Below are 60,948 nucleotides of genomic sequence, written 5' to 3'. Positions count from 1 at the left end.
TAAATCTATACAATCATGTATTATTCTCAAATTGCATATCTAAATATAATGATACATATTATATGGTTTTTTTTTTAAATAAAAAATAACATTTTGAGTAAATGCAGTGAAGATATATATGTGACGTTTTAAAGTCTATACATTGAGTGCAAACACAGTATAAAAACAGTGCTTGAAATGATGAAATGGATTTGACAATAAATAGGGAATGCTGCTTCTTTAACTTATTTTGTGAATTTTTGTTTTCAAATTAAATATATTCCGTAGGAATATCGTATATTTGAATATATTTCTGCTACGAAAATTTTTTTACTCAAAGCTGAGCATAGTATATATTTAAGTATCTATAGCTCTGTTTCGCTGACAGCAAATTTGCCTAGAGTATTGTATTATTTACTGGGATGTTTAAAGGGAAATTAATGACAGAAATATTAATATGATCTTATGTACTCAAATTACGCTAAATTGACATTTTTTAAAGTATCAACATGAATTTCTGTATAAATTCTACATATGTTGGGTTTGAAATGAAAATATATCTATATATGTTGAACGAAATTTAGACCCCGAGTTGTTTTAAAACCAGTCCTGTGACATGAACAAACCCTGAAAGTTTCAATGACAGAATATGTGGATATTGTATGTTTGAAACAAGTCTTAGTCATTCATTTGACATGTTCTTTAACGTTTCCCACGTGGGTCAAGTAAGCAAACCACCATTATAGTCCTTATAAGGAGAAAAGTGTTGTTCCTGTGACTGCCTTGTGTATTTATTTTGACGACATTTACAGAATGATGAATGAAAAATTTAAAACGAAGAAATGAAAATTTTGCCTGTATCTCTCTTTAACAAATGAAAAATAATATTATAAATAATAATGCATTTACTCAATGCCATATAAAATACTTACTCATATAGAATACTATAGATTTACACTTATCACTTGGTCAAACATATAAAATTATTTGCAAAATCCGTTTTTGTACTACATTTTTTCATCTACTTTTTACCAGTATAGTTTTGTAACCAGCGGGTATTAAATAACATATAAATGTTTATTTTATTCTATGTCGTTGCAAAGAGATGTTGCCTTTACTCTTCATATTTATCGCAGCAAAAAGAATAAGTCTCTAGTACAGTAGAGGTAGCACTATTTAACATTTAAAGTTTTGCTAAACTCCTATGCTTACATTGCAATGTTTTTCAAAAGATATTTAAATCGCCTAAAATCTTACCATCATATACGGAACAGAAGCCTCTATTTGCAGAAAGTGTGATGTAATTTACTTTCTTGTATATATAAAATGTTCCATAATATAATCCTAAAAATTGACGTTGAAAACGCATTTATACATTCCCTTAAGGAAAAGATTGCATTAAAGGTAAATTATATATATATTCTAAAATCAGTAAGTGATTTAAAATCATCGCAATACTCAATATAGACGTTTTTCTGTAAATCGTTTTCAGAGGACATTTAGGATACAATTATTTAAAGGAGAAACAGATTGGCTGAGCAGGAAGACTTTATACAAAGGTCTGTAATTCTGATGTTGTACTTCATAAGCCCTGTAGTTTTTTTCCCATTGTTTTTTTTTTATTCTTTTTTTTTTTTGCTTAATGTTCAAATTAATTTTCAGAATTAATTGGGATATCACCATTAGATGTTTGCCTGTTGTCTATGACAATTGATCATTTTGTTAGGTTTATTCCTCAAATATGAGGTTTGCGCAAAAAATATGTGGGTGTTGTTAAAAATGGACCTTATTGATATGTCCTCGGAATTTGTGTAATATATAGCATAAACTGTCAGTGTTTCGTGGTGACATTCTCGTGAAAAAGTTTTGATTGACATTAACAGATCGTTTCTTTTTCAGGCAACAGTTCTAAGTATAGAGAGCTACAAAAACATGATTAAAGACACATCAAACATTCGCAGTCAAACATTTACTGCGACTTGCCCTGGTTTTGAGAAGACAGTTTTAGTGGAACTTGTCTTTCTAAGTAGTCAAATTAAATAATGTTTGGCACGTTAATACATAAGCAATGGAACGTGAACTATAATGTTAAGCTCTCCTTAAAAAATCTTAGACAAATCATGTTCGGTTATCTGCATCGTATCGCCTGATTTAGAAACAAACCGTGCTAGATAAATCAGAAATCAGAACTTGGTGAACTTGATAGCTTTAGTATTTATTTGTTTATGTCCATATTGCTACATTATATTATGAGCGATAACGTCTGCAAGTTACTTTTCTTTACTTTGTACATTTACAAACTCAATACAGTATATAAAGGTCATGGTTCCAACACTTTAAATATGCGATTCGGCCTCTTTTAATACTCAACAGTTATTTAACTTCAAATAATTTTATATGTTATGTTACCCTATAAGCAGGTTAAGGAAGGCAAAGCAAAGTTTTAGCCAAATGAATTATTAAACCTTCACTGTTAAATCGTGTTTGTTCGGTCAGTGAACTTGCTCAAAAACGATAATGAAAGGCATTCACTTTACATTATCTCGCCTGAAGAATAAATGTATTATTTTCGTCTAGCGGCGTGTTGCACTCAAGATTGAATAATAGATAATGACATTTCTCCACACTATTTACATTATCGGTGTATTTTCTTTTATTCTGTAATTAATTGTGGTCAGAAAATGTCAATATTTCATTCAATATTACAGATTCCACACAAATAAAGGTTAAAGGTCATCATGAAGAATTATATTGTCATGATATGCACACTTACAGTTAACTTTTTCATACAACTACATGAACAATTTACGTTTTACAGTCGAAAACAACCATAAGTAAGGCACAATCCCCTCTGCTATTATAAATTGTATTTATTTTATATAATGGATTTGAAGGTTACAAAAACTCAATAAAAACACGATGTAGATTATGACATTACCTTTGAACCTTATTTTGATATTACATATTCCAGTGTTTTACAACCTTAGAAAAACAAAACGCATTTACGCCAGCGTAAATTATTTGTTCGAATAAAACGAATAATAAACAAAGATTTAATGAGATATTACAGGAATTTGTAGACGCATAGCGTTTATCATAGGGAAACGCGTTGTGATGCAGAAGATTTTCTGTCTGTTTTTTTTACTGGGAAAATAATTCAAACAAAGTTTTAACATATGTCTATTTAGATTTGTTGTGAGAAGAAAGGAATTATTATATATTCAAAGGACTCGACTGCGGTTTTTACAAAACGGGAGCGGAAACTCATTTCAGATTTACATTTGATGAAGGTTGTACCAATAATTTGTGTGCCAAATATCAGGTCAGTTGCTCAGTCTGTTTTCAAGAATTATCTTAGTTGATGTATGTAATATTACCAAACACTAAATGAAAAGTGGTCTAACGTGCTGAAATAAAATCACGTCAATAATCGCAAAAAAAAAACGATTTTTAATTTACTTATGGACATATCTTCGGTAACAGACAATTAACCGTATACCAGGTTCCGTATTAAACGTAGTATATACGGGCTGTGAACCTTGGCTCCGACGATGCCGCGTAGTTTATTGTCTTTTTTTCCTACATGCCTACTCAAGATATTCGGTTTCAAAACTGTGCATGTTACATGAAAGTACTATTTTCTAAGCAGCCAAGAAACTATTAAAAAAAACTATTTTCCAAATATAGGTCATCTGAGTATCTCATTTGTTCCTTTTAATTTCAAAATGAGAAAGTTTGTTCATAAACATTGGATGATGATTGAAGTGACAAACGTTTTGGATAGTCTACACCAGTAATTTTCATTTGTTGCTCTTCTACCTTATCTTCATTGAAATATTAGATTTGACATGAAAGGTAGCTCAAATATGTTTTTATCACGTTTGTTTAAACAATTAGATAGAGGTGCAACGATACCTTTCGATGCATCGAAAACCGGTTTTATGCGCGCCGATTCGTTCCCCGATACCAACTGTAACATTTTCGATTCGATTCCCCACCCAAAAATAAACATGGAAAAAAGTGAGAGTTTTAGTCTTTCCCTTCGCGCTTTATCACGTTACATACGATTGGCCAGTTAAAACTCGGTCATCCAATCAGTGGGCGCGTAATGTTTTATTTTCGGCAAACAAGTCAAAATGGCTACCAACATCAATGTTGATAAAATAAAATTAAAAAATCCTCCTAAAAATCAAAATCAAAGGTTTTAGAACACTTTGGGTTTCGGGAAGGCCAGGACACGGATAAAACTACTTGCAAAATATGCTTTACGGACGTGTCATATCCAAAGTCCGACAGTACGTCTAATTTAATGCAACATATGAAACGAAAACACGATGTGGACTTGTTTGGTAAGCTTTATCCGTGTCATGGCCTTCCCGAAATAAGTTTGATTAGTACTACAGTAAGTAGGCATATTTGACATTGGGATTGATTATTATTTCTTTAGTCAAGTGTGAAAAAAGTGATAATTTCATGAATTTCATTTTTTCTGTATTGTTTACTAGACTAAGAAGTATTGTGAGACAACACTGACATTTGGATTGATTATTCATTTTACATATTATGGGAATTATAAACAGAATATCTGAATATCAGTTATGACAACCTTGTGAAACTTTGTTCATTATTATTTACTTTACAATTTACATACTTTGTTAAATTCCTAGTCAGCAGAAGGTATCTGTGATAGTCCTGTAACTGATATGAATGATTATTTGCCTGAATAAAATTATTTCTAAATAGACAAGAGTTTTTTATTCTCATAAACACAATTATTAAGTCAAATAAGTTTATATAATTGTTATATTACAACAGAAAAGCAAAGCACTAGGTTGAAGGCCACTCACTTTTTGAGCAGACAAGCAGAATTATATACCAAAGATAAATAAGTAATCAGAAATGTATCGAATCGAAAAAAATCGAATCGGAGTGTCTAAAATCGAAATCGAATCGAACATTTGGTGTATCGTTGCAGCCCTACAATTAGACCAAGGAGTGATTTTAACAAGTATTGCTTGACACGTTAATAACCACTGTCTCATAGCTATTAAAGATTACCAAACCGTCTTTCCAGAAATATGGTTTATGTTACTAATAACATGATGATTGATCAACATTGGCAAAAAACATTTTAGTAGGTCAAGCTGATAGGAAATAAACATAGTGTGACAAATGACATGATGTTCATAGTCCTTTTATAGACATCCATAGTAACAACGCGCGTCAAATAAACAGCAATCTTGTGTCTGTAAGATCTTTTTTTATTTGCAGACATCATTCAATATTTCTTTCTTTGTTAAGACTTAATTCATTACAATGTCTGAATGATAATTTAGGAATGAATTGTTTCCTTTTTTGGTTGACACTTAAGAATGAAAGATGCGTCACGTGGTAACAACAGTAAATATTACGTCGTCGAGAAGAAGGTTAAAACACTAAGCACATCATACTTTTCATTCCTACATCGATATCAGCCCATGATATCAGTGAAATATCATACAATTATTGAATATGATATGATAGTCACCGGTTAATGTCATATTGACCGAGGCGATACAAACAAAAGTAAAGCCTTATTAACAATGTTCTTATTATTGCGGTGTAACTTTTAACTGTTATTGAGGAGTAAATAATTTTTTGAATCGAGAAATATGCCAGAAAGAACAAAATGCAACAATTTCAAATTGTGTATGCTGTATTGTCATTGAATGAGTCTGATTCCATTTTAGATAAGGAAAATTCAGCCAGTGAATATGATGCTTCACCTAGTCATAACTGTGCATGCCTTACGCACGTTAAGTTAATTGTCCTCTCGGTATGGTCATTGAATATGAAATATGAAAGGAAAGGCGGCGTTCAATGTATGAGTCTGAGTCTATTTTTATAGTGTGAAAATCCATTTCAGCTAGTGAATATAATACTACACCGACCGAATATGATTTTATGATTTCTTCTGTTGACTACTATTTCATATAAAAAATATCAAATAATACTGTAAATGTTGCTAGAAAAACAAACTGTAACTCGATTGTATTGCTGTTACCAGTTTTCCTAGTAGTTTAGTGCTATTGTTTCACATTCAATTCCGAATATAGAATGCTGATTGTTGATTCAACAAATATGCTCATTAAACCAAATCTCTCATTGTCAATCCATGACTTGTTTCTTAACTATCAAATGAGATGACTATTTTAGAGTAAAATGAAATCTCTCAGAGGAAAACTTTATATAATTATCAAAAATCAATAATCTAGATTTTGTGCGAGTCTATCTTTTGTATACTCTGGTACGTACCTGAAATTATAAATGCAGTGCCACCTGAGATGAACTGTTATTTGTGTTGTTTGTGCTGTGTGGCGACTGTAAAAAGTATCCCCGTACATTTAATCAATGATGTTATATTTTCGATCCTTAAAGATCGTTCAGCACGACATTATGGTTGTGTATACATGTTATGTGGTACTTTTAGTTTCTTCTATTAGGCCTTTTTTCAACTTGGGTGGTTCCAGTATTCCTACTTGAATACTGTATAATCACCGTTAGGATATGATGCCTGCTTTTTAAATTTGTCTTTTGACGTCTTGTCTGTGATACGCAGGCTTCATAACCTCAGATCCCCTAGCAAAATTCCATTTTATTTAGTTCCGCCCGTTGTTTTCTCGATTAGGGCACACGCATTATTTTACTGGGGGAACTCACGCCGCTTTTCATTGAATGGCACTACTGTGTCACATTAAAAATTCCATAATAATCGCCGTATAGACACATCTGCGGATGTCTTTAAATTCAAAATTTCACCATTTTTCGTGTTCTGCTTAAGCCGGTGCTAGGGGGCTTGGACGGTAACTTGCACTTTCCAGTACCGTCCATGAACAGGCTCAATCAAACCGAGCCTGCAACATTATAAATGTTGTCGTGTTGAGCTTTCTTTAAGGATTCTGTATTTTTCTACTTCCATATGTAGAGCCAGAAAGTCAGCGTATGATATTGTAACACATTTGGCTGCAGTCTTGACAGAAAGTATTACATGCAAAATGACAGTCTTCTAGATAAATCTTTTCAACACATATTTAACATGTATAGTCTCTTCTTATGCTTATCAGGGAACACATCTTTCTGATATTATTATATCTACAGAAGCTTTTATATAACGGTTATTTTGAGACTTTACAAAAATAAAATAAAATAAACAACAGAAACAACTGTATGTGTCAACGAGAATTTCAGAATATGACTAACTGATTGCTAAACAGTAGTTGAGTTTTTACCGATGTAAGGATTAACTTGCTGAATCTCCCAGGTTTCACTTGTGAGGTTGTCAATTATCAGTTTTTAAGATAAGACGCTTTTGCAGATGTGGAAAAGTCTAATTATTGGTTCGAGCAACTTAAGGGTAAAATGTAATATGTCATGCTCATCTTTATCATCTGAACGTTCTTTTGTCTAACAGTTCACACAAAAACTTTGATAAATGACTTTAGGTGTAGTTAGTACGTAAAGAGGACTTTTACGATAATTATTAATGAAATATAATATCATTCATGTATATACTGTCTTTTATCTTTAAGGTAGGTTTTGCAATGGTCGGTTATTAATCTTACTAAAGAATTGAATCATAATGGATTTTCTCATTTTTTCTCGTCTAAGTATCAATTTAATATTTCGTCTAGCACCCGTAAAGCTTCTAAAATCTTTGAACATTGTGAAGTAATACGTAATGACATTAAACCAGTAATAACATTATGGCTGTCTTTTATTTACTTCTGAGATTTACTCCATGCAGACAATGTCAATGTATCCGCGCACATATCAAGTCAAATTACACACTTCTGTTGATATGACTGGTAATTATAAAGGTCATTGAATTTATAAACATTCATAGCATTTACAATACGTTTTTAGTATAATTGCTACAAGAAAAATGTGAAATAACAATAATAAAAATCAACAAGGCAAAGGCAACGTTCACAGGATGCTGCCCCCGGACAAACCCAAGTAGGACACCCAGAAGGCACCAAACAAATAAAATAGTGAAATACAGAATCCCTAAAGAAAGCCCAACACGACAAAATTGAAAATGTTGCAGGCTCGGTTTGATTGAGCCTGTTCATGGACGGTACTGGAAAGTGCAAGTTACCGTCCACGCCCCCTAGCACCGGCTTAAGCAGAATTCAACATTTAAACACTAAAATGGTGAAATTTTGAATTTAAAAACATCCGCAGATGTGTTCATACGGCGATTTTCAGAACCTGGAGTGGACACAAGGGCGAAAGGAGTGGGACATGTAATGTGAAATAATATAAACAAAAACTGGCCCATAAGGGAATTAAAGGGATAAGGGCTGTACGGGTGAAAAAGGTGGGGGGGGGGGGGGGGGGAGTAAAAATGGAAGAGGGGGGGGGAGAGAAAATACCTACCGTCAACGACAATCCAACAAGACAGACATCACAAAACATGTAAACATCCAAAAACAAGTAACAATACAGACAAGAAAAACACGTGAAGGAACACAAAGGGGTACCGTCTGTGAAGTTGAAGTTCACAATGCTCTGACTTGTGCCCTGTCCTGTTTTTTGTATGGGGTCCTCCTGGGCTCCTTGCCACTTGTTCTTGTTGCTGGGTCGTGTGGGGTTGCGTTCATTGAAGCCGCATGTCCTTGTTGATCTTGTTTATCAAATTTTGTATATTTTGATTTAATGAAATGATGACTATTCAATACGATTCACAAATATTTAGATTTAAAGTGTTTATATCATTGCTTAAATATATGAAATGCCTTTAATTGTATATGATATCAATTTTATACAAGTTGTTATTACTGTGTAAAAAGAAAACACGAAGTAGAGAGAAATAAAGAATCCCTTAAGAAAGTCCAACAAGACAAAATTGAAAATGTTGCAGGCTCGGTTTGATTGAGCCTGTTCATGAAACCTAACAAACACAATATGGCAAAATGTCTTTGCTTACATTTTCCACACATTCCCCTTACGGCATTGATAAAAACGCAATCTACTGTCCAAGCCCATTAGCTCCGTTGTAAAGCAGATGTTAAACATTAATGATTAGAAGAGGTTCCGTTTATGTGCTCATTCGATGATGATCATGGAACAATTTCTATGAAAGGTAAATATATGGCGTCTGTCCTAAACTAGGAAAATAAAAACAGAACAACCATTTAAATTGTGATTCGAGATTATAGCGTAGGTAAAATAGAGAAAACAGAATCCCTAAAATAGATAAATACAGAATCCCTAAAGAAAGCCCAACACGGCAAAATTGAAAATGTTGCAGGCTCGGTTTGATTGAGCCTGTTCATGGACGGTACTGGAAAGTGCAAGTTACCGTCCACGCCCCCTAGCACCGGCTTAAGCAGAAAATAGATAAATACAGAATCCCTAAAGAACGCCTTAAACGGCAAAATTCAAAATATTGCAGGCTCGGTTTGATTGAGCCTGTCAATGCACGGTAGTGGTAAATACAAGCCTAAGCATAATTCAACATTTAAACATGAAAATGCTTAAACTCTGAATTTCGAAGAAAACAAATTCGCATTGAATCGTGTGATTCTTATTAGGCATTGTGTTACAAAAGTGTTAATATGTACCATATTAATTTTGAAAAAACATTTTGTAATCTTCTTTGTAAAGAATGTGCTATATCTAAAGGGAATAAGCAACACTATTCATTCATTTTAGTCAAATTACACGAACGTGACTTTGACCAATTACACAGGCATTTTTAATCATGAACATAATATCTTTGAATAGGTGACCTATTCTACTCCCCCAAAACGATTTCTTTCAAAGAAAATATGTCTTCGCTTTTGAAACCTTAAGGATTATCATGCCAGAAAAGCAACCGTATATTAAACAAATTCAATCATACTGTTGTGTAAAATTTGACTAATCTGACTTTAATACTTCTGTTTCTAGTTCCAACATACTGTCTCTCCTGCTAACGATATGTCAAAATTAGTTCACGGGGAAGGAACAGTTACACCAAGGATGGAGTTCTTATGCTAACTTGTTTGGAGTTCTTATGATAACTGTCACGGAGTTCCTGGAAAATGTTATGGATTCCTGTTGGAAACTTTTCTATATACTTGGAAAACTCACGTGAAAAATGGTCATTTCTACCTTTAAATTGGTTGAGTTTGAGGCGCTAAATAAATCTATGATAATTTAGCTTGCCCTACATATTGTACTATGTTTTTAATCGTATTGTACTAGTCAATAAGTGTGTAAATCATTATGAAGCCTAGTACACTTATCATTTGCACAACAATTTGCTTATATAACTGTGGTTTAGAGTGTAGATATTTTTCTTACCTCCGGTTCTTGCGTTTTTTTTTGTGTTTGTTTTGTTTTTTTGTGTTTGTTTGTTTTTGTTGCTTGGTTTTCTTCATGTTATTGGAATGGCTGAAAACATACTTGATGAAGAGCATTGCCTTACATGATAAAAATACGCTTTGAATTGAATACTCAATCATGATGTCTTCATGTATACATTATTCCTTGCAGTTTTAGAGACCATTAAGTAATAAAGCTATCGGTCTGCCAAAACAAATTACATTTTCTGATTTGCAAAGAAGCCAAACTATTTTTGGATAAAATCAACAAATAACTAAACAAATACAAAAAATATTCGGATCAAAATAAGGATCATTTTAGTGATCAGGATCAATATATGGATCAACTGTAAAATGCCCTTATCTTGCAAAAATAACATTTAATTTATTCTAAAATTTCATAAACTTTTATCAAAGTCACAGTAGATATCTAATCCATGAGGTTAAGCAATGAATAATATTAGAGTTTTTATATTTGAACCTGATCTTGATCCTGATCTTTAAATCTTTGTGAACACGGGGCCAGGTTATATACTTGTTGTTTATAGTATAAAACGATACAAATTACTTAGCCGCTTCTTGAGGGAAGTCCAACTATATATTGTCTGCTTAAGAAAGGTGGTTGCTTAACACATGTAACTGAGAAAAAGTAAAAGTTTTTAACAATTTTTGCTTGGCAGTTTGAGCCATGGTACTGCTGAAATACAGTTGACCGCTGATTCAGATTTTTCTTAAGATAGCCTCTCACCTGTTTATCCTTTGTAGACTGTACCACAAAGCAGTTTCATGTTCAATCTATTCTTAAAAGATTTGGGGTTTTCTGACAGCCGAATTCTGAAAAAAATGACAGTTACCTAAAGATTTACGCGTCAAAATTGTTTACACACTAAGCTATATATCACATATTATGCGAAGAAATATTGCCTTATATAATATTTCTCTTCACAAAAACGATGTTGCAGTAAATTCGGAGTTAACATTTCAAAGGAAACCTATGACATAAAACTAAAGTTGACGAAAAGTATACAGAAAGAATTAGTGCATTCGTTCGGTTTTATAATGTTAATATGAATTCGCACGAACTTGATGAAAAAAATATATTTTAAACAAAAAAAAAACAACATTAACCAATTTTTGTGTTACGGCTGAGCGTATTATATATGTACGTTTCATGATGATTTAAACACTTATTTGATAATAAAATACGCTTAAAAGTGCCTTAATTAAGCACAAGACACACACTGGCAGTAACAAAAGTTATCATAAGAACTCAAGGACATTTGAAAAAATCGGGTATATATTAGCCTGGACTTAATGTCTGCAACTTTCCATTATAATTAGGTAATTACGTATATCAACGAAGAAGATTACAAATAAAAAGTCAATATGTACGAATGACCAAGGGGAGCGGTGGCCTAGTGGTTAAAGTGTCTGCCTCTCAACCCAGAGATCATGGGTTCGAGCCCTACTTTGGTCACGACCATGTTTCTTCATCTGACACCAGTACGAGTTGGTTCCAGGAAGCGGACTCGAAAGTGATTAATATAAGTTGCAAGAACTTGTTTCGCAATCGTGCTTAAATAAATATGTTTAAAACCAATGAACAAGTAATTTGGAAATTTTACTCAAAACTACCAGAATTTTAAAAAAGGCGATGAAAAATGGACTAAAAGGTATTTTTCTGAAACATTATACAATATGCAGGGTAATTATCAAAGTTTAATTTTGCAACACAAACTCCCCCATTTAAAATGACCATTGTTCACGTGAGTTCTCCAAGTATATAGAAATGTTTTCCACAGAAATCCGTAACGTTTTCCAAGAACTCCGTGACAGTTACACTCCAAACAACTTATCATACGAACTCCATCTTTCGTGTAACAGTTCCTCCCCCGTGTAGTTGGAGCGTAGTTGAATAAGAACTTGCAAATTTTCTAAATATAAGAAGAATCTACATCACTGGTCATCAATAGGTCCTGTTTAAATTAACACTGAAACATTAAATTGGACGTGAAGTGTCCTTAAAAATGTCTTGTGTCACTTTCGGTCTATATGCAAACAATTTAAAGTGTTGTGATGACAGTAATTGTGCGGTTAATTATTTATCATTTAATGATTAACGTGTCGTTGCCCTGTCCTTTTTATGTTTGGGGTCCGCCTGGGCTCCTTGCCGTTGGTTCTTGTTGCTGGGTCATATGGGGGTTGCGTTCTTTGAACGCCGCCTTTCCTTGTTGATCTTGTTTTTCATAATATATTCCATTTGATTCAATTTAACAAATTTGGATACAGACTGATTCACTCATTCGCAAACAATATTAGAAGCTTTTTGCTATTTCAAGAAATGATATTTACAGAACTGTCTCTCCAAAAGCCTGATGTAATTAAGTCAATGCAATAATATTAGAACAACAATTACGGTCAAATGTTTCGAGAAAAAACAACAAATTGTGTCCGGATATGATACGATTTACAGTAAAGGACACAAAACGTGCTTAATTAGGATATATTAAGATTTTAGAACTAAATTGGCTTCTTTGATGTTTAAATCTATATATGTATCATTCTCAAAATTCATATTTGAATATAACGATAAATGTTAAATGGTTTATTTTTAAAATGTAAAATAATAACATTTTGAATAAAAAAATGAAGATATGTGACGTTTTAAAGTATACACATTGAATGTAAACACAGTATTCAAACAGTGCTTTTTATTGTTAAGAAATGGTCAAATGGATTTGACCATCAATAGGGAATACTGCTTCTTAAAACTTATTTTGTGAATTTTTGTATTCAAATTAGTTATTTTCCGTAAGAATATCGTATATTTAGATATATTTTTGCAACGAAAATATTTTTACCCAAAGCTGAGCATAGTATATCTTTAAGTATCTACAGCTCTATTTCGCTAACAGCAAGTTTGACTAGAGTACTGTATTATTTACTGAGATGTTTATTAAATATTACAGAATTATAAATAATAATGCATTTACTCATATAAAATACTTACGTCATATAAAATACTTACGGATCGACTTACACTTTGACTTATCACTAGGTCAAAAATTACTGGCAAAATCCGTTTTTTTTTTTTTTTTGTATTACTTTTTTATCTACTTTTTAACAGTACAGTTTGTTTTGCAAAGACAAACATTATCTTGCTATTTGTAACCAGCAGATGTTAAATAACATATAAACGTTTATTTTGTTTTATGTCGTTGCAAAGAGATGTTGCCTTTATTCATCATATGTATCGCAGCGAAAAGAATAAGTCTCTCGTACTGTAGAGGTAGCACTGTTTAACATTTATAGTTTTGCTAAACCCCTTTGATTACATTGCGATGTTTTTCAAAAGATATTTATATCGTCTAAAACCTTACCATCATATACGGAAGAGAAGCCTCTATTTACAGAAAGAGTGATGTAATTAACTTTCTTGTATATATAAAATGTTCCATAATATAATCTTACGAATTGACGTTGAAATTGCCTTAAGGAAAAAATTGCATTAAAGGTAAATTATATGTATATTCTAAAAACAGTAAGTGACTTCAGATCATCGCTAAACGTTGTTCTGTAAATCATGTTAAGATGACATTTAGGTGGATACAATTATTTAAAGGAGAAGCAGACTGGCTGAAAAGACTTGATACAAAGGTATGTTATCCTGATGTTGTACTGTATAAGACCTGTAGTGGAAATACATCAAGACATGGCAGATTTGAAAGTCTTTAAAATGCAATTTGAATATCAAATGTCACAGGGTCATTTGCCAGTATATGCGTATAACTAGTAATTATTATATCCTATATTATGTAAATGCTATTCCAATAAATATATTCCTCCTTGTTCATACAATCCTCATCTCATATTTTCTCCCCATTATCATTATTTTTATAGTATACACTCACTATTATAGTAATTAAACAACAGTAACGGGCCTGAATTTCGCTCGTTATTTACAAAACACTATAAAACAAACCCCTCGTCAAAATGTAAAAGGTAACAGAAACAAGCGCAGCACTTATAGAGTAGATTTTTGAAAAAAATAAAACAAAGATATGTATGAAAGTAATGCTGTCTAAATAAAGGTAAAATTGATTGCAATATGATAAAAGAGATATGTTTATAACCTTTTTTCCAATTGGTATTATTATTATTATTATTTTTTGTTTGCTTGTCAATTTTCAGAATTAATTGGGATATCATCATTAGATGTTTACCTGTTGTCTATGTCAATTGATCATTTTGTTAGGTTTATTCCACAAATATGAGGTTTGCTTCAAAAATATGTAGGTGTTGTTAAAAATGGACCTTAATGATTTGTCCTCGGAATTTGGGTAATATATAGCATAAACTGTCCGTGTTCCCTGATGACATTCTCGTTATAACGTTTTGATTGCCATTAACAGGTCGTTTCTTTTTCAGGCAACAGTTCTAAGTACAGAGAGCTACAAAAACATGATTAAAGACACATCAAACATTTGCAGTCAAACATTTACTGCGACTTGCCCTTGTTTTGAGGAGACAGTTTTAGTGGAACTTGTCTTATTAAGTAGGCAAATTAAATAACGCTTGGCACGTTAATACATAAGCAATGTAACGTAAACTATAATGTTAAGGTCTCCTTAAAAATCTTAGACAAATTATGTCCGGTTATCTGCACCTGATTTAGAAACAAACCGTGCTAGATAACGTAGAAATCAGAACTTTATGAAGTTTCTATTTGATTCTGTCCATATTGCTATATTATAAGCGATTCCGTATGAAACGCCTGAAAATTACTTTTCTTTACTTTGTACATTTACAAACTCAATACAGTGCATTAAGGTCATGTTTCCAACTCTTTAAATATGCAATTCGGCAACTGATAATACTCAGCAGTAATATAACTACGATTAATGTGCAGGTTAAGGAAGGCAAAGCAAAGTTTAAGCATTACTTTATTTAACTGAATGTATTATCAAACCTTCACTGTAAAATGGTGTTTGTTCGGTCAGTGAACTTGCTCAACAACGATAATATAAGGCATTCACTTTACATTATATCGCCTGAAGAATAAATGTATTATTTTCGTCTAGCGGCGTGTTGCACTCAAGATTGGGTAATAGATAATGACAAATCTTCTCCACTAATTTCATTATCAGTGTATTTTTTAACCCTAAAATCAATTGTGGTCAGAAAGTTTTAATATTTCCTTAAATATCATAGATTCGACACATCTGAAGGTAAAATGTCATCATGAAGGAATTTTATTAAGTGGCATGATGTTCACAATTTACTATTTTATACAACAGCATGAACATTTTACTTTTCACAGTCGAAAACAACCAAGGGCAAAAAGTAAGGCAAAAATTCATCTGTTAGTATTAATTATATTAATTTCATATAATAATATTTGAAGGTTGGCAAATCGGTTATCAAATGACCTTTGAACCGTATTTTGATATTACATATTAAAATGTTTTATGGTCAAAGTAAAACACAGACGCATTTACGCTAGCGTAAATTATTTGTTCGAAATAAATTAATAATAAACAAAGATCAATGAGATAAATAGAGGATATTGAATGAGTGTAGTTTAATACTAAATTTATTGAACGAGTTGAATAAAATCATATTATGCGAGCATCTGGCGAGCATAATATTGTTTTATTCAACGAGTTCAATAAATTTAGTATTGAATCTACACGAATATAATATTCTATTTATCACATATATAAAATAAGACAGTAAACTGTAAAAATGAGTAATTTTTGAATGACGCGCCTATAGTGTAACGCTAACATTAGCGCGCTTTAACGCTATGTTTCTATATAGCGCAAATGACGTCACGTCAAAGTGTTATTACACTATTGTAATATCGTTTTTATTAAATGGCTTTATTACACTCCCGCGCCGCGTTTATGTGATAATAAAGGAATAGTGACGGACAGCGTTTATCACAAGGAAACGCTTTACGATGCAGAAGACATTCTGTCTGTTTTGTTACTGGGTAAATAATTCAAATAAAGCTTTAACATCTGTCTTTTTAGCTTTGTTGTTAGGAGAAAGAAATCATTTTCTGTTAAAGCGACTCCACTGCGGTTTTTGACATGAGGGAAGTAGAAAATCATTTTAGATTTATAAAGCATTTGATGAGGGTTAAACGAATAATTTGTGTGCCAAAAATCAGGTAAGTTGCTCACTCCGTTTTCTAGAATTATCTTAGCTGTTGTGTAATATTACCAAAAACTAAATGAAAAACGTTTAAACGTATTTAACTCAAATCACGTCAATAATCGCACAAAAATCGATTTTCAATTTACTTCCCGAAAAAACCCTCGATAACCCAGGCTCTTTTCCGTATACCAGTTTCAGTATTAAACGAGGTATTCACGGAATGCGTACCGTAGGTTCTGACGATAGTTTATTATCTTTTTTGTCCTACATGCCTACTCGAGATATTCGGTTCCAAAATTGTGCATGTTAAATGAAAGTACTATTTTCTAAACAGCCAAAAAAATTATTTAAAAAAACACATTTTTCAAATAAAGGTCATCTGAGTATCTCATTAAAAAATTTTTTTAATTTCCAAATGATTGTATGATGACTGAAGTGAAGAACACTTTGGATCGTCAACAGCAGTAATTGCCATTTGTTGCTCCTGTCTTCTTTGAAATATTAAATTTGACATAAAAGGTAGTTGAAAATGCTTTTATCAAGTTTGTTGAATAAACTGGACCAACTAATATTGCTTGAGACGTTAATAACAACTGTGTCATAGCTATTAAAGCTTACCGGACCGTCTTTCTAGAAACATGGTTTAGTTTACTTAGATCAACATTGGCGAAATTAAGAAGTAAGTCAAGCTCAAAGGAAACAAACATACTGTGACAAATGACGTGAAGTTCATAGTCCTTTAATAGACATGCTTAGTAACAGCCAGTGTAAAATAAACAACAATCGTCTGTCTGTTAGATCTTTATTTAATTTGCAGACATCAATCCATAATTCTTTCTTTGTTAAGACTTAATTCATAACAATGTCTAAATGATGATTTAAGAATGAATGGTTTCCTCTTTTTGGTTGACACTGAAGAATGAAAGTGCGTCAAATGATAGCAACAATAAATATTTTGTCGTCGAGAAGAAGTTTTAGACACTTAGCACACCATACTTTTCATTTCTACATCGATATAAGCTCATGATATCAGTGATATATTATACAATTATTGACTAGTTAGCCATTGCATATGATATGATAATCGCCGGTTAATGTCATATTGACTGAGGCGATACACACAAAAGTAAATCCTTATTTACAATGTTCTTATCATCGCGGTGTAACTTTTGCCTGTTATTACCTATTAATGTTGAGTAAATAGTTTTTGAATCGAAAAATATGCCATTAAGAACAAAATGCAACAATTTCCAATCATCTATGCTGTATTGTCATTGATTGAGTCTGATTTCATTTTAGATAAGGAAAATTCAGCTAGTGAATAGGATACTACACCTAGTCATAGCTGCGCATGCCTAAATAATATTCGATTTACGCACTCGAAGTTAATTGGTTATTGAATATGAGTCTAATTCTATTTTTATATTGTGAAAATCCATTTCAGCTAGTGAATATAATACTACACCGAGTGATTATGATTTTATTAGTTCTTCTGTTGACTACTATACAAAATATGATAAACAAGATCAACAAGGAAAGGCGGCGTTCAATGAACGCAACCCCCATATGACCCAGCAACAAGTTAACCTATTTAGATTTATAGATAAATTATTATCAAAACAAAATAATGCTCTGAAAACAAAATGTCACTCAATATTGTATTGCTGTTACTATTGTTCCTAGTATTTTAGTACTATTGTTTCACATTCAATTCCGAATATGGAATGCTGATTGTTGATTCAACAAATACATGTATGCTCATTAAACCAAATCTCCCATTGTCAATCCATGACTTGTTTCTTAACTATCAAATGAGATGACTATTTTAGAGTAAAATAAAATCTCTCTCAGAGAAAAACTTTATCTTGTTTATCATATTTTACATATCAAAAATCAATAATCTTAATTTGTGTGAGTATACTCAGGTACGTATCCATTTATGCTTGAATTTATAAATGCAGTGCCACCTGAGATGAACTTCCATATGTAGAGCCAGAAATTCGGCATATGATATTTTAGCCCTTTAGCTCATATAGACGTGTTTTGACGGCTTTCCCTTTTTTGAGGCCTCAAACAGTAAAAAATGCCATATTTAGGCCCCAAAAACTGTTCTTAGTTTGAGAAATAGTGATAAAATGGTGTTCACTTTTTCGGCGCCGCCCCTATCAAAAAGGTATATAAAGGGGTTGCCAGAATGGGGATGTGCCCCGTTCTGTTTCGGGGGTTTGCAGGGGCCGCAAGAAAATTTTGGACATGTGACAGGCTACAAATGGCCTCAGGTTGATTGTAAGGTAACGTGTAACCAACGCTGAGAAGCCTTTTTACTCTATCTCAATCCACTGAGAAGTTGCAGCACTTTGAAATCAGTTTTGATGGAAAAAAAACAATGCAAAATAGTGATTTTTGACAATTTTGAGACGCCCCCTGTTGCCATGGTAACAGGAATTTAAGATTAAGCATGCTGTTGCAGGGACCATGGTCCAGTCTTTGTGCCAAGTTTCATGCGTATTGAAAGATTTTCATAGTTTCATAGCCGTTTGAGGCTTTTTCAATGAAAACACATTCGGTGGCAGTCTTGACAAAAAGTATTTCATGCGAAATAACAATCTTCTTAATAAATCTTTTCAGCAGTTATTAAACTTGTATAGTCAAGTCTTATCAGTGTACACACCTTTATAATATTATTATATCTACCGAACCTTTTAATTTTAGATGTTTTGTAGCTAGCTTTGGCTTTCCTCGCGTTATTCTGAACGTATAATTTCTTCTAAAAGGAGCTTATACTTTGTCATTATAAGCAATTATTATTTTCATTTAATTTTATTGATGAAAAGTTAGAATATTTAATGGATATTTGTGAATTTACTATCAAGAAATAGGAAATAAAAATACTTCAGAAACAACAGTATGTGTCAACGAGAATTTCAGAATTTGGCAATCTGATTGCTAAACATTAGTTGAGTTTGTACCGATGTAACTTGCTGAATCTCCCAGGTTTAACATTTCAGGTTGTCAATTATCAGTTTTATGGATATGACGCTTTTGCAGATGTGCAGGCTGGCCAGGCTATATACTTGTGGAAAAGTCTAATTATTGGTTCGAGCAGTTTAAGGGTAAAATATCAGGTGTCATGCTAAGCTTTATCATCTGAAAGATCTTTTGTAGCTTTTGATCTTCTAGCAGTTCATACACTTAGAAACTTAGAAAAAACTTTGATAAATTACCACAGGTGTAGATATTACGTAAAGATGGTTTTTACAATTATCATTTAATTTAATGAAATATAATATCATTCAGGTCTACACTGATTTTACTTTAAGGTCGGTTGAGCAATGGTCGGTCATTAATTTTACTAAAGAATTTAATTATAATATATTTTCTCATTTTTTATCGTCTAAGTATCAATTTAATCTTTTGTCTAGCACTGTATAGCTTCTAAAGGCTTTGCCCATTGTGAAGTAATAAGTAATGACATTAAACCAGTAATAACATTATGGCGCTGTCTTTTATTAACTTCTGAGATTTACTCCATACAGACAATGTCAATGTATCCTGACATATATCAAATCAAATAAGAAACTTTTGTTGACTTGACTGGTAACTTATAAAGGTCATTGAGAGTTATAAACATTCATAGCATTTCCAATACGTTTATAGTATAATTGTAACAAGAAAATTGTGAAGTTGAAGTTTTTGTATATTTTGATTAAATGAAATGATGATTACTAAATACGATTCACAAAAATGTAGATTTAAAGATTTTATATAATTGCTTAAATGTATTATTACTGTGTAAAAAAAGAAAACATGAAACCTAAAAAACATAATATGGCAAAATGTTTTTGGTTTCATTTTCCACACATTCCCCTTACGGCATTGAAAAAAAACGCAATCTACTGTCCATGCTCACTGGCTCCGTTGTAAAGCAGATGTTAAACATTTATAATTAGAAGAGGTTCCGTTTATGTGCTCATTCGATGATGATCATGGAACACTTTCTGTGAAAGGTAAATATGGCGTTAACTAGAAAAATAAAAACGGAAAAAAATTTAAATTTTGAATTGAGATTATAGCGTATGTTAAATAGAGAAAACAGATTCCATAAGAATGCCTAAAACGGCAAAATTAAAAATGTTGCAGGCTCGGTTTGATTGAGTCCGTCCATGGACGTAATCTTTTAGTACAAGCTACCGTTTATGTCCAATAGCACCGGCTTAAGCATAGTTCATCATAGATAAATTCTGAATTTCGATGAAAATAATTCTCATTGAATCGTGTTATTCCTTTTAGGCATTTTGTTGCAAAAATTTTAATATGTACCATACGTGAAAAAATAAAACTTTTTGTAATATTCTATTGTAAAGAATGTGTTGTATATTTAAAGTGAATACAAATTGTATACAGACAATAGGTAAGCCGATTTTCCTTGCAATCAGCAACACTATTCATTCATTGCAGTTAAATTAACCGAACGTGTGACATTGACCAGTTACACATGCACTTTGAATCGTGAACATAATCGCTTTTGAAATCAAAACATTTTTTTCTTAAGGATTATCATGCCAGAAAAAGCAACCGTATATTAGGAAATTTCAATCATACTGTTGTGTAAAATTTGACAAATCTGGCACATAACACACTGTTAATGCACTGCGAAAAATATACTGATATACGGGAATATACGGTCCCGTATTTTTTGACAAATACGGGCGTGTACGGGATGTATTTGTCGAATATACGGACCAAGTATACGAGTCCGTATAGGGAACACCGGGTATACGGGAAGTCCGTATATGCATCAGGCATATACGGAATTCCGTATTTGTCCCATATACATGTACGTATATTTGTTTGTACTTTTGAAGTTTACGGAGAATAAAATCCCGTATACGGAATTTATCAAGGTTGTTATCCCTAGTATACAATAAATATACCAGGGATATACGGGACCGTATTTTCTACATATACAGAGGATATACGGACTCGTATTTTTTACGTATACAGAGGATATACGGAACCGTATATTCTACATATACAGAGGATATACGGAATTGTATTTTCCACATATACAGATGATATACGGAATCGTATATTCTGCATATACAGAAGATATACTGAATCGTATTTTCTACATATACAGGGAATAAACGGAATCGTATTTTCTACATTTACAGAAGATATACGGAATCGTATTTTCTACATATACAGGGAATATACGGAATCGTATTTTCAATATATACTTGGGATATACGGAATTGCATTTTTTTAGTTTTACACAGGGTATACAGAACTGTATTTTCGAGATAAAAGAAGGTACAGATAATATCAAAAGCATGCATTTACATATAAGTGACACCTACACATGACAGAAATGCAGGCTTGTACAATAGAACATGTTTGATTACACATTGTGAATGGGAACTGTAAAGTCATATGCTTAAGAACTTTATCTTCACAATTGGAGTATTTCAAATAATAAAGTAAAAACCAAATCGAGTCACTCTTAAATATTTATTATTTCATAAACATATATTCAATATGTATACATATATTAAACAAAATAAACATGTCTTCGCTTCAACACTCATATATTGTTGTAAGCCTTATTCTAGAGGGACACATTAATGTAGCGTTGCAACGGAATGGCGATATACCGGTATGTTGCGATACAGAGTCATGTAATACGTATCACAGTGCAGAACATCCTCACCGCGATATTTTCTTCAAAGATCGAATTATACATGTACATGTTTCGATATTTTCAAGCCGTAACCTTTATGAATTGCATGTTGTTTAAATCTAGAACAAACTATACCAACTTGAAGTTCCTTTCTATTTATCTTAACAATGATTTTTATGAGCCACTTATATTACACCCATAAAACATTTTAAAGATATTAATATCATTTTTTTCGTGTTAACATTCACATATTATTTTAGGAAAATGAGTCCATAGCACAAATTGATTATAACAGAAAGTTTTAATAATAACCATTAAAACTAAAAATCCGTATTCACAGAAATTCGACATTCAAACACTGTTCTTAAAAGCACTTAAATATATCAATCATCTATAATAGGAATGTTACGTAGACCAGTGTAACGGTGTCTATTTCTTGACGAAGGAAATGTTTTCTCCAGATATTACAATCTTCTTCGGCATGTGTGTATCTGAAAATAGAGAGTTTAAAATCCTGTTTAAACAGTGTCATGAAATAGTTATCACAACTTTCAAAAAGACTATACACAAGCATTTTATTTAAGCGTATACATATATACATTTTTTTTTCTTACGCAAATTTCAAAATTATTTTATATTATTAGGATAAAGATGTCATTTATAAGCAACAATTTACACAGGATTTAAATGAAATGATTAATCTATGACGGATGATAAGTTATATTTTTTGTTATAAAACCTTTTCGAATATATATATTTCACACATGTAATATAATGGTATCTTTGTTCTATGTAAAGAGTATTTTATTGATTAAAAATATATTAGTACAAAATAACATTGTATTGGGGTAATCTTTTTGATCGTTTTATAATGTATATAAGCATCGTTAGGAGGAATCAATTCGTTCTGAAAAGAAAGGTTTAAAATGTACAGATATGCGAAAGTACAACTTTATTTGCTACTCAGATGTAGATCCGTGTTCAAGTTAAGTAAAATGCGGAATACCCAGTTATACCTTTCATTAATATAAAAACGTAAATCTTAACAAATTTGGATTATTGTTTGTTTCAGTTTCAATTATTTCAAAAACTATTTCATCACAACTTCACAGCAACGAATGAATACATTCAATATACAATAGTGTAGATTAATATGTTTTATTGTTAAGACTGTTTAACTAGGTTAGTTGACAATAGAATCTCTTACAGTGTGCCATCACTAAAAATATAGAGGATATTTGTTTGTTTGTGTGTAAGATGAAATTTTATTTCATCGAGTGGGCTTTAAAAACAGTATTCTCACGAGTGGCGTAGCCACGAGTAAGAATACTGTTTTTAAAGTTCATGAGATGAAATAAAATCACATCTTACACAACAAACAAAGAAATTTTCTTTTTATTTAATGCTTAAAAACAGGTTAAAACGAAATTTCCTTAATATTTACGTTAATATTAAAATCTGTTTTCCCCATTGAGAGCCTCAAAAAAGTCGAATTTCTCATTAAATACAAGAAGTCATGGGCTGAAAAATAAGTTGAACAATCAATGTTAAAAGGTAGTGATAGTATTCATTTTATTAAAAAAAAATATGTCTGATCGCTTGTTTTAATAATAAAAACAAACAATTTTAGTAGGAGAAAAAGTCCAACCATCCATCAATATTTCTGTTACTGACTGCGAATTTATATTAGACCTGGCTTTGTTAAATGTAAACGGCCGCCATTTTTAAAGTTGTGTATTTCACTGGAGGAAAATAATTGTGTTTGATTCAGAGGGATATCATTTGTATTTGTTAGTCATATACCTTTTTAAAAGAAAGAAAACTTATTTGAGGATTGTAACAGACAATAAATAAGTGTTGACAGATGTGTAAACATTAATAAAAGTGGATAGGAAATTGGAAAACTTGGAAGCCTTACGAACGCTGGGTTGTTTACATATTCTTCGAGTGAAAGCTGCCATTGCTTTTCAAGTTTTCATAAAGCATACGGCAGTTATTGCTCGTAGGATACTTATATATTCCGATATGTCATCAAGAGCAGTTTTGCATGTTGAAGGAATGTATTTTTCAGACTGTAAAAATGAAACAAAAAATTAAAGAGACGATATTTGGTGATTGGTAATTTGAATGAATAGAAGTGACATACTGTTAGTTTTCTTCTTTTTATTATTTTTGATATGTAAGTTATTTATCAATTTCAGCTTTGCTTTTCTTTAAGCAGCCTGACTTGTCGGAATAGTCAGCAAAAATAAAATTAAGGTACCACATGGGGAAAATCTTAAAAAAGTAGTTTCGTCATTGAAAAGTGTGAAATTATAGTTTGATAATTTTTACTGTGAAATTATCAAATATAATGTTCACGGATAAATCAGTAATCCACTGAAAAGCATAAAATAAAAAGTGATAATTCTCACAAAAATAATCAAAATATCCTCCCCCCCCCCCCCTTGCCTGTAGCATTAATCTGATAGTATGAAATCAAATTCAGATAATAAAATATACGTATCATATGTGACAATCGAATAAAATAACATACTAGGAAATATTTTGATTAATACATGCGAATGCGACAGTATTACGTGCGCACGTGAAACATTTACGTATCAACGCAATATGTTTCACGTGCGCACAAATACTGTGCGTTTAGTATAATAATTAAGTGACGAGGTGGTCAAGTCCACTATCCAGGTGTAAAACAGCTATCATATTGTGTTTATTATATTCAAACAGGCTAGCTATATTAATCAAATTATCAACAAATTTACCAACTCTCAGCGTAATGCAGGTAAGGTTGTGGTAAATATCAATACAAGACAGCTAGATTCGGATTGCACATTTTCCCCAAAAATATTGCTTTATAATTATCAATCAAGTAAGAAAATTTTGTATTATTTATTGTAAAGATTATAAATACTGTGCTATTTTCTATTAACTTCTCATTTTGTTTTAAATGTAGCTATATTTAGCCCTATTTAATAATTTGGTGCAAACTTATACGGAATGCATGATACTGTGCACAGACTGTTTCAACTATAGTTTAAGTTTGCACGAAAAACTCTTGCACTGCAAAAGTACTATGACTACTTCATACTACACAGTTTGAAATTTCGCTGTTTCACTCCGTAGCGAGAATTAATCTCAATCTTTGTTTTTTATTTTTTTCTATTGTCTTGATATTAAATTTATGTATGCATGCGTAAATTATTACATGTTATATTCATAATTGAACGATCAGTATTAACGCATTTAACTTTCAATAAGCTAACATTCTATGCGGCCTGCATATTTTTATCCCCCATTTACGTCACATCCGGTAAGGGAAGAAACTCTTCCCTGACTGTTATCGCTTAAATGAAAGGGTCTATACAGGGTAAAAATCACTATCATCTGTACATGTATATCTAAATTAATAATTAAATACCATAACAAAACTGCCTTTATATCCCAATTCATTTTTCTTATGTAAAAATAATAAAAAATATATGGAAAGAAAACCGCAAAAAAGTGAGCTCGAACTTGTGATAAAATTTAATGTTACTAACTTTGCCATCAAGACATTTCAAATTCTGTTTCTAATCTTACATTATATTCGCTTCTGAAAACCCTGTTTTACATATTCAGACAAAGGTTGTTAACTTTAGTGTACATGTACAAAAGAAAATGTAACGTCACTCTCACATTATCAAAGCGGCGTACTTATCGCTTCCGCACGTAGTAAATAAAAAAAGTACTATCATTAACATATATGAGCCGCGTCACGACAAAACCAACATAATGGGTTTGCGACCAACATGGATACAGACCAGCCTGCGCATCCGCGCAGTCTGATCAGGATCCATGCTGTTCGCTTACAGACCCTATAACAAGTAAATAAACTGATAGCGAACAGCATGGATCCTGACCAGACTGCGCGGATGCGCAGGCTGGTCTGGATCAAAACCCATTATGTTGGTTTTGTATTGACGCGGCTCATATAAAAGTGATTAAACTGTAAAGAAATACATATCTTTTTGATACAGTAATATGTTTTAGAAAAGAAAACTAATTCAATAAAATAAAATGGCATGCACAGTGCATCTATATCAAACCATTGTGTGCGTTGGAATTGTTTCTTATATTTTATATACTTGATTTTTGCATATTAAAAGCATGGATGTTTTAGCATTTTTAAATGCGCAGCAAAATGCTTAAATGCCTTAATTGACGTCATTGATGAAGTGTGACATCATTCCACCTAAGAATTGATTCTAATAAGATATAAAAGAGAACCAATGTATTTATAATTAACCCCATTTATTCATGTCAAAATAAATACTTGTAATTAAGGAAATTTGACTTTGCCTTTGCCTGGAGAAAGAATAAAACACATGCTGTCAGTACGGATGGGAATATATGAGTCTGGGTAACTCTTCTTTACACACAGTACGGTACCTCCGTGTTATTGTCTTATCTTATTCACAAAGTACAACAATGAATATACGTGAACTTACATCTATATAACTTGCTACCATACTTTGCTTCATCTATAATTACTGTAAAGAGGGCACAGTTGCATTTCTGGAAGATTTAAACACGCTTTACACTGTCCTGAAAAAAATCATGATATTACTTATATATATAACAAATATAAAGAGCACATTGAAAATATTTCATAAGTGATCACATGTGCGAAAGTGGTAATACTGTAGAAACGTGTTCACTTTTTGTGCATGTGTAGTTATGTATTTTTGTGTGTTCGTGCGTGCGTGCGTGCTTGCGTGCGTTACAATATCGCTTTATGTGAAATATAAGTCAAAATATGGAGATGTACAACAAACGTTAATACAACTGTTTCTAGTTCCAACATACAGTCTCTCCTGCTAACAATATGTCAAAATTAGTTGGAGCGTAGTTGAATAAGAATTGGCCAATTTTCTAAATATAGAAAGAATCTACATCACTGATCATCAATAGGTCCTGTTTAACATTGAATTGGACGTGAAGAATCCTTAAAAATATCTTGTGGCACTTTCGGTATGTATTCAAACAATTTGAAGTGTTGTGTTGACAGTAATTGTTGGCTTTCATTTAATTGGTTATAACAAATTGGGATACAGACTGATTCATTCACTCGCAAACAATATAAGACGATTTTTGCTATTTCAAGAAATGGTATTTACAGAACCGTCTCTGCATCAATATACAAACGAAATAATTAAGGTCGAATGTTTAGAAAAAACAAAAACAAATTGCATCCGAAAATAATACGATTTAATGCAAAGACAACAAGACAAACCAAATTAGGATATATAATTACTTGCTTTGCTATTTCAAAGATATAGTTTATGCTCATTTTTATATTTAAAAACAACTATTAGTGATATATAGTTTATTTCAATATAAAATAAATACATTTTTGGGTAAATACAGAGAAGATATGTGACGTTTACACCGTAAAATTGAACATACGTAGTCTTGTTATAATTAAAAAATGACCAAATGAGCTTGACCATAAATATAGTCAATTCTGCTTCTCGAACTTAGTGTTGGCACTTTGTACAGCTGATTCTAGCGACATGCACTAGCTCGGAAGCAGCGTTAGAGCAATTAACCGTATACCTCCGAAAGAGGTAGCTCTTTCATTTACAAGGCGTGAATAAGAAGCTTAAGAAATAGTGTGTGGGTGTTGTTAAGAATGGACCTTAATGATTTGTCCTCGGAATTTGGTAATATATAGCATAAACTGTCAGTGTTCCCTGATGACATTCTCGTGAAAACGTTTTGATTGACATTAAAAGGTCGTTTCTTTTTCAGGCAACAGTTCTTAGTACAGAGAGCTACAAAAACATGATTAAAGACACATCAAACATTCGCAGTCAAACATTTACTGCGACTTGCCCTGGTTTTGAGGAGACAGTTTTAGTGGAACTTGTCTTTCTAAGTAGTCTAATTAAATAACGCTTGGCACGTTAATACATAAGCAATGGAACGTAAACTATAATGTAAAGCTCTCCTTAAAAATTCTTAGACAAATCATGTCCGGTTAACTGCATCGTCTCGCCTGATTTAGAAACAAATCGTGCTAGATAAATCAGAAATCAGAACTTGATGAACTTGATAGCTTTAGTATTTATTTGTTTATGTCCATATTGCTTCATTATATTTTTTTTTATTATAAACTATTTCGTATTAAACGTCCGCAAGTAATTTTTCTTTACTTTGTACATTTACAAACTGAAAACAGTATTTTAAGGTCACGGTTCCAACACTTTAAATATGCAATTCGGCATCTGTTAATACTCAGCAGTTATATAACTACAATTTATTTGATTTGACATGTTACTCTATAAGCAGGCTTATTTTGCATTATTCCGGACGTATTCTTTCTGCTTAAAGGGTACGAATAGTATACTTGTGTCATTATAAGCAATGATAAGTTTCATTCATTTGTTTATGAAAAAAGAGAAATATAATGGATATTTTGTAAATTTACAATTAAGAGAAAAGAAAAAAAGTAATATGTGCAATTGAGAATTTTACAATATGACAAACTGATTTCTTTTCGGCCGTATGCGAAACATTAGTTGGATATTTTTACCGATTTAACGCTTAACCTGCTTAATAAATTTAGTCTTCCAGCTTTCATTTTTGAGGTTGTCAATTATCAATTTTGGGAATATCAAGAATTTGAGGATGTGAAGGCTGGCCAGGCTGTATACTGGTCGCAAAGGTTTAACATATTTGGTCCAAGCAGATTAAGGGTTAGTGGTGAGGTGTCATGCAAAACTTTATCAACCAAAAATATGCCTTAAAGGTTTTTTTGTCTAAAAATTTACACATTTAGAAACTTTAGAAACTTTGATAAATGACTACAGATGTAGATGTTACGAAAAAGGTGGCTTTTACAATAAGTAATAATGATATTTCTTTCATGTCTATATTATTTTTTACTTTACTGTAGGCTGAAAGTTGTGCAATGGTCGATCATTCATCTTACTAAACATGTTGAATCATAATGGATTTTCTGTTATTTTTTCTCGTCTATGTATCATTTAATGTTTCGTCTAGCACTGTACAGCTTCTAAAAGCTTTGCACATTGTGAAGTAATAAGTAATGACATTAAACAAGTTATAACATTATGGCTGTCTTTTATTAACTTCTGAGATTTATTCCATACAGACAATGTCAATGTATTCTGACATTACATCAAATCAGATAACAAACATTCGTTGATAAAAGAGAAAGGTCATTGAAGAAGGCGACATTAATAGCCATAGTATTTAAAATATGCTTATAGTAGAAGTGTTACAAAGAATGTGAAGTTGAAGTTTATGTATTATTTGATTTAATGAAACGATGATGAATTATTCAATACGATTCACAAATTTGTAGATTTAATGTTTTTATATTAATGCCATAGTATTTAAAATATGCTTATAGTAGAAGTGTTACAAAGAATGTGAAGTTGAAGTTTATGTATTATTTGATTTAATGAAACGATGATGAATTATTCAATACGATTCACAAATTTGTAGATTTAATGTTTTTATATTAATGCTTAAATGTATGAAATGTATGTACACGTATATAATACAAATATGTTCTTTATTATTTACGTCCATGATAATATACAAGTTATTATTAATGTGTACAATAGAAAACTTTGAAACCTAAAAAACACAATATGGCAAAATGGGGAAACGGACAAAAGCCCACTTGTCCAAAATTGACAAGGCGGACAAAAGCCCTCCCGTGAAAAAACACAAGGCGGACAAAAGTCCTCCCGTGAAAATGACTTGGGGGACAAAAGTTATAACATTATGGCTGTCTTTTATTAACTTCTGAGATTTATTCCATACAGACAATGTCAATGTATTCTGACATTACATCAAATCAGATAACAAACATTCGTTGATAAAAGAGAAAGGTCATTGAAGAAGGCGACATTAATAGCCATAGTATTTAAAATATGCTTATAGTAGAAGTGTTACAAAGAATGTGAAGTTGAAGTTTATGTATTATTTGATTTAATGAAACGATGATGAATTATTCAATACGATTCACAAATTTGTAGATTTAATGTTTTTATATTAATGCTTAAATGTATGAAATGTATGTACATGTATATAATACAAATATTTTCTTTATTATTTACGTCCATGATAATATACAAGTTATTATTAATGTGTACAATAGAAAACTTTGAAACCTAAAAAACACAATATGGCAAAATGGGGAAACGGACAAAAGCCCACTTGTCCAAAATTGACAAGGCGGACAAAAGCCCTCCCGTGAAAAAACACAAGGCGGACAAAAGTCCTCCCGTGAAAATGACTTGGGGGACAAACGCCCTCACTTGAAATTAACTAGGGGAACAAAAAATATGATAAACAAGATCAACAAGGAAAGGCGGCGTTCAATGAACGCAACCCCCATGTGACCCAGCAACAAGAATCAATGGCAAGGAGCCCAGGCGGACCCCAAACAAAAACAGGACAGGGCAAAGACAGAGCACGGAAAGGTTAATTATTAAATGATAAATAATTTGTAACTGATTAGGAATTCAAAGAAAATAATAATAGGCCCACAAAGGGGAAGGGGACATGAGACCGGGGGAAGGGGGGGGGGGTTAATCAAAGAAAAAAAAACTAGAGGCAATGGGGAAGATACTTACCGTAGACGAAAAAACAACAAGGGACACAAGCAAAAGTGTCACCAAAACAGTATGAAACAACATAGACATACATCTGAGGAACACAGTGGGGCGCCGCCTTGGAACGGTCAGCAGCATAATAATGACTGCTGGGAAACAAACCTTTCCGTAACAAAATGTATAATGCATGCTAAATATTTGTGTTTTTTCCAATGCACTCAACATATTAAAATTGCAAATTACCATGCTCATACAAACACGCTTATGCCAATATTTAAACAAAAAAATTCATGAATTCAATTTCAATATCTTGAGTGCATTGAAAAGAAAATACAAACTATTCAACGTTCAAATATGTAATTGCTGTGGGATGGCTTTTGTCCGCCCTGTTATTTTCAAGGGAGGGCTTTTGTCCGCCCAGTTGTTTTCAAGGGAGGGCTTTTGTCCGTCTTATCATTTTTGGACGGGAGGGCTTTTGTCCTTGATTTCATTTTTGACATTCTCTAACGGCATTGGTATAAACGCAGTCTACTGTCCATGCCCCTAGCTCCGTTGTTAAACAGAATTTATTCATTTGTAATAGCAAAAGCTCCGTTGATGCGTTCATAAAATGATGTACATGGAATACTTTCCGACAAAAGCGGTGTATTATCCGAAACTTAAATAAGGCATAAATCCTTAACTATGAATTAAAAGACGGAACCATAATTAGAAGTTTTAATTGAGATAATATGCTTATTATGTAAAACAAAATAAAAACAGAATTCCTAAAGAACACCCCAAACGGCAAAATCTGAAATGTTGCAGGTTCGGTTTGATTGAGCCTGGTCGTGGACGGTAATTGTAATTGCAAGCTACCGTTTACGCCCTCTAGCACCGTCTTAAGCATAATTCAACATTTAAACATGAAAATAGTTAAATTCTGAATTTCGAAACGGCAAAAAATCTCATTTAATCATGTTATTATTTTTAGGCATTGTGTTAATGTGTACCATACGTGGAAAATCAAATATCCGCTATTCTTATTTTGTAAAGAATGTGATGTATGTCTCAAGCGAACAAAACTGTGTCCCGACTATAGGTTAGAAGTTTTACTCACAAAAAAGCATCACTCATCTGATCATTCCTTTTAGTCAGATTACAAGACAGTGACATTGACCGTTCACACATGTACTTTAAATTGTGAATATAATATTTTTAGATAGCTGACCTTTTCAAACTCTCCTGTTACCAGAAAAGATGTATTTGCTTTTAAATTAAAGAATCTTTCTTAAGTACAATCGTGCCCTAAAATATCAACCATGTATACAAAAGTTTAATCATAACTGTTGTATCAAAATTTTAATGCATTTCTGCAAAACTGACTTTTAACAGACCAATGTAATATAACAACAAACTTTTATAAAAAAAACTACAGGATCTTTTTACTTTCAAAATACTTTCTCCCCTGTTTACGATCTATCAAAAGGTAGTTGGGGCGTAGTTGAATAAGAATACAATAAGCCAATTTTCTAATTGTAGTAAACATCTACATCACTGACCATCAATAAGTCATGATGTTAAAATTAACACTGAAACATTGAATTGGACGTGAACGGTCCTTGAAAATGTCTTGTGTCACTTTTGGTCTGTATGCAAACATTTTGAAGTTTTGTATTGACAGTTATTGTGTGGTTTCCATTAAATTCATTTTAACAAATTGGGATACAGACTGATTCACTCACTCTCAAAGAATATTAGAAGCTTTTTGCTATTTCAAGAAATTGTACTTACAGAAGCGTCTCTCAAACAAGTCAATGCATCAATATTAGAACGAAAACATAAAGGTCAAATATTTCGAGGAAAAAAAAACAACAAATTGCGTCCGGATATGATACGATTTACTGTGAAGGACACAAAAAGTGCTTAATAAGGATTGGTATAGGATCTTAAATCTATATATTTATTATATACTTATAAATGAAATATTGAGAAATATTGATGAAATAAAATGCGTATTTTCATTTTCCGTATTTTCACTGTAAAAATTTATTTTTCACTGCAGTGAAACATATTTTCCGTATTTTCACTGGTGTCTTGCCGGACTACTTTCTTTTAAATTTTGCCAGTACACAAAATTTAAGGGAAAATTTTTCAAATTTTAATATCAAAAAGGAGAAAAATGTACAAAAATGTATATAATAAACAGAAAATTCAAGTTTTTCTATAAATACATGATTTATTTTCATCTTGTGGCATGAAAATTACCATATTTCACTCGTGGCTACCGCCACTCATGAAATATTTATTTTCATACCACTCAATGAAAATAAATCATGTATTTATAGAAAAAACTTGAATATCCTCTATGTATTATTCTCAACTTTCATATATTAATATCATGATAATAGTATATCTTTTCTATCTATAGTTCTGTTTCGCTGACATCAAATTTGACTAGAGTACTGTATTATTTACTGGGATTACAGACTTTATAAATAATAATGCATTTACTCATATAGAATATAGGATCGACTTACACTTTGGCTTATCACTAGGCCAAACAAAATATATAATTACTGGCAATCCGTTTTGTTCAACGTTTTTTATCAAAAAAGACTGACCACGGAACGACTGAGTCTAAGCTGTATTGATTTTTACCAGTACAGTGTTTATTTTTATTTATTTTTTTTTTTTTGCAGAGACAGAAATTACTTTGTTATGGAATAATCAGCGTATATGAAGTAACATATAAACTTATATATTTTATTTTATGTCATGCAAAAATTTGGTCTTTATTATTTATGTTTATCATAGTGAAAAAAATTAGTATCTCCTTCTGTAGAGGTAGCACTGTTGAACATCTATATATTTACTAAATTCCTTTGCTTACATTGCAATGTTTTCAAAAGAAATTTATATCGCCTTTAGAAAAACCTGACCATACGGATCAGAAGCCTCTATTTGCAGAAAGAGTGATGTAAATTACTTTTTTGAATATACAAACTGTTCCATTATATAATCCTACAAATTGACGTTGAAAACGCATTTATATATTTCCTTAAGGAAAATATTGCATTAAAAGGCAATTATGTATGTATATTTATTCTAAAATTAGTAAGTGATCTAAGATCATCGCAATAAACTAGAAAGACGTTTTATATAATACAAATTCAGAGGGCATTTAGGAGGATATAATAATTCAAACTAAGCAGATTGGCCGAGTGGAATGAGGTAGCAGAAAGACTTGTTAGAAAGGTATGTTGTTCTTATGTTGTACTTCATAAGCCCTGTAGTTGAAATACATCCAAACATGGCAGCTTTGCATGTCTTTGAAATGCAAATTGAATATCAAAATGTCACAAGGTCATTTGTCAGTATATGTATAAACCTAACCATTATGATACAATGGATCCTATATTATATAGTGTATTTCCGATTAATATGTTCTTCCTTGTCCATCCAGACACTATAAAAACTAACCGTCGAATGTAAAAGTTAACACACATAAGCGCTTAAAAGGTAGATTTAGAAATAATTGAAAACAAAAGCTAAGTATGAAAGTAATGCTGCAATAATTTAAGGTGAAAATTGATAGCAGTATGATAATTGACCTATGTTCACAACATTTTGTTCAGCTGGTAAGAATTGTATTTGCTTTGATAACATACTGCAGGTGGACCTAGTATTCATTATTCATAAAATATAGAAGCAAGGTTTGTTTCACATTACTTTAAATTTGGTTGTATCTAAAAATACCGGTCTTAGTAGCAACATCATGAGTTATGACCTAGATAGATACTTTATATGTTCGCATTTGTCTTAATGTTCAATTTTCAGAATTAATTGTGATATTACCGTAAAACGTTTGCCAATTGATCATTTGTTAGGTATATCCCTTAAATAAGAGGTTTGTGCAATAGTGTGGGTGTTGTTGAAAAATGGACCATAATGATTTGTCCTCGAAATTTGGGTAATATATATAGCAGAAAATGTCAGTGTTCCCTTGTGACATTCTCTTGATAACGTTTAGATTGACATCAACAGGTCGTTTCCTTTTGAGGCCACAGTTCTAAGTACAGAGTGCTAATAACATGATTAAAGACATAATTTTTTAAAACTCACAGTCAAACTTTAATCTGCGTCTCGCCCTGGTTTAGAGGAGACAGTTTTAGTGGAACTTGTCTTTCTAAGTAGCCAAATTAAATAAGACTTGACACGTTAATACATGAGCAATGGAACGTAAACTATTATGTTAAGCTCTCCGTTAAAAGATCTTAGACAAATTATGTCCGGTTCTCTGCACCATATCGCCTGTTTTAGAAACAAACCGTGTAAGATGCCTGTACAAACTTGATGACTTCAGTATTTACTTGCTTCTGTCCATATTTCGGCATTTATGAGCCATTTCGCTTAAGACGTCTAGCAGTTACTTTTCTTTCTTTACTTTGCACATTTTCAAACTCAATGCAGTGCTTTAATATCATGTTTCAAACTCTTTAATTATGCAATTTCGGTAAGGGTTAATACTTAGTAGTTATATAACTAAAATTAATTAATATAGTATGTTACCCTATACGCAGGTTAAGAAAGGCAAATGAAAGTTTTAGCATAATTGTATTTAACTAAATGCATTTTCAAACCCTCACTGTAAAATGGTGTTTGTTCGGTCAGTGAACTTGCTCAACAACGATAATAGAAGGCGTTCACTTTACATTATCTCGCCTGAAGAATAAATGTATTAGTTTCGTCTAGCAGCGTGATGCACTCAAGATTGAGTAATAGGTAATAACATTTCTTCCCCACTTATTGCATTATCGGTGTATTTTCTTTTACTCTGGGATTAATAGTGGTCAGAAAATGTCAATATTTCCTTAAATATCATTCATTCGACACATCTGAAGGTAAAAGGTCATCATGAAGGAATTATATTAATTGTCATGATATTCACACTTATAGTTTACTATTTTATACACTTGCATGAACAATTCACGTTTTACAGCCAAAAGCAATCATAAAGTAAGGCAAAAATCCAACTGTTAAATGTATAATAAATTGTATTAATTTTATATAATAGATTTGAAGGTTACAAAAACTTAATAAAAACACGATGTAGATGACGACAAATCGTTTATAAAATGACCTTTGAACCGTATTTTAATATTGCATATTCAAATGTTTTACAACCTTAGAAAAACAGAGACGCATTTACGCTAGCGTAAATTATTTGTTCAAATAAGACGAATAATAAACATATATTAATGAGATATAAAGGGAATTGTAGACGTACAGCGTTTATCACAGGGAACGATTTATGATGCAGAAGACTTTCTGTCTGTTTTATTACTGGGAAAATAATTCAAACAAAGTTTTACCATCTGTCTATTTAGCTTTATTGTTAGGAGAAAGTAATCATTATAATAATTATATTAAAGCGACTCCACTGCGGTTTATGACATGACAGTAGCGGAATACCATTTTCAATTTAAGTAGCATTTGATGAAGTCTGTGAGCCAAATTTTACATCAGACAGTTGCTCACTCCATTTACCAGACTAATTCTTATCACACCGGACAATCAAATGGGCAGACAGCAGTTCTAGCGTCGACAGCTGTACCATTATATACATGTCGGCGCAGAAAACACAATTGACGGAACGTAAGTGTTCATGTTTGTTTAACATATCCAAACTGTATTCGAGTAAATCAATGTTATGGATTCATAGCCAACATCCAAAGGAGCATGCTAACAAATTTCTGGCCCTGTGCAAGCTTTACTTTACGTAAATGTTGACTGAAAATAACCACAATATCCGTTTAGACGCGGCATTTTTATTTTAAAGTCACAAAAGCTTTTATTTTCTCATGATAATAAATCCTTTTGTCATACGATTCGTAAACGTCAATATTTCGTCATAAAATAATCCAAACCATACCTTCAAACATGCTTTTCTGTTAAAGTTATAAGTTATTTAAGTTTGAGTGTCATCATATTTTTAGTTACGTCATCAGCCGTTCGTCTCTTTTTAATAATATCATCGACAGCCATTCATCAGCAAGAATGAATAACGCTGAAAGCCGTTCAAGGAAACAATTTTCAGCGCTTTTGTGCTTCAGTAAATAGAACACTTTTTTTGTACAGCTGTCGACGCTTGAACTGATGTCTGCCCATTTGATTGTATGTTGTGTTATAGGTAAAATTACAAAAAACAAAATGAAATGCGTTTAACAAATAAATTCGAAATTGTCTTCCATTGTCTAGAGAATACATCATGTCATGTTATGATCATCCAGATGACGTATTCATTTTTCGTATGTTTGGAAGAATATAAGAATAGGTACAGTTTAAAATTCGCGCATAACGTTTATAAAGCTTGTGTGGCTTCAGTATTTGTTAATGTTCTGTTTTGTTTTTTGCTGGTCATTTCACTCATTTGAACTATTTTTATCCAATATTCAAGTACTGAAAACTAATTTATCAGTCATACTTTATAGGGCTTGACAATTATTGCGGTCATGAACTGAAACAATCAAACCAGATCTGAATTTCTAATTTTTACTGTTTGGCATTCTCAAATTCTAGAAACGGTGAACAATATTTGCCATTGCGATGCTTGATATACTTAATTAACTTATTATCCAGATTACACTATACTTCAAACGTCATTGCATTGCAGTGACCTCCCATTCAACCCAAAACATTAAATCTCCAGCTTGTTAAATGATTTTGGACTGCCTGATCGACCACTACATTGCCGAAAGCTTCGTAAAAAAATAGAACTATCACTTAAGTGATATGGTCCATAATGGAAGGTATGTCTTACCATAAAAATGATGGTGATAGTATTAATTATTATTTATGACAACAGAAAATGGAAGAATTATGTATGATTTGTTGGCAAGTGTGAGATACATGATTTAGTATGGCATATCTATAATTAGCAAATAATTTATTGTTCTTCAGTATTCGTATTCATCATAAAACACTTAGAATTTAAGTCAAAAATACTTTATAAGAGTATTTAAATCGAACATTTCTATTGTGTTTAGCAATATTTGAAATATGAATAGACAATGAGTCCTACATGCCTACTCAAGAAATAGTTCAAATTTGTGCATGTTAAATTAAATTACTATGTTCTTAGCAATGTATAATTGTTAATTTTCAATTTGGTAAATGCATCTGTCTTGTATCAATGCAGATTTCAGTTGCATAATATATGATTTGCGAAGATACATTAATTGTAAAAAAACGTGTATCCACTCATTCCAAAAAAAAAAAAATGAAATCAAAGTACTGAAGGCACTGCAGTTGTAGTAGTTTTATATAGAATATAAAATAGTGTTGGACCGTCATTGCAGTGGGCGTTATCCTGTTTGTTTGAAAATTTCGGGAAACTTTTTCCAACTAAAAACAAAACCCCATAGTGTAAAAATATATCTCAATTACAAGAGGAAGTACATGTATGTCAAACGTCAAGCAGATCCGGAAAACATTCGTTAAGCTAAACATTGCGTAATTGATATTTAATGAAATCACTGTCTGTCCGAATTTTTGGGGTAAAAACTCATTTTTACGTTTTTTAAACTTTCAATGCACTTTTTCAGTAATATCATATTCATATAAATTACTGTATTACCTCTGATGAATGACAAACATTTATTTAATAAATATTACATTTTGTATGCTACTCCTTTGTTGCTATGACTAAATTGAAATTCAAATTGTTACCAAGATATGAGCAACAGACAAAATAAAAGTATTCACGCAGTGTTAGTTTGTGGGATGTGTTTTGTTTTGTTTTTGTAGTTGTTGTTTTTTTGTAACACTGATGTGATGGTTTGCCTGTTTTGTTGTAAAAACATTAAATGTTATCTTTTCTGACTGAAGTCGATAAGTTGGTGTACATTTCAAAACCTGTTATGAACCTTTCATGCATTGTTTAATAGAACATCAAATGTTATTGAATATTCTGAGGGGTTTTCATTACGAACATGTGTTAAGTTCTACTTATAGCTAAAGCATATGGAAGCAATTTTTCTTTAAAACATTTCAATACATTTAACTAAAAAGAAAGCTTCATTTGAGATAAACATATGTACGTTAAAAGGAAAAACGTGCAAAATGACCATTATCATGGTAATTTTTGTTGCTCTTATTATTATTCTCAGGCCTGATTGTGTGTCTGTAAAACCAATTTCAACTTTTGAACTATTTTAAAACGAAGAAAACTTCACATTACAGGGCGCACAAGCAACTTTAACCTTCATGATGACACAAGTCTTATTTATATAACAAAAAAACCTTCGACGATAATTTATTACTACATACCAGAAACGTTGACTAAGACCGTTATAAGCGTGACATTATCACTAAAGTTTTTACTGGTACAGTTTAGGCATGTGAGATATTTGTTTCCGTGTTTGCTACGGATATATTGTTTAAATATTTGCATACATTCTTTGTCAACTGATTCTGTTGTTTTCTTAAATGAGAGGTTTGCGAACATTTTCATGGGTGTTTTGTTTAATTACCTTATCAATTTTGTATCGAAATTTGGGTAATATAAAGCGGAAGTTTTAACGTTTCGTGTTGAAATTCTCATGACAACATTGTGATTGACGTTAAAAGTTCTTGAAAACATTCGTGTCGTTTTCATACTACCGATAAAACTGCTAAGTGCCAAAAACAATAATCAAGTAATCATGACTAACGACATCAACACTTAAAGACAAACATAAATTGCAGCTTGCCTTGATTTTAAGGAGACAGTTTTAGTGGAACTGTCTTTCCAAGTACCCACGTTAAATAAGACTGAGTACGTTAATGCCTAAGCAATGGAAAGAAATATGTTATGTAAAGGTCTCAATTAAACCTTCTTAGACAAAATTGTGTCCGGTACACTGCATCCCGTTGCCGGTTGTAGAAACGAAATGTATTTTCTGACCTTGATGACTTCAGTTGTTACTTGATTCCGGTCATATTGCTACAATAAGAAAACTTTTGTGTTGAGTGTTTTGGAGATACTTTCATCATGTTTTGCATTGTATTCTCAAAAAACTGCCATTTCATTTGCTTTCAATTATCATAATTTTTGTTAATGTATTATTTCTCTTAATTTATATACTCTTTACCATCTTTGAATTATCGTGGTATTTGCTGTTTGAAAAAAGTACGTACAAATCCGTATTTTGCACATTTTGTCTTATTTTATATCATTTCGCAAGACATATTGTGAAGAACAAGGCATCATCCTTTATCATTTCTACATAAATAGTATGACGTTTATATTTAGACAATTTCGTATTTTAGATTACAGTTAATTTTTAAAACTACATATATCTATAAATATATACACCCATGTGAACTCAACTTTTGTTGTTGTTGTTGTTGTTGTTGTATGAAACGTTTTATTCGATTCTCAACTTTTCAAAATCCTATTGTTCTTATGAAGCTGGATATGGTTAGGGGTTGCGTTACTTAAATCATGATCTCCCTTGTCGAGTTTCACTCTCATAGTTCAACTGGTTTTTAAAAAAAATGTTAAAATGTTATTAATAACCTAAGTCAAAACTCTTTAATTGTACAGATGTATATTTAAATGTGAACACCGTTTGTACAGTGACAGTATTTAATTTCGTATGAAAAATATCGTGGATAAAAAGTAAAAGCCTCAGCATTTACTTATAAGACCATAGAAATCAAGATATCAAACCGTCAGTGTAGAACGGTTATTGGTCGGTCAGTGAACTTGCCAAACAACAAAAAAGATGGTAATCACTTACATTATATATTGCCTGAAGAATCAACGTGATTTGTCGTCTAGAGGCGTTTTGCTTTTAGAAGTCTTACTCTCAATGGTGTAATTTATAATGGCATTTCTCGCCCGCTAATTACATTATCTATGTACTTTATTCATTCTTAAATAACCGTTGATAAAACAATGTTAATGTAACTTGAAATGATATAGATGGGGCATAGGAAACGTGACCCCTTTAAATGTTAAAGATAATCTGCTATTTTTTTTTCTTCATAGTTTAAAATCTTGAAACTCATTTCATAAAGTATATGAAATTTGGCATATACAATTGGAACTAAAGAGAATTAGAATAGTTACGTATCATATAATAAAACAGTTGTGACATATCGTTTTATATTTTGGAACTCTTAGATCAAACTTTGTATTATGTCATGCTATCCAGCTAGCTTACGGAACGTTGGTGGGTCTATCCAGGTGCCCTTTCGTGCCTGAAATATTGCCCAGAAGGGCACCTGCGGTCTCCCTTGACAAGTTAAGCTGGAATTAAGATTGTATCTATCTCGATGCTTTGCCTACATAAACAAAGAACCGCAAAGCTTATTCCCAGAAGAAATATAGCGTTCCCCTTTGTTTAGTAAGAAAAAATCAAGAATTCAAAGATAGAAAAATGTTTTCATATTGTTATAATCTTAATTGTTTCTTAATAGCTTTTGCAAGGAAACTTAAAACTGTAAACAAAAGCAAAGTTGAGTCTTGTGCAGATGAGATGATTGTAACCCCTTTTAGAATTAATGAATTAAAACTATCTAATAGATAATTGAGATTATGATATGAAATGAATTTTGCAAAAATAAAAAAATCAGTTTTTACAAAATTAATCTACGGCCATGTAATCAAATTAGTAACATAAGTCATCGATTCAACCCACTTACAGTTGTCACATATTAAATTGACGCAAAATATTTGTTCCTTATCTTTATCTAGAGATAAGATTACGGAAATGCAATTAAACAATATATTTCCTTATTGTTTATAAAATATTTATTGAACATGTTTATTTCAGGAATATATAATTATTTCCTGTTTCGAAAGAAATAAAAATCATAATTTATTGAAAAATACACCGGGCTTTTGCGTTTTATAAGAGTGCATTGGCGACGCATTTTATGACTTTGAAGTGTGTAATCAAAGTTTGATAACCAAGACAGAATTGAAGTTTAATGATCAAAAACAATGCGTTACGTTGGAACAAAATATAAGCATAATCAAATATAAAATTGCTCACAGTTAGAACATTTAATTTACAAATGTATTCGTCATTTAAAACGTAATGGTTTTTCCGAACAGAAACAATTTGATATCTAAGGTACTTACAACCCGCTTACGTCATTCTAAAATTGCAAATCTATAATAAAGTGACATTAAAAATGTATTTCCGTATGTATAGAGATACATCTTATTTAATGACGTTCACTCTCCGACATTTCGACCTACAAAGACTTGAAGACTATTAGTACGGAACTGGCTTCCAAAACTGTCTGATTACTATAAATATGAAAGGTCAACAAATAATTATCTTTGAGTGGGAAATTTAGTAAAGCTGTCTAGAAATGAAGTCTCTAGAAATACGTTAAACTACTCCATTGTGAGATGTTATGATCATATGGCTGACGTATTCAATTTTTATATATCTAGAGGCTTACTTCTAGCAAGGAAGCATACTATTTGTCATAGTTTTAAGTTTCCGTTTCTATATGTTTAATTGCATTTTATTTATAGAATTCTAATTTCACTTGTGTATTTTTCAAACATAGTATTCCTTTTAATTTTTGTCTGGTCCTTCATTATATTTTAAATATTTAGATTATTGGAGATTTGTTAAATAAGACATGACCTCGGGCGTAGATTTCATGCGATGCTAGAAATGCTTCCTTTGCCATAATGTATTTAAGGTACATGTACTTTAAAGTACTTTTACTTGTTGAAGTGGAGACAAAACCAAGTGAGGGACAGAACTGGATTTTTTTATTGTTTTGTCGTGCTCATGTATGTTCGTTTAGTCATGATTTCGTGAACGCGTACTTTAAACGCGACAACACGAAATAATGAAAACATGAGAGCACTGATACGATATTTTTCAACCGACAACGCACGATCACAATTTTGTTACTAATTGAATACATTTTTGGCTTTGTTACATGCCATATTTATCGTCCCGCCAAAAAAGAACATGCTATTAATTAAATTCTCAAGTAACATTAAACGTGCATTTTTTCACAAAATCACAAATTCCTTCCATTTAAAATAAAATATAAATTGCGCAATCAGAAAATATGGTTTCATTTGTTTCATTCTTAACTTGTTTATAACAATTCTTGAATAAAACTTTCCATACTCTAAATATAAGAGTAATAGTTATATTCAAACAACTGCATAAACTTTCGGCAACTATGTCTTTGCAATTTGAATACCTTTATAAAATAACGGGAAAATCAAAAGAGCTTTAATTTTAGATTTTTGATATCTACGTTGCCTATATGTAACTGCAGGCGTGCAAAGTTGTCCCCCTTATGGTTACGGCATTTTCACCGCCATTTGCATACGTTCGGGGTACGTTTTATGTGTTTTTTTGTTGTTTTTTGTTGTTATTTTTTTTTTTGTTGGTTTGGTTTAAACATTATTTATTTTCCGAATAGATTTACACACATGTTATACAATTTTACACAATCTAGTAATAACAAATAGAAATATAATAAAAACAATCATTATGTTAGTATAGCATACAGAATAGAGGATAAAGCTTTGTAGCTTATACTTTTTTTGTTGTTCTGTTTGATTCGTGAGTGAGGTTAGAGAAGAAACAAAGAGGTTTGAATATTTTATATTTTATGTTATATATGATATATTATGATGTTATTTAATGTTATGTAAAGGACTTAATTTTTGATGCGATTGGTTGTTGTCATTTTTGTGTATTGAAAGTGTATTGTAATGTGATTTCGCGAGTATGTTGAAATTAGTCTTGTTTGTTATTTTTGTATTTGGCTGTTTCGTTTCAGTTTCTATGTAGACTTTATAATTAAATAATTTCTCAAGTCGAAAAGTTGGGTGTACTTATTTTTTTTCTGTTATTCGCCAAATAAACACTATATCTGTTTTCAAAAACAACATGTGGCGACTACAAATGTGCGAGTCTCGTTTTAAAGAGTGTGACCTTTCTTGTCAAACAATAATTGTGTTTAACTTCTTTACTTTAAAATGATTTCCCATATTTGCCTTGTATTTTGTTTTAACTATTTCGTATCAAAGAGAACCTTTATCAATTTACGGTTAATGATTCTGTGTCTTTGTGACTGCAGCTAAAACAAAGTTTCCGTTCCTCAAGTATAAAAATAAATCTAACATAATTTCTTTTCCATTCCATTATTTTTTCAATTCCTTGTAAGATATTAACTATTTCCTTGTATTTTTATGTCATCCAAATTAGTGTTATTGACTGGAAACACCGGTGAATTCCTTGTAAGATGTTAATTTTTTCAGATGTGTGAAGTTGGCGGCCTAGCGGCCTGGCGGCCTGGCGGCGTGAAGTTGGCGGCCCTAGCGGCCTGGCGGACCCAGCGGCGTGAAGTTGGCGGCCCAGCGGCCTGGCGGCCTAGCGGCGTGAAGTTAGCGGCCTGGCGCCTAGCGGGCCAAAATTTTTAATGTTGTAAAAATGCTTTTTTAACAATAAAACGGCATTTAATGAAGTTTTAAAAGATAATTATTGTTATTTAAACGATATATCTAAAGAAAAAATTAACTTTCAGAGATTTTGTTTAATTTTGTCATTTTTGTGAAGTTGGCGGCCCAGCGGCCTAGCGGCCTAGCGGCCCAAAATTTTAATGTTGTAAAAATGTTTTTTTTAACAATAAAACGGCATTTAATGAAGTTTTAAAGATAATAATTGTTATTTAAACGATATATCTAAAGAAAAAATCAATTTCAGAAATTATTTTAATTTTGTCATTTTTGTGAAGTTGGCGGCCAGCGGCCTAGCGGCCTAGCGGCCCAAAATTTTTATGTTGTAAAAATGTTTTTTTTTTAACAATAAAAACGGCATTTAATGAAGTTTTAAAGATAATTATTGTTATTTAAACGATATATCTAAAGAAAAAAAATCATTTTCAGAGATTTTTTAATTTTGTCGTTTTTTGTGAAGTTGGCGGCCCAGCGGCCTAGCGGCCTAGCGGCCCAAAATTTTAATGTTTGTAAAAATGTTTTTTTTAACAATAAAACGGCATTTAATGAAGTTTTAAAGATAATTATTGTTATTTAAACGATATATCTAAAGAAAAAATCACTTTCAGAAATTATTTTAATTTGTCATTTTTGTGAAGTTGGCGGCCCAGCGGCCTGGCGGCCTAGCGGCCAAAAATTTTAATGTTGTAAAAATGTTTTTTTTTAACAATAAAACGGCATTTAATGAAGTTTTAAAGATAATTAGTGTTATTTAAACGATATATCTAAAGAAAAAATCACTTTCAGAGATTTTTTTAATTTTGTCATTTTTGTGAAGTTGGCGGCCCAGCGGCCTAGCGGCCTAGCGGCCTAGCTGCCCAAAATTTTAATGTTGTAAAAATGTTTTTTTTAACAATAAAACGGCATTTAATGAAGTTTTAAAGAGAAGTATTGTTATTTAAACGATATATCTAAAGAAAAAGTCACTTTCAGAAATTATTTTTATTTTGTCATTTTTGTGAAGTTGGCGGCCCAGCGGCCTAGCGGCCTAGCGGCCCAAAATTTTAATGTTGTAAAAATGTTTTTTTTTAACAATAAAACGGCATTTAATGAAGTTTTAAAGATAATAATTGTTATTTAAACGATATATCTAAAGAAAAAATCAATTTCAGAAATTATTTTAATTTTGTCATTTTTGTGAAGTTGGCGGCCCAGCGGCTTGGCGGCCCGAAATTTTAATGTTGTAAAAATGTTTTTTTTAACAATAAAACGGCATTTAATGAAGTTTTAAAGATAATTATTGTTATTTAAACGATATATCCAAAGAAAAAATGAATGAAACCAAAGTAGCAATATATGAGTTGGTTATACAAATTATTCAATATATGGAACCAAAGTAGCAATGTATGAAACCAGGTGTCTTTATATGAAACCAAATTATCAGTATATTAAATCATTTTTACAATATATGAAACCATTTTATCAATGTATGGAACCAAAGTAGCAATATATGAGTTGGTTATTACAATATATGATTCCAATAATTCAATATGTGGAACCAAAGTAACAACGTATGGAACAAGGTGTTCTTATATGAAACCAAATTATCAATATATTTATTCATTTTTACAATATATGAAAAACCATTTTATCAATGTATGGAACCAAAGTATCAATATATGAGTTGGTTATTACAATATATGATACAAATTATTCAATATATGGAACCAAAGTAACAATATATGGAACGAGGTGTCCTATATGAAACCGAATTATCAATATATTAATTCATTTTTACAATATATGAAAACCATTTTATCAATGTATGGAGCCGAAGTATCAATATATAAGTTGATTGTCACATTATATGAATACCAGATATTCAATATGCCCTTATATGAAAACGAATTATCATTATATTAAGTCATATTTACAACATATGGAACCATTTTATTAATGTATCGAACCAAAGTAGCAGCTAGTATATAAGTTGATGTTACATTCTATGATAGCAATTGTCATTATATGGAACCAAAATAGCCTATTTTCAAGTCAACACAGTCAAAGACCGAGGTCACTGGGTTCTGTTATTACAATGCATAAACGTTTTCATGAAATCAATTATTATTTGACAAGTTATTTTTTAACTTTGTCAGTAGATTAACCTTGATGTGTCCTTCTGGCACTGCCTATTTTTGATCAAAGGTAAAGGTCGAGATGAACTTATTTTTTAAATATGTTTTTGTTAAATGGTCAGTACACTCAATAGCTTAAATTATGACATACAACTCCTACATATATAACGATAAGTTTTGCCTGCCCAGCCCATTTTAAGTGAATGTGACGTTAATTTCAAATAATTTCCTTATAGTATGCAGTCAGTATGCAGTCAGTGAAGCACGATGTTCTTTAAACAAGGACTGTAATACCGGGGGGCAAGTATAGAATACAGCCTGTAAAAAAGTCCCGTCAGTATATGACATTTTGGTTCAATATATTGCTACTTTGGTATCATATATTGAAGAACTGGTATCATATAATGTGAAAATCAACTTTTATATTGCTACTTCGGTTACATATATTGATAAAAACTGGTTTCATATATTGTAAAATTGATTAATATATTGATAATTCGGTTTCATATAATAGCATCTGGTTCCATACATGACTTACTTGGATCCATATATTGAGATGATCTGGTATCATATAAAATTACTACTTAAATGGTAAACGATATAATGTTGAAATATTCATAAAAGATGTACAGTATTTGTATGATACATGTATTACTAGTAATATCGACTTATAACAAATAAACCGGTTATTATATGAAACTACCGAATTCCCTCATTGATGCCTCAATGTTGTTGTTTTTTTGGACACGGGTTGATATGCACTTGTGTACAGTTAGACATCATCATAAATGTAACAATATAATGAAGTTAAGTATGTTATATATTGATCCATATATTCAAGTTATAAATATTTCGTAATCGTAGTGCGTTTAAAATAGTTTGATTTTTAAAATGCTAAATTTAATTAATTAATTAATCACTTGACATGTAGCAGTTTGCTTTAAAACGAGGGGAACAAGAAACAAATAACAAAAAAAAATAGAAAAAGAAATTGGGAAGAACAAAATATTTTCAAACGATCATACAAAAGACAGACAAAAGAAAAAGAAAAGAAAAAAAATAACATCATCACTATGTCATGTATGAGCGTCGGTTTCGAACCTGTGAGTGCATTTCATAAGAAGTTACAGTGACCCTGATTTACCAATTTAACCACTACGATGGTACACATTTTATTAGAAATTATACTAAAATAGTCGTTGACACTTTCAATCTCCGATAATATGCAGACTTACCCTTTAATGGACTTTCCCAAGTACCGTTAGAACCAAATATCATCTCGGGATAATAGGTAAAACAAGCTTTTTTAAGAAGAGAATATAATACAAGATAAGAAGTACCATTTAAACAAACTTTATGACAAATTTGGTAAAGAAGTTGGTATACGATACGACTTAAAAATTTTACCACGAGTTCGAGCCTAAGAAATTGTCTAACATTTTTCTTTCCTTATTTTATCAATTTTATGATATATGCAAATGAATTGGGATATCAAGGTAGTTTTGTTACAAAATCTAATAATTTTAATACACAGATTATAATATTTTTTATCTTGTGTACATTGAAAACAAAAGAAAAAGTGAAATGAGAAGTAATAAAAAAAAAATAACACAACACAATAAAAATATTCTTCATACAGAAATAATTTTTGCGAATCGAACATGCCTTGCATTGATATTCAAATAGAAATTTAACTAACAGTCTTACCTACTTGCGTTAAGTTGACAGTTGGCAAATTAGTAGTTTTTTTTATTTATATAGTTGAAAGATGATAAATACAATATGATATCTGTTTTACACCGTTATAGTAGACTTGACCATTATGTTACTAAATGATTATAATTAAAAATGTTGTTTGAAAATATTCGTAATATTTGCTGGAAATCACTGACCAGCGAATTGCGTAGCTCATCTACACAAACGTTATCACAGATATATATCTGACTTATATTAAATTTGCCATATTTTCAGACTATTTGTTGCCATAGCAACCAGAATTTTCAACATAGGAAGAAAAGAAAAAGACGTGCATAATCTCCATACTGCCATCTATCCATATATCAAGTTTCATAAAAATATTTTCAGTACTTTTTGCGTTATCGCGGGATCCAGTTTTGTGGACGGTACAACCGGTTTCAAACATATTAGAACAGAAAAGGCCCTATATCGGAAATGATATATGGGGTTTATTTAAGAAATAAAAAATGGCCTTTCGGGGAAAATGCAAGCTTACGGACTGGTTGGTCTGGCCCGAAGCGCAGCTGAGGTCCATATACCTTCCGAAGTCTGACCAACTAGTCCCTAAACTTGCATTTTCCACGAAAGGCCATGTTTTATTTGTTCTATTATACCGAATCTAAATCCTTTCATCCCCTTGTTTTGTGCTGTCATTTTTACTATTATTTGCTTTCAAATAATAATTTTACTTGTTCAGTGTGTGAAATATCTCAAACCCTAAACGGATTTTGTGTATGCTCTTCTTTTAATATTCCGATTACCGATGATTTAGGAGTTGTGATTCCATTTTTGTTAATGAAATTCAATATTAATTTAATGTTACTAGGCAAAATAACCCGGACTTTAAGAATTTCACAAACAGTATAAATAAAATTTATAACTAAATTAAAAAAATCATGACTTTTGATCAACATGTAGTACATTTATGTCTCTGATAAAGAGACAAATCGCCTATCCATTTTGACAGTTATCGTCTGTTTGTGTCGTCGTGAAATTCGCACGTCGTGAAAGCTACGTTTAACCTGCGGTCTGGAGACCGCAGGGTATTGATACGCGTTTAACTTTTGAGGCATGGAGGAGCACGTGACCTGTTTTCGGTACATGGAGGAGCACGGGATATGTAAACCTTACATGATTGGTTAATTGAACTTTCAAAAACCTGGCTGAATACCGTTTGCCGGTTCGTGACGGATTTACCTCTGGGGAATTAGGCAGAATTACATCTAATTAGAACAAAATAACTGTTACGTGATATTTGTAATTTTTGTTTAAATATTTTACCGCTTAAGGTTTGAAAAACTTGAATGATGTGTTTGAAAATTATCAATGTTTCTTTAATATAAACAATTTATTGTCTGTAAAATTTGAGATACATACTAATTGAAATATTCGATCGTAGTGGCAAATGCCATAATAAATAGAGATATTTTCTGCGTAAACTTGTGTGTTTACTTATTTTTTTGTTCGGAATTATTCATAAAATGGTAGGCCTATTGAATCATTTTCTTAAAAAGAAATAACTGTTTTATGTTCGACCTTCTCCGGTCATCAACGGTCACCAGTTTCCAATGACCTTCTTCTATATTGATCGACTATATGTTGTCCCCAAACAATGTTGAAAATAGTTAAATGAAATATCTTATATCATTTAAAATGTTCCCCGCAGGAAACCATTTTACTTGTAAGAATTATGGACCGGCCCCGGTCTGTATGCGGTTTTGGACCGGATGACGTCATATTGAATATAGAAGACCGTATGCAAATGAGGTATAATATAATTTATTATCTCTCAATAATAGACTCCAAAGAAAATAGAGACTGCAAGTGTCAACTATATATATTTGCTTTGGAATATTGCTCTTGAGGGATCTCCACGATGTCCCATTACAGCCATCACGACACACATATAACGCGAAACAGCGTTAAAACATATTTATGATGGTTAAAAGTCGAAAAAATAAAGAAGAAAAAAATAGAAAAAAAAACAACAAAAACAAATGAAACCACGATGTTGAAAACTCGGCATAATATCGTATCATCGTCATCGTACTTTCGACCTCTCACCATAGTAGTTCCGTTGTTTCGTGACCTGGTAGCCTTTGTTCATTTAGTGTTTAGTTTCTTGCTCAAGAAATAACGGCTTGCCCCTGTCTTGGTTTGTGCCCACACGGTGAGCGATACATAGTTGACTATTTCGACGCGCTAACCACTCGCCATAACAATACTTTATTTATTATATGCATGCATAATTTAGTATTATAACATAATGATATGGTTATAAAGAGATTTATTTCGTGTACAAGTTATGTTTTTATTTTTATTTTCAAAAGATTTTAAAGAATAATATGACCGTTATAAAATAAGATTCTATTCCAAATATTGGCACCATTGTAACAAAATGTATTTTTTTACCATAATTTATGCGGTGTTGAGGTATAACAATTATGCGATGCAGATGGAAAATGGGAGCAAAACCTTACAAAGCAAAGGTACTGTATATTTATTCTGTGAATATCCGTATATACAACACCATAAGAATGAAGTGTTAAAGTACAGCAATAGCAAAACGTTATATTGACAAACATGTGATTCATGATAATAATGTAAACAACTACATACTTTTACAAGCAACATACAACACATACAAATGTTAAAACAAATCAATGTTTAAAAATTACAAGTTAACGTTTTGAACTAACAAAAAATAGCGTTAAAATGACAACATGGAAACATTTAATACATTTTTCACCCGAATAACTTGTGCTAGCAATCAGAATCCCAACCATTCAACTTTTCAGTTTCATCCAATAACAAGGAGGTAATCATTTAGTGTATGACCATAGCCCCATCTGTAATCATGAGTTATTGTTAATAAATGTGTAAGCAAAAGTTATTTTGTAAAGTCAGTAAAGGATGACTTATACTCATGGATTGAACGGGGATAATAAATTGGATGGGACCAGAAAAAATGTTTTAAAACGTCATAAAGGACAATTCAAATTTGTTACAGAAATTGTACACCATATATTAGCCTGCGATCCAGTCTGCCATTCTTATGTGTTTTATTGTTAAAAAATCATTTCTACAACATTAAAATTTTTGGCCGCCAGACCGCTGGGCCGCTGGGCCGCCAACTTCACAAAAATGACAAAATAAAAAAGTTCTCTGAAAGTGATTTTTCTTAAGATATATCGTTTAAATAACAATAATTATCTTTAAAACTTCATTAAATGCCGTTTTATTGTAAAAAAAAAAACATTTTTACAACATTAAAATTTTTGGCTGCTAGGCCGCCAGGCCGCTGGGCCGCCAACTTCACAAAAATGACAAACTTAAAAAAATCTCTGAAAGTGATTTTTTCTTTAGATATATCGTTTAAATAACAATAATTATCTTTAAAACTTCATTAAATGCCGTTTTATTGTTAAAAAAACATTTTTACAACATTAAAATTTTTGGCTGCTAGGCCGCCAGGCCGCTGGGCCGCCAACTTCACAAAAATGACAAACTTAAAAAAATCTCTGAAAGTGATTTTTTCTTTAGATATATCGTTTAAATAACAATAATTATCTTTAAAACTTCATTAAATGCCGTTTTATTGTTAAAAAAACATTTTTACAACATTAAAATTTTTGGCTGCTAGGCCGCCAGGCCGCTTGGCCGCCAACTTCACAAAAATGACAAACTTAAAAAATCTCTGAAAGTGATTTTTTCTTTAGATATATCGTTTAAATAACAATAATTATCTTTAAAACTTCATTAAATGCCGTTTTATTGTTAAAAAAACATTTTTACAACATTAAAATTTTTGGCTGCTAGGCCGCCAGGCCGCTGGGCCGCCAACTTCACAAAAATGACAAACTTAAAAAAATCTCTGAAAGTGATTTTTTTCTTTAGATATATCGTTTAAATAACAATAATTATCTTTAAAACTTCATTAAATGCCGTTTTATTGTTAAAAAAACATTTTTACAACATTAAAATTTTTGGCTGCTAGGCCGCCAGGCCGCTGGGCCGCCAACTTCACAAAAATGACAAACTTAAAAAAATCTCTGAAAGTGATTTTTTTCTTTAGATATATCGTTTAAATAACAATAATTATCTTAAAAACTTCATTAAATGCCGTTTTATTGTTAAAAAAACATTTTTACAACATTAAAATTTTTGGCTGCTAGGCCGCCAGGCCGCTGGGCCGCCAACTTCACAAAAATGACAAACTTAAAAAAATCTCTGAAAGTGATTTTTTCTTTAGATATATCGTTTAAATAACAATAATTATCTTTAAAACTTCATTAAATGCCGTTTTATTGTTAAAAAAACATTTTTACAACATTAAAATTTTTGGCTGCTAGGCCGCCAGGCCGCTGGGCCGCCAACTTCACAAAAATGACAAACTTAAAAAAATCTCTGAAAGTGATTTTTTCTTTAGATATATCGTTTAAATAACAATAATTATCTTTAAAACTTCATTAAATGCCGTTTTATTGTTAAAAAAACATTTTTACAACATTAAAATTTTTGGCCGCTAGGCCGCTAGGCCGCTGGGCCGCCAACTTCACAAAAATGACAAATTAAAATAATTTCTGAAAGTGATTTTTTCTTTAGATATATCGTTTAAATAACAATAATTATCTTTAAAACTTCATTAAATGCCGTTTTATTGTTAAAAAAAAACATTTTTACAACATTAAAATTTTTGGCCGCTAGGCCGCCAGGCCGCTGGGCCGCCAACTTCACAAAAATGACAAATTAAAATAATTTCTGAAAGTGATTTTTTCTTTAGATATATCGTTTAAATAACAATAATTATCTTTAAAACTTCATTAAATGCCGTTTTATTGTTAAAAAAAAACATTTTTACAACATAAAAATTTTGGGCCGCTAGGCCGCTAGGCCGCTGGGCCGCCAACTTCACAAAAATGGCAAAATTAAAAAAATCTCTGAAAGTGATTTTTTCTTTACATATATCATTTAAATAACAATAATTATCTTTAAAACTTCATTAAATGCCGTTTTATTGTTAAAAAAACATTTTTACAACATTAAATTTTTTGGCCGCTAGGCCGCCAGGCCGCTAGGCCGCCAACTTCACGCCGCTTGGCCGCCAGGCCGCTGGGCCGCCAACTTCACGCCGCTGGGCCGCCAGGCCGCTAGGCCGCCAACTTCACGCCGCCAGGCCGCTAGGCCGCTAGGCCGCCAACTTCACACATCTAATTTTTTCCTGGTACAATATCAAATTATTTCCTTGTATGACTTCACAGTACTACCTCAAACAACAAACAATATATCATTTTCAATTAGGGTCTCAAATGACTAACTTGTATTTTCGTGTTTTCCAAATTAGTGTTATTGACTGGAAATACCAGTAGAAGTCGTGGTTATGAAATAATAAGTGAAATAACGTCTCGACACATTTCTTTAACTAATTACTTTTTTGTTCAGATATTACTTTACTTTCACAATCATTCATGGCTTCTAATTATGTGTTTTGTCTGAAACAATGTGCATTCATTTGGTCATAATAATGGATATAACAAAAATGTTCACTAAAAGCAAACATAATATATTTTACAAGGCTAGTTTATGTCTATTGACTCATTTCTTTAAGATCTTACAAAATAAATATTTTGTTAAATTTACAGTTACAAAATAGCATAGAATCCTTGTATGTACATGATGTAAGTGAATATGTTTTATTAATATTTCTATTAAGCATTGAACAGTTTATACTTCATTCTTTATAATTATCAAAAGCCCTTTGTTTCTTTAGACCCTAGTGAGCATTAGTTGAACAAAGGGAAAGCAAAATGAAAGCAAAATAAAATACAGTTTGTACAATTAAATGTTATTTTTGTCATGAACTTATGTATTCTTTAACAGAGATAAAACATTTTATATTTATAGTGCTTTTAATTCGCTTACGTCATACTTTTAACCAATATTATCGTAAAAGTACATTAAAATTGTTTCTTTTTGTATATATATAAAGAAAACATTTTCTTCTAATTTTATGACTTTCATGTCGCTCTGAAAGGCCTTAAACTGTCTGATTAAAATAAATATGAAAGGTCAACAAATCATTATCTCAGAATGGGCAATTAAGCAAATCTGTCTAGAAATGAAGTCTCTAGAAAACGTTGAACGACACTCCAATTAATGTTATGATCATAAGGCTGGTGCATTCAAGTTTCATTTAAGATACAACAAAAAAATTTGAGATGATAACAAGGTTTTTTTTCTATTTTACAAGACTTATTATGAAAAATATATTATAATTATTATTATTTGTCAGGAGTGTAAAATTCCAATCCAAATCCAATGACGCACACAGCAAAGACCTATTATTTTTTGCTAATTCATTTGTGATTTGATAGACATATTCCATGCAAATTGGTTGTGGCATAGATTATGGAATACAGAATTTACATCTAGTAAATATTTATACGACAAAGGTTTAATAAAGTAGCAATATAAATGTTATAATATTATTTCATGCATATTTTTCACCCATGCACTGACGTTAACAGAAACAGCTACATTTCATAGTCATATAATAGCATTTTATGCGTGATATTTGCAACATTCGTGGCATTGTATGCTAAATAATTGTCAAAAATGGTCTTTTATATCTAAAATTTTAAATATATATTCTACAACAGAATGACATAAAATGTAAATTGATATCGCCGACGACTCTGTGTAAAGTGCAAATTGAACATGAATTATGCATTAATCTATTATGAATATTTATGAATAGGCTAATCGGATGTTATAAAACATTTTGCAAACGGGTATTCATGGCGATTATGTGTTCAGGATGTGTTTTCAGTATACTAATAACTTTGATTGATTTAAATGTATTAATCAAATGCTTTATACCAGGTCAAAAAATTACGATTTTTTTCTTATTGCAGGAAACATGTGACATGTATACAATATTACAGAATGACACATCCGCTATCCACATGGCAAACTAACATGTGACAATACATTTATTTTTGCTACCAAATTCGAACTATGTTTCATACCCCCAATTGAAGTCAGATTGTTACATGATAACATTTAAATGTATTGTATCGCTTAGTCATATCACTAATTGGGATACGCTATAATCATACAGAAGCCTGCAACATAAAAAGACCTTACGAAATATAGAAAATTAAATCTAATGCAAATCTTAGAGCTAGTGCATAAACATTTTTTTTATAAAATAGGTAAATTATAATAACTATGAGATATAAGCACGAATCAGTGCCGAAAGTAGTAGAAGAGCTATTCGGGCTCAATCTTATGCATTGCTCAACTAAATCCCAAAAGAAACAAATACCAGTTTAAAACGGTCGAAATACTATGTATAACATATTTTACTTTATGTAAACAAGTCCTCTGTCGATCATTTCATTAGTAAGGACTTACTTCGATAACATGCAAAATCTAAATGTCATTTCAATTTATTAATACTATGCCAATTAGTAGAAATGTGTACATAAAAGCTTTCATTTTGGGGGGGATTTCGACAAAACGGATGATGATGAGTTTTGAATTTCATCCTACCAAGTATGTGTTCTGTAGTCACGTTGCAAATTGTAACTTTTGGCATATTTATACTTGATAACCGAAGGCTTTATTGCATCTTTTTTCAAAACATTACAAAGTCTTCCCCGTGGAAAAAGAATACCATGCCAAAAAGCACTTACTGCAATCTTCTCGAAATAATTAAAGCATAAACAGAATTGTCCTTATTTTACTTGAGGATAATTTATCAGACGAAAAGCTTTCATGCATGCATTTAGGTTTCTAGTGGTAATACACTTTTAAGGAATCAAAACAAATGCCATTTTAATATAAAAGTGACATTTGTATACCCTTTTAAAACCATTATTATCTTATTATATATACATTTCTTAATGTATCAGAGGCTTTCACGCCATGCTTTAACATGTATATGAACTTCGTGCTCTTTCTTTCATAATTTTGTAGAGGCTGTTTAGCTTGGGGAAATATCGCCTAGCATGATATTTTAATAGTGAGGACAGACATTAAAATTTGGGGATCGACCAAAGTAAGTAGAGAGGGATTTAATTATTATAGAAAGAGTATCTGTGTAAATGAGTCTAAAAGATTTGAAAAAGATATGACATATATAACAAATTTTGCATGCGTTGGCGCTGACAAAGGGCTTAAGGGGGAGAAGAGCCGTTTGGTGTTCATTGTCGTGTATGTTTGCTTGAGATGTGTCACTGCGAGACAAGACGAAATTATGTCATGTTGACTTGCTATCGACAACAAAGGCATGACCCAGTAAAAACATTGAATAAGCCTCATTGTTGTACTTTCAATTAAAATAAGAAGTACTATAAAAAGCTATCATCACATTGACATTTTGTCTAAAACTAAGAACAAAAAGGGGTTTACACTCTTCTCTTATACTTGTTTCAATAATAACGTCTAGAAATATTACCATACATTTACCTGTTCTCTTTTGTATAATTTATTTATGTTACTTATCTTGGTAATAACATTAATGTATCAGTTGTGATGCTATAAAACATCATAAATTAAAATGTAATTAACTGCAAACCTATTTAAAGTATTTGAATTTGATCTTTTAAATTCAATTAAAAACATTTTATTAGATCTAAAATTCTAAAATATCATACTTATGCAATAACACGTATTGGCGAAGTTTTGGTATCAAAATCACGTCATATAGGGTTTTAAGAAGTTTTTTTTTTATTTTGGATATTTTGGATAAACAAGACCAAAAGTCAGAAATATATATATATAATGTTTATAGTACTACCTCAAACAACAAACAATATATCATTTTCTATGGAGGGCGATCGTTGCCAAATTTCCAGACATGTAATGTGTTCCTTTTGAAAAACTACTTTTGAAAATGCGAAACATGTATGTCTAGCATTTTTGATTGTATTCGTGCAGTGCAAATGATTTGCCTCTTAATCCAATCTTTTAATTGAAGGCACCTGCTTTCAAATAACAAGTTTACATGTAAATGTTAACAACTGACCTAACATGAAGAACAACAACAAATTTACAAGTTTATATCTTCCATTGCATATAATACATAAGCATGTTTACACACTTGTAGATATCTATCTGTACCTGCAAAATACAAAGGAAATGTAAAACTCGAATACAGAAAGAATTATTCAATAAAACGTGTTTCCAGACGTAGAACTGCAACGGTACGTTAACACAGTAACATGTTTAAAATTACAAAACTAGATTTACAGAGTTAAACGATTTCAAGTCATGCATGACGCACCGCCTCTCTCTGAGTATTTACGATCTTCTATTACGGAAATGTACGGACAGGTATAATACCCGTCGCCTCTCTCCTATTTCTCAATAAAGTGAAGGAAAACACGGCGTACATTCTAACTTTTTTTTTTCATTCTATAAAAAGTCAAATAGTTTTGGTATCAAATGAAAGATTACTCAATAAGCTTTCTATGAGTGCCTCGGAAATAAAAATGAAGTAAATAGATGTATTTAAATTTTTGTTTCAAAATTTATCATTTTTTTTCCTCTGAAAATAACACTCTCGAATTGGTAAGAAAACACGGCGTTCCCTCCAAACTTTTTTTTTTTCGTAATCAATTTTGATAAATTTTGGATTGAAATAAAGTGTGCTTCATACGCTTTATGATAACTAAATATATAAAGCCTACAAATAAAAATGAATTAATTCAAAATGAATTAACTTTTTTTTCGTTTAAAAGTTTATCATGTTACTTTCTGTAAAATAGAGAAAAAAAGAATCCCTAAAGAACGCTCAAAACGACAAAATTGAGAATGTTGCAGGCTTGGTTTGATTGAGCCTGTTTATGGACGGTAATGGAAAGAGCAAATTACCGTCCACGCCCCCTAGCACCGGCTTAAGCAAAATTTAACCTGAACTCGTACAATTTTGAATTTTGAAACATCCGCAGATGTGTTAATATGGCGATTATCCTGGAAACTTCAATGTGACACCTTAGTGCCATACCATGAAAAACGGAAAATGGTCCCCCAGTAAAAAATCAAAACACACTCTGAAATTCAGTAAGAGAAACATGGCGGGGCGCCCCTTACTTACTTTTTTATTTCTTGGTCAATTTTGATAATTTTAGACTCTTGAAAGTAAAAGAATCCTTTATGAATTTTCTAGTGATGCCTTAAAAATGAAAATAATTACGTAGAAGTATTTAAAATTTTGTTTCAAACTTATCGTTGTTTATTTTTTATCTCTTAAAACCACACTCATATATTCGGGAAAAAATGACGCCGCTTTTTTAGATACTATATTCAAAAAAGAAAATGAATATTGAATGAAAGTTAAGACCATAAGCTTTGAACAAGCATATTAAAAATCTGGAAACAAAGTGATCCCTCGGAAGCATTAATCACAACAAAATGAAAATAAGAATTGCAGCTCGGTTTGATTGAGTCTGTACATGAGGGATTATTAACAAGTGCTACATCCCTCACGCCCCCTAGCACCGGCTTGAACGGTACTCAATTCTCAACACTAAATAGCGCTGGCATCAATGATCCCGTAGGACCAGGAAAATATAACAACACTGAAGTGAAGTACGGGGCAACTTTTTACTTCTGCCACACGGCATTTGACACCTGCTGCTATGAAGTATAAAAATCTGGAAACAAAGTAATCCCTTGGAAGCATTAATCACAACAAAATTACATAAGAATTGCAGACTCGGTTTGATTGATTCTGTACATGAGGGTTAATGAACAAGTGCAAATTATTTTTATTCATACTGAAAATACCTTATTAAAGATTGTACATATGTGCTACGGATAAGTATTTTCTTGATTTCGGAAAGGAAAAAATCTGGAAACCAAAGTGATCCGTCGGAAGCATTAATCACAACAAAATTACGTAAGAATTTCAGACTCGGTTTGATTGAGTCTGTACATGAGGGATAATGAATAAGTGCAACATCCCTCACGCCCCCTAGCACCGGCTTGAGCGGTACTCAATTCTCAACACTCAATAGTGCTGGCATCAATGATCCCGAAGGACCAGAAAAATATAACAAAATCTCGGTGGCCGCTTTAAAATCCTATTTTTGTAAATACTTGCATAGTTTTTGTTGAAAATGAAATTTGTGCCAATACATTTTTCAATGATACCAATAAAAATATTGGATGTTTTTTAGATTATCAATAAAATTACTCCCTTGAAAATGGTAATTGACTCCCCAAAAAATTTCCAAAGCGCCGATGTTTCTCAGGTATATATGATAAACAAGATAAACAAGGAAAGGCGACACTCAATAAACGCAACCCCACATGACCCTGCAACAAGAACAAGTAGCAAGGAACCCAGGCGGACCCAAACAAAACACAGGACAGTGCACTAAGCAGAGCACGGACAGGCTAATCACTAAAATGATAAAATAATTTGTAACTGATAGAACACGATGTTAAATAATAAGTTATTCATAAGTTATCTTCATCATTAAATGGTAAAATCAGCAATGTTCAAGTGATGTTGCAAGTGACAAAAACTTTTGTAACAAATGTAACAAATATATGTTATGAAAAAAAGCCGTATGTTGTCCTTCAGTTTTATTTAGAAATATGGGAGAGGCGCCGTTTTATACCTGTCCGCAATAGAAGTTCGTAAATACTCCAAGAGGGGCGGGGTGTTATGCTTGACTTAAAATCGTTTAACTTTGTGAATCTACTTTTGTCATTTTAAACATGTTACTGTGTTAACTTACTCTTGTAGTTCTACAACTGGTAACACGTTTTCTTAAACTCTATTTTCTGTATTTAAGATTTACATTTCATTTGTATATTTCATTTCTATAAATGTGCAAACATACATATGTATTGCATGCAATGGAAGATACGAACTTGTAAATTTGTTGTCGTTTTAGATGTTAGGTCAGTTGTTACGATATATATGTAAACTTGTTATATAAAGGCGGGCACCTTCAATTAAAAGACTGAATTAATAGGCATATTATGTGCTATGCACGGGTAAAATAGAAAATAGTAGGCATATAAGTTCGCATTTTCATAAGTCATTTTAAAAAGGAACACTTTACATGTCTGGAATTTTGGCAACGAACGCCCTCCATAATTTTCAATTAGGGTCTCAAATGACTTACTTGTATTTTCATATCTTCCAAATTAGTGTTATTGACTGGAAATACCAGTAGAAGTCGTGGTTATAAAATAATAAGTGAAATAACGTCTCGACACATTTCTTTAACTAATTACTTTTTTGTTAAGATATTACTATACTTTCACAATCATTCATGGCTTCTAATTATGTGTTTTGTCTGAAACAGTGTGCATTCATTTGGTCATAATAATGGATATAACAAAGATGTTCACTAAAAGCAAACATAATATATTTTACAAGGCTAGTTTATGTCTATTGACTCATTTCTTTAAGATCTTACAAAATAAATATTTTGTTAAATTTACAGTTACAAAATAGCATAGAATCCTTGTATGTACATGATGTAAGTGAATATGTTTAATTAATATTTCTATTAAGCATTGAACAGTTTATACTTCATTCTTTATAATTATCAAAAGCCCTTTGTTTCTTTAGACCCTAGTGAGCATTAGTTGAACAAAGGGAAAGCAAAAAGAAAGCAAAATAAAATACAGTTTGTACAATTAAATGTTATTTTTGTCATGAACTTATGTATTCTTTAACAGAGATAAAACATTTTATATTTATAGTGCTTTTAATTCGCTTACGTCATACTTTTAACCAATATTATCGTAACAGTACATTACAATTGTTTCTTTTTGTATATAATATAAA

At 31.5% G+C, this 60,948-nt stretch overlaps 1 long non-coding RNA gene across 1 annotated transcript; it reads right to left on the bottom strand.

The window, feature by feature from the left end:
* Window positions 1-22,452: 22,452 nt before the first annotated feature.
* On the bottom strand, window positions 22,453-26,770 carry LOC132750198 (uncharacterized). The gene is made up of 2 exons (XR_009628512.1): window positions 26,661-26,770; window positions 22,453-22,661 (listed from the first exon to the last, which is right to left on the bottom strand). It is a non-coding gene; the product is annotated as an uncharacterized LOC132750198 (long non-coding RNA).
* Window positions 26,771-60,948: the final 34,178 nt, after the last annotated feature.

This window comes from Ruditapes philippinarum, unplaced genomic scaffold, assembly GCF_026571515.1.
Source record: "Ruditapes philippinarum isolate M1 unplaced genomic scaffold, ASM2657151v2 ctg3732_1_1_1_1, whole genome shotgun sequence".
Classification (NCBI taxonomy): Eukaryota; Metazoa; Mollusca; class Bivalvia; order Venerida; family Veneridae; genus Ruditapes; species Ruditapes philippinarum.
This window is presented reverse-complemented; position numbering and strand designations above follow the sequence as displayed.